Consider the following 72,089-nt stretch of genomic DNA (forward strand, 5'->3'; position numbering starts at 1 on the left):
GAAAATATGCACAAACCTAGTCAACGAACTGCAACCAAGCAATTCTTTCAACAATGAGCAAATCCAATCCTAAGAAATATGAATACACTGAGAAATACATCTCAACAACTCAACCACCCACCCCCAGTACCAATGGACGCGCTCATAGCAGTGATTAATCCGGATACAACTAACAAACAGGCAAACAAATTGCCACCAGTGGATATATCGACGTCTGATGGCTCGATTGATCGTAACTCAATTTCCATAAAATCACAGGATGAGCTACTAATTGTTCTAGATGAATGCCAGGACACGTCCACAGACATTTCTCTAAATAACCAATGTACTGGGGATCCATCAAATAACATTTCTCTTACATATTCATCAGTATCTAATGATGAATCATGGTCATCTTCAGAAACGCAAATTCCTTCTAAAAACAATCATTGCCTTGTGGCCCAACTCAGTCCACCACTCATGAAACCAAATTTTCAGAATCCATTGAAGGCTTCTTGTGCATTTAGAATAGCACTGTTTCCAACTACGACAAGGCCCGAAGAGCCAGTATTGATGAATAGGTCTAACATCTTCCGTTTAATCAATGTAATTCCAAAACTAGCCCTAATTGGATCTGACGACCTCGAAGTAATTCTCTTCCCTGATAAACGTCACATGGAAGAAGCTCATATTGATTTCTATACCAAAGACACCATGCAGCGTGTCTTAGCTACAAACTCTAAATTGCTAACACTAGGATTTAAAACAGAAGTAATCTTTGTAACCAGAATAATGGCTGAAAAAAAAATCCAAGAAACTTGCGTTATTCGATCAACGTGCACGTAACAAACGTATGGAACAAAGCCGGCCTCAAGAGACAAGAAACAAGATAGAGACACAAATGCAAATTCTCGGGGATTAGTCAATAGAATTATCTCACCAAATACACATGATGCTACAAACATGGCATGATCACTCAAGGAACCCCAAAACAAGATCTAACCTTCTACGTGATAACCAAAGTTAAGGTACTAGGAAAACCTATGTATAACAATCGAAGTGTAAAGATTTCCATTTGAATAAAACATCTTTATGCTCTTGGAACACGAGAGGACATAAACATCTCTTTGAAGAATCTTCATTAACTCTTGCAGAAGCGGATATAATTTGTTTACAAGAAACCTGGTTGAATGAAGAGATACTGTGTGAGGGATTCATAACCATGACGAATCCTGCAATAATCTCACAACAAGGTAGACCTGCATCAGGAATGATGATCTTAATGAAAATCATGCCTTCATGGGCGATACTAACAAGAAAGAACATGCATCCATTGGCCCAATACATCACCATCCTAATGCCGACCTTTAATAACAACATTGTGACTCAGTGCCTGAATTCCTGTTGCATAACGATTTTTAACATCTACTGGAAGCCAACTGCAATGACCGATAACAAATTTATAGATTCGATATGTGATGAAATTAATAATGTTGCCATCTCCAACAGTGGAACAGAATTCATCATAGCAGGAGATTTCAACCTCCATTTATTCAACAAAGGAGGTGTAAAACTAGATACTCATGAGATTTCGAGTAGAGCGAGAAAATGGATTAAAGAACTAACAATTCATAATATCTTTCTAAGTGAACAACCTATGAATAATAAAGGTCTTCCGCATCCAACCTGGTCAAGAGAAAACCCCACCTCAATCATTGATTACATTTTTATCTCAGAAAGACTCCAGAAATCAACAATTTTGACTGCTAACATTCCACACTCTGCTAGTGACCATCATCAAATAACAATTTTGTGTTCCACGCAAACATCAAAAGACCATCGTATAACCTTACCAGACCTCGAACCTACCAACGGGTTGAACAGACTTCGAATTCAGCAACACCAGAGAGCCGGGTTAGTCTCCACCTTCGAGGAAGCGCCTCTTCAAGATCAACCAAAATTGAACTATGGATGGATCTAAGAAAAATACCAACAATCACGATCAAGACCTAAGCATATACAAAAGTATATCCATAGTCACCATTTTAATATGGAAATCAAACAAAAGAAACAGCAACATCAGAAACGATTATGACAACAAAAAAAAGAAATAACTTGACTTCGAAATTGAAATAAAAAAGGAAAAAAAATATTCCAACTCAATAAAAGCAATTAAAGTTACAATGAAGCATAATGGTGGTGGAGCGATCTTAACTGCGCTGAACTTGAAAAATACGAGATATCTATGGTCCCTGATGAATGATGCACCAAAATCCCATATTATGATTCTAGAAGTTGAATCACACACATGGTTGAACCATTTTTCAAATCTATACAAGCAAAATACTCAGACTTCGATAAGCGTCAGAGAAAAAGAAGATTGTATTTGGAACCTCAAGTGGGATGCAGAAGATATCATAAATACCATCAAGGCCCTCAACTCATCTCGAGCACCAGGTCCTGACGGACTGTCAAACATCAATCTTAAGGCAGCCCCAGAAGAATGGGCACATTTTTTCATCTGTCTTCTCTGCCTCATCGAAAAGACAAAAGAGATTCCATGTACCTGGACAGTAGCCACATTGATTCCAATTTTCAAGGCAGGAGACCGAAAGTATCTGGCAAACTACAGACCTATAGCCCTCTTAGATCCTTTGGAAAAATTATTTGCTGGCTATCTCCAAAAAAAACCTAACACCTGGGCAGCAGATAATGAAAAACAAGCAAAAAGATAAAAAGGTTTTGTCACCAAAATAGGTACTAATTTGAACCTTCTGTTGCTGAATATGGTAAAACATGAAGCAATAGTCAGGACTCAACAAGTTTATGCAATTTTTATAGATCTAAAGATGGCTTTTGTTTCCGTTAATAGGCACAAATTATGGACCAAATTAACAACTTGGGGTTGTCCTTCTATCTTGAACCCAATAAAACAATTCTATTCGAATAAGTCCATTCGAGTGCGGCTCACAAATGATGGTATAGTGACTGATTCTATTCCGACCTGGAACGGGTTGAAACAAGGATGCCCCTTAGCCGCTTGCCTATACAACCTGTCCACCAATGATATCAGAGAAAAAATTCTAAACAGAATAGTGAATCCACCTAAGATCAACAATGAGCCCATTCAAACGTTAACCTATGCTGATGATATTATCATCCTAGATAAAACAGTGAAGGGTTTACAAGAAACATTGGACAAAGCACAAATATATATGAAGGAAAACGATCTGCAAATTAATATCACCAAAACAAAGGTAATGAAACTCTCGACTCAAAATAGTAAGCTTCAATATAACCTAAAAATTCAATTAGATAACAAAGAAATCATGACAACTAAGACAATAAAATACTTGGGTGCTCTGATCAACCCCTCCTTGAATGAAAACGAATGGAAAGATCATATTGAGGGGAAAGCAAGATCATTGGCAAGACAAGGCCGTTTCTTTCATTTAAAATATGGAACGTACTCAGCAAAAGCAACAACCATGTTATACAAACAAAAGGTAATGCTGATTTTGACCTATGCTAGTGAAACTCTAATCAACCAGCAAGCAATCAAATGGTCCTATTAGGAGGCGATATTCTGGAGGAAAACTCTAGCACTTCCGAAGTCGTTCCCGATGCCAAGAATCCGATTTGAATTGGCCCTACAATCTATACAATCCATAGTTTTGTGGAAACAGATGGATCTCCATAGAGAAATAATCTCGGAAGATAAAATACCAGCATTAGAAATACTCACGCTTTTCAGATATCAGCTCTTTCGAAGTGGTCATCTGAGATTAAACGAAAAATGCAAATAGAAGAAATCACAGAGGAAATGCTGATAAATAGACCGCAGCACGTAAAACAAAAAATTCAAACCAACGATTGATAAGAACTATAGATGAACAAAGAAGATTCAAATGTCATCTCAAATGTGGAAATGAAGTAAGGGCCCTTAATGAACTACCACACTATTTGAATTAATTCTCGGATTGAAATATCCGTGATCTCTTTTTGCGTTTCCAATTGAATATTTTACTGACCCAAGACTACTTATCGTTGATAGACAAACCACATACTTTATCCCCAGTCTGCCGGTTCTGCAATGAAACAAAAGTACAAGAAACTTTATTTCAACTGATTATGGTCTGCCCATCTCTGAAAGAAAAAAGGGATCTTTACAGAGACTTTTTCAAGATCTCGGACAAGCCAATGACGACAGAAGAAAGATGGGCACAACTGCTACAAGGAAAATATCAATGGCTTATCATTACAGTAATTAAATTCTAGACTGAGATCACGAAAGAGGTTTAAATATTTGAAAGAAATGTAATCAGATAACAATATTTTGTTTTTCTTCTTTTTGTTCTTAATAGTAGCAGAAGTATAAATGAAAAGTTTGTAATATCAAACAAAACATTTTAATAAAAAGATAACAAGTTGAACAGCTTACTTCACATTGTGTTACCTAAAACTACTTCTTACATTGACATCCTAATGGCTTTTCTTGTTTACTCTTTCACTAGACATTTTGGATGTGACTGTTGTAGGATTTGGAATCCAATTTTCAAAAATAAGGGTGCCCAGACAGCCACATGTCTTTCAGGCTAAATATATCAAACTACAATAATGTGTACCTTGGCAAATGAGATCAGAACCTTTCTTAGAATTGACAGCAAAAATCTTGTCAGTATGACCAAAATATATTTATTTCTATAAAGATTTTGAATATTTGTTCACGTACCGTCTCTTTTTAATGCACAACAGTATCTCTTATTTACAACATCTACATCCGTACACCACCATTCTTTCCATTATTCATTCATACTCTCTCTTAATGCACATATCTTACACGACCAGGATTATAAATAAACCACAATACTCACACTATTACATCAATCATAACACTTGTCTAAATTCTCAGTGAGTGTTAATACAAAGATCAAATAGCAAAATGCTTATTCAATTCAGCTTGACATATGTTTCGGTCGTCAAGGAATAGGCTACCAATTCAGCCACCCAATTTAAGTGACCTTCTACAGGAAGCATATGGTTAAGTTTGAAACTAATCCGTGGTGTCAAAAGGTGGGAGATGTCATCTAGCATCAATCTACAAACAAACAAATATACATCTAATTATGATTCATATCTCTTATTTCTAGTGACACAGAACACTTGTGTGTATACTCTTCCTTGGCCTCCAATCACATGTCCCCCATGTCAGCCTATTTAATAGACTGTGTGTTTCAGCCAAACCAGTGGTGGTCTGAAGACTTGCCTAACTCAAGCCATCTATGCTTATTTGTGCCAATCCAATGCAAAGGATATGACCTCAAATTGCATATGTTACATTAGCACCAGAAGCGGGGGAGCCAGCCAATCAGGTGGCTAGGAATGTGGGCTTGGAATGCCGGGACAAGCAGTGCTTCAAGCCACCTGATTGCCGGCTCTCACCACAGCCATCTTCCCCCACCCTCCTTCCCTCTTTTTTCCCCCCTTTATTAACCCCTCAGCCCTCCCCACTTACCTTATTTTGGCTGTGGTGACCCTCGCCGCTGCAGCCTCACCTTCCTCTCAGCTTTCAATGGTGGCCATATTGGTATGGAATGTTCCTTCCTACAACGGGACGCAACCAGCGTTCTGTTGTAGGAAGGAAAATTATTTTTTTCTTTAGCACACCTGGTGGCCACTTTGGTAACCCGGGCTGCTAATTTCCTTGTGTACCCATTCCATGGGCAACACCAGGGAGAAATGGCCCTGAACCCACGTTATTGGCCCTTGCTTCTCACGGGCTGTGAACTGGTGCCAAAGGCCATTACCCGCCCGTGAAACGGCTACATAACACCACATTATTGACAAGCTGTAGCCTTTGAAAATGGGAAATCAGATTATCATCACTTGAGATGACTTCAGGAGACTACCTCACGAAGAATGATCTATGGTTGGGATCACAGGTGGCCCTACTAAGCACAAAGGTGACTACACACATGTAAAACAACACGATAAGGACATTATTACACCATATACTATTTTAAAATCAATATTGTTTAATGCCTGCTCCACAGCAAACAAACAAATGTGATTGTAATCATGATCTGCATTGGTTAGAGGTTTAAATCCTTGACAAAAAACCTGACTCAAATATTCAAATCTGCCGGTATTCGCTGATCTTGCCCTGGAAGTTTTTCATAGGATTGCAACAAACCTAAAATATATACATTCATTTGGAAGCATAAGGCTGTAACAATTGCTTCAGTCTTCGTACAGACAAAGGGAAATATTATATGCTGAATGGCAGTTTCTTCTATCTTCTCAACTGAAGATGATCCCTACTCTACCTTTGTGTTTGTTTATCTAACTGTATTCTAAACAAAGTATTAAATAATATGCACAGCTTAGATGGAACCTGGAAGTTAATTACAACAACAATCACAAGGCAAGGCAAATAAGCACCTGCCTCGCATGAAAACCAGTCCACATCCCACAGAGACACTGAAAGGTTGTATTTGCAGTTTGAGTAGTAAGGTCGACTCCACTGCCACAAGAAGTACTAAACTGATCAGCAGGAAAAACGTCCATGATTCCTGGTTGACCATGCTCTTCAATAAAAACGGCCCTGAAGAAAGGCAGCAAATGATTAACAAAGACTTGTGTTGGGCTGGTGGGAACAATGAAGAGGATGAGGTGCAGGATGTATGCAGTAGCTGTACCTCCTTCAAGCTCTCAGTGGCTCTCTGCCTGCCCATCTCTCCAAATATCAGGCCAAAGGAATTGTGTACAGGAATTATTTGTATTCACTTTAATTCAATAACATTTTAATAGAATGATGTGCAGTTGAAAAAAATGGTTTGATTTCAGGTCACTTTGATTAACATGTCAATAATGTGATCCCTGCAAAAAAAGTGATTACATTGCTAAGTAAAGTAGTAATAGTGATTTATATAGTGCCCAATCTGCCCTAACGCGCTTGTGGTGGGAACGCCCTCGGATGACCGAAGTTCAAGGTATGGGAAAGTTGTCTGTAGGCTTAGAATGCGTGTGTGCATTTGGCTAAGTTAAGGCGTTAAGTAGTCTGGCCGAGCTCCATTAAGCGACCCAAGGTATCAGGCACGTGGATGGATGCTGAATTGGAGAGGATATGTTTTGTGTCAGAGAAATGTTATGTGTCCAGGTAGACCGCATTTGTCGTAGGTCGTTGCTGTACTCTGATGCCAGAGGTGCTGTGCACTGTGTTTAAGTCTGGTGGAACATTATGTACCCAGCTAGACTGGATTTTTTTCATAGGTCATCGCTGCATTCTGGTGCATGTAGATGGGTAGTCGTGCCTGCGGCTGTAGTCTACTGAAGCGGTTGGTGCATACGTACCTTGAGGCTGGATGTTTTCTTGTTATTGAAGTTGCTGTGTGAGGATCATCTGTAGAAAGGCTGCGCTATCTCTAGGTGCAATAGATATGCTGGTCTAATATGACTTGTAAGTACAATAGGCAGGTTATCCTCCTGAGTCTTCAGATTCTAGTATCTAGTGTCTTCGTAGTCCATTTGTTCTGCATTTTGCATGAACGTTCAATGACAGGTTAATATCATGGATCTTCTCATTGCGAGATCAAGGCTGAGTGCAATAAACAGTATGTATCCCAATACATCTTTCGCGCAACAAGCAGGTTATTCAAATACCTTTTGTGTGTAATAGACAGGTTAGCATCAAATTGTCAGGAGATTATATGCAGGATGCGAGTGCACCTAGGACTGAGAAGGGGGACCATTTGGGCTGGCTGCATTCCGCCAAGCCCTCCTGGAGGGTCTAGTACTCTTGGGCACTGGGAGGGTCAGGGGAAATAGACAGGGAAAGATTTGCAATGCAACCACCGTTTCCTGCTTCTGACGTGGTGTAGGCTGCATTAGCTGCCAGGAGATTCGGTGTGTGTCCTGCCAGTCTGAAATTAGTAGTAGGTCTTGGGTGGTGTGCATTGTGTATTTGTCTGCATTTTGTAAGGTGCGTTGTGGGTGTGAGTTGTTTGTGGGTGTGGGTTGTGGGTGAGCTTAAATAAGACGGGCATCATAAATATCACCCTACCCCTGCTAATAAAGTGTAGTCCTACTTTTGTGTTGGCAGACACTGCTAAATTGTATAGTTAGTTTTATGTCGGTGGCCTGCCCTAGTTTTAGTTTATCAGAGCTAGGTCATCCTGTGTACACCTCCCTGGCGCTCCCTCTCAGCCTCTCTTTCCAAAAATCTCCAAGGATCCTTAACTTGCATTAAACACCATACATGATTACTACGACACAGAGGACATTACAGCCCCACTCAGCCTTTCCATTACAATCCAGAACTCCTTCAGGGCTAGGTGTGTGGTGCCTCTGCAAGGATCTCACATGAAAGCACAGATAGAGGGAGAGGAGGAGATTAGAAGAGTGAGCGAAAGGGTGGGAAAAAGAGAGAGAAATATCAATGCAAAGAGCGTACAAAGGGAGAGAGCTAATGCTAGAGAGCGTGAGAGTGGCAAAGTGAGAGAAAAATATAGAAACCAAGCGAAAGCTAGAGGGATAGATACAACGAGACACTCTATAAATGGACAGAGGCAAAATAAGAAATAAACAGTGAGAGAGAGTGTATGAGAGAATGTACTAGATCAGTTTATCAGACACCAGGTACAGATGATAATGGCCCAACATCTAATAACAGAGAAATTCAACAAATATATTCCAACAGATCACTGTGTTAAACTAATACCCAGCTACTGGTTATTCTACCTTATTCAGAAGCAATCGAGAGCGGGAGCTCTTCCGTCAGTCCAGTGGCCATGTAGTGGAACTCACTCTCAGAGGGTGCCACAGAGGGAGCTCTTCTGTCAGTCCAGGGACCATTGTCATGCATGCTGGACGCTACGCTCGTAGAACAGCTAGACCGTTCTACTCCAAATGGAGGCTATTCGATACGTTACCGGGAAAACGACGTTTACACTTTTCACGTCGCTAACTTCACGTGACTTTTGCTTCGTCACGTGAAATACGGTATCACGTATTTAAGCAGCGTAGAAACTTCACTCGCTGCTTCTGATCGTCTCTATTGGCGTCGTGTAGCTGAACCTCTGATCTACATCCTGGTATATTCCTACAGCTACTTTTGGGCCTTCGATAGCGTGTGTTCCGCCACACGCTGATTCCTGGAGCTATCCCTTCGCGTGATAATCCACACGCGCTCCTTGTCTTCACACGCGGCTGGCCAAGGCTGCGTGAATCCTGCCCGCGTGTAAAATCCACACGCGCTCTTTGTCTTCATACGCGGCTGGCCAAGGCTGCGTGAATCCTGCCCGCGTGTAAAATCCACACGCGCTCTTTGTCTTCATACGCGGCTGGCCAAGGCTGCGTGAATCCTGCCCGCGTGTAAAATCCACACGCGCTCTTTGTCTTCATACGCGGCTGGCCAAGGCTGCGTGAATCCTGCCCGCGTGTAAAACCCACACGCGCTCTTCGTCTTCAAGTGCGGCCGGCCCAGGCTGCGTGAATCCTGCCCGCGTGTAAAATCCACACGCGCTCTTTGTCTTCATACGCGGCTGGCCAAGGCTGCGTGAATCCTGCCCGCGTGTAACATCCACACGCGCTCTTCGTCTTCAAGTGCGGCCGGCCCAGGCTGCGTGAATCCTGCCCGCGTGTAAAATCCACATGCGCTCTTCGTCTTCAAGTGCGGCTGGCCAAGGCTGCGCGAACCCTGCCCGCGTGTAAATCCACACGCGCACGCTGTCTTCACACGCGGCTGGCCCAGGCTGCGCGATTCCTGCCCGCGTGTAAATCCACACGCTCACGTTGTCTTCAAACGCTATTTTCTTCTAACTCCTGCATCTGTGGAATTAACAGAAGGATTGATCCCTAAGTGGGAAGGAAGCCTTTCAAGGATTATTGGAAGTGACTTTGAACTGAACTTTGGACGCTATCCTGTGGTGAATTCAACCCGTATCTAGCGTGAGCCTCGTTCCGTCCGGGATAAGTCTCCCTTACTAATTTTCCCTTCCCTGTCATTTTGTTCTTCAATTCAAATCCATCAAGAGGCTTCTGGATTGTTCTACCCAGAGATACAGGTCAGTGTGATCATTCCTGTCATTATCTAACTCATCATACTCAGGTTGGAGCAGTTATTCATGATACTTTAATTTGTCCTAGGCTGGATTACTATACCTTACCCACGCCCTTTCCAGTGATCCATCGCTCTGCCTGTTTTATCAGCCAGAGGGTTGTATCATTTGGAAGGTCTTTGTTGACTTCACGACTATCAAGTCGGGTGAACAGGGATCCGGAAGACCCTACCTCCTGTATCCTTTTGAATATCGTATCCTTTTCAGTTGATACTTTGGTGCATTCTGACAACCATGCAGTGGAACTCACTCTGAGCAGGTGCCAGAGAGGGAGCTCTTCTGTCAGTCCAGTGACCATGCAGTGGAACTCACTCTCAGAAGGTGCCAGAGAGGGAGATCTTCTGTCAGTCCAGTGACCATGCAATGGAACTCACTCTCAACGGGTGCCAGAGAGGGAGCTCTTCTGTCAGTCCAGTGGCCATGTAGTGGAACTCACTCTCAGCAGGTGCCAGAAAGGGAGCTCTTCTGTCAGTATAGGGACCATGCAATGGAACTCACTCTCAGCAGGTGCCAGAGAGGGAGCTCTTCTGTCAGTCCAGTGGCCATGCAGTGGAACTCACGCTCAGCGGGCGCCAAAGAGGGAGCTCTTCTGTCAGTCCAGAGGCCATGCAGCAGAACTCCCTCTCAGCGGGCACCAGAGAGGGAGCTCTTCTGTCAGTCCAGTGACCATGCAGTGGAACTCACTCTCAGAAGGTGCCAGAGAGGGAACTCTTCTGTCAGTCCAGTGACCATGCAATGGAACTCACTCTCAGCAGTTGCCAGAGAGGGAGCTCTTCTGTGAGTCCAGTGATCATGCAGTGGAAGTCACTCTCAGCAGGTGCCAGAGAGGGAGCTCTTCTGTCAGTCCAGTGACCATGCAGTGGAACTCACTCTCAGCAGTTGCCAGAGAGGGAGCTCTTCTGTCAGTCCAGAGGCCATGCAGCAGAACTCCCTCTCAGCGGGCACCAGAGAGGGAGCTCTTCTGTCAGTCCAGAGGCCATGCAGTGGAACTCACTCTCAGCGGCCGCTAGATTATTGGATGATCATTTTATTTTCGGAAAAGACTTGATAACCATATTCTCTCCTGCCTTCATTCCGGCTTAGACCATAAGATCCTCAATTAGGATTAGCCAGGGGTACCTGCAGATACCACTAGCTATATGCTTAGTACCGCTAGTTCTGCCTGTTAGACCCCTGGCCTGCTGGCCCTCATAGTTAGATATCAACGAGTGATGTTTTGCTCATTGAATGAACACTGGTGCCCGAAACCAATCACTTTCGTTTCAACACTCTTGTGTTTGGGCCCATTCACATTCTCAAAATCACGAGTGCTTGTGCGCATAATTCTTGCACAAGGAAATCGTTACTGTAATTGTGTCTGTATTCCTCTGTATACATTTTCGTCATGTCTGTGTAGACCACATGTCTGTTTGACAGTTTGCTTGTGTGCAATGTTGTATGTCTTATGTTTGTAACTTCATTGTCAAATGTGTGAATCATTTATTTCCAAGTACTTGTGTACATTTGGAACATTACTTTGTATTCAGTATGTAGAAAGGTGTGGAGAAAGCACAGTGAATTAAGTGGTTACTGCTAGTTACTCCGTTCCTCCTTCCTCCATCACAATACATCATACTTGTTTTATTCAACAGGTTTTGATAAATATGTGCCATAGTTACAACTTATTTAGAATGTGGTTTGGTACTTCACTTATCTGCTTTATTAAACAAAAACAGCAGCTTCTGCTCATACAATGCACAACTCTTAGTATGTTGGTGTCAAACTAAAGATGAGATGGGAAGAGATCTGGTCTACTGAAAAAACTGGAGACACTGACACCTCACCTCCCTGTGCTTCCTGCGATGTACTCTCAGCTAAATTGCAACTCTCTAATAACAGCACGCTAACTATTCACTTGATCTATAGGCCCCCAGGTCCCTTGGGAACCTTCGAAGATGACCTTACCACCCACATAGCTAACAATACCCAAAATCACTCGCAAACGCTGTTGCTGGGCGACTTTAATATTGGCTTCAATGAGCCATATAATAAAAATGCCCTCTCTATAACAGCTATCCTAAACAACCACGGCCTTACCCAAAAAGTCCTCACCCCCAAACATGTTAAAGGTAGAACCCTTGACTGGGTATCTGAACTTAACTGCAACATAGTCATTACTGACATCATCCCTCAACCATGGACCGACCACTATCTAATGAATTTCACTGCCACACTTGACCTCCTCAGCCCTATAATTATCAAAATGATACCACCACTCCCCACCAGAAGTAAAAAAGACATTACTACAGAAAAACTCATCCTCCTCCTCCTGCCTACTATCAATGGCCTGGAGAACAATACTGACCCAGACACCCTTGTAGACACCTTTAATAAAGCTATGTCTCATGCACTAGATACTATTGCACCACCCAAACTACAGAAAGCTAAACAAGAAGGCCACCTTAATGCTTGGTTCACACCCCAACTTAAGGACCTTAGAAAGCAGAAACGAAAACTCCAAACTCGAGCAATTCGAGCAATTCGCCTACTGATGACAAAAAAGTTAACTCAACCCAATTCACCAAATATTACAAGACAGAAATTATCAATACAAAAAAAAAATATTCAATGACAGAATTACTAATGCCAAATCTAATGCCAAGGAACGTTTTGCCATCCTCTGGGAAATGGAATCCCCCATCCAACCAACTGACACTGTCCCCAAGGACAAGATATGGTGCACTAACATACAGAACGCCCTATCGAATAAAATTTCCACCCTCCAGCTTAAAATAACTAATAAAAAGGACGCCCTCTCTCCTACTGATCAACAAGCACCTCTAGTGACTGAAACTAATACTATCTCCCCTTTTAGCTTCAAACCTATCTCCAGCATCGACACTCTCACTGAAGCCTTCCAACTGTAAGGGCGACAGTTGCCCAGCTCAAATAATAAAGGACGCAGCCAGAGATTTAGCCCCGTTTATCTCAAAGCTCATTAACTCCTCTTTCAAATCCAACACAGTGCCAGCTAACCTAAAAGAATCCTGGGTCCTCCCCCTTCTTAAGAAACAAACCCTTGATCCATCCATCCCAACTAGTTATAGGCCTATCACCACTGTACCTTTCCTACTAAAAATCTTCGATAGAGTAGCCTATCTCCAAATTCAAGATTACTTAGAAGCTAACCATCTACTAGGCTCGCGCCAATCTGGCTTCCGCCCTCTCCATGGCACTGAAACAGCCCTGATAGATCTTAAAACTAAAATTGAGGAATTCAAGGATAGTGGGAAAACCGCGCTGCTACTCCGACTGGACTTGTCAGCAGCTTTTGATTTGGTGGATCATGCAGTTTTATGGAACCACCTCAAGCTCGCTGCCAATTTCACAGGGGAAGCTATAGCATGGGTCCAATCCTTTCTAGCCAACAGGACCATGAGAGTCTTTTCCACCTCTACCTGTGCCGATCCCATCCAAATTACATGTGGAGTCCCACAGGGCTCCTGTGTCTCACCCACTATGTACAACATTTTCACCAAGCCATTGTTCGACAAGTTGGACAGACTGGGTGTCACCAACACAAATTATGCAGATGACACCCAGATCCTCATACCCCTTTCGGGCAACTATGAAGTGGACCTGGCTTTGGTGAATAAAATATACATCCTCATTCAGGCATGGATGGCCACCCATGGCCTCTGCCTGAACGACGATAAAACTGAAATCCTGCTCCTCGGATCAGACCTTAACCTAACTAAACTCACCCCGGACTATGCCTCATTTAACATCGACAATAATACTATTAAAGTTATGCGAGAGGTTAAAACTCTAGGTTTTTACCTCGTCTCAGCTCTCACCCTTAAAAAGCAAGTGAACTCCCTCACCTCTACAACCACTTACACGTGTAAACTCATCCGTGCTGCCAGACCATTCCTGTCCTGTGCCAGCTGCCTCACCTTGGCCAATGACCTTGTCATGTCCAGACTGGACTATTGCAACACCCTATACTCAGGTGCAAATAAGTTGGTCATTGACAAACTCCAGAGATTACAAAATAATGCCCTAAGAGCAGCTTTGAATATCCCACGTAGAGAGCATATCTCCAAACACTGGACTGAGGCCCACTGGCTAAAGATAAAGGACAGAATCCTCCTTAAAAGCAATTCAGTTTAGTTTTAAATAAAAAAAAACACACAAGCTGAATCATGTATCAAGTGCTCCAGATAAGTGGAAGTATTTTGCTCCATATTTTTGGAGTAAAATGATTTCTTAGGGAGTAAACATGTAAGCCCAATTCCCAATGGGAATATTTTATAAACGAGTAACAATATATTTTAACTGGGAAACGGAAATGCGTTTGTAATAATTCTTTCTTTGCCTTTAGTTATTCATACACTTTGAAAGATGCATATTTCCTTCTTCCAATCAGGCAATTTCTTCCTGTGGTACTATGTGTACTGCTGGTGCACACATATCCATGTAGCTGTGCAAGTGCAGCAGGGGCACAAGGTTGTATGTGTCTGTTTCACATGTTTTTGTTGGGGGCATTTTTACTTCCTATTGTTATTTTCTGGGAGTGTTTGCCTATTTCTAGGGAGTAAAAGTTGCCAATGCACCCCTTATCTGTAGGGCTGCATGTATCTCCCATTTCAGGCTTTACCCACCATAAGATGACAGCACTTGGTCAATTGAGGCTGCACATGGCAATGATCACAGCACTCGTGGGGCTATAACTTACTTATGATGACAAGCTGTGATGTTTGAGGCTGATGCTTGTATACAAACACCGTATTAGGGTATACAAGTTTGTGTCTACTGTGCTATTTTAGTTGCCTGGCACCTGAGGCAGTTTTAAACATAGTATGGCTACACTTGGCATCTGAGGATGTGGCAGAGATATGGTGGCAGTAACTGGCCGTATCAAAGCAGAGTTTCTGGGATATGGTGGTTTTGCTGGGGTTGCCCTGGCATATAATCAATGCACTCATTAGATGTATTTCAGGACAGTATTTAATATATCGTGGGATATATTAACCCACTCAACGGCATTGCCCCACATCAGTAAGTTGCATTTTCGCAAGAAACAGCATCCTGGATGCGCTGGCTCCTGTGCGCACCAGGACATCAAAACTGCGTGTTGGCAGCAACAACAAAAATGGCTGCACCCTTCTGACTAGCACACTTCAGGCAAAATGGAACAAGGGGACACAGTGAAAAAATATGCCAGTGTGTTCTGAAACCTATAAATGGAATCAAGTAAGAGACAGCATTGCTTTGCTGAAAACCCAATATTCCCAAAATGAAACCTTTTTCACCCTTTAAAATGTTGTTTGACGCCAATTCCATCCATTCATTCTGAAACCACTGTGATTGAAAAGGCCCTGCCGTGCCCAGGAGAATTAATTGTGCCTCAGCAAAACCGGGCATAATTCCTGGATGACAGGCCCTGTCAAGTTAGCTTTGGAAGAAATCAACAAGGATCTTTATTTTCACTCACACAGGAACGCATGTTTACTTTCTTAATAATGTAGCAGATACCAGTAGTTCAAAGGAACTCCAACTATCTGAGCCTAATCAGTTTCATATTTCAGTGTTAAGATAAAACTCCTATCTTCAAGAAAAATGACTTTGGGCCTCATTACGACCCAGGCATTAACCATGGCGCTATTAGCGCCATGGTTGACGCCGGTACCTTACCGATTCTGCCATGGTGAATGGCGGAATTGCCACCCCATTCCAAGGTTGGCGGGGCGGTAATTCCCCATTCACCACATTCACCATTGGCCCTTCCCCATTCCCATATTTGCCCCCATAGGGCTCAATGGAAATGGGGAAGGCAGTAATTACGGTACCACAAATTGTGGTACCGTAATTACCTCCAAGGTCCCTTTGTGGGTCCAGTACTTAATGGCTGGTAAAACCAGCCATTAAGGGAGGACCCGCAAAGGGACCTCGGAATTGGGCAGTAAGGGATTACCGGCACCAGTGCCCTTACCGTTACCAGTAATCCCCTACCGCCCGGGTCGTAATGAGGCCCATTGGCTGCAGAGATAGTGTGGAAATCGGATGAAGCTGCCAAGACTGAATTATAGAAAGAAATGTTAGCTTTGCACCATGTGTAAAAAATGGGTTTTTGCAAAAGAAAGAAAAACACATGCCTGTGTTTTCAAATAGTACACTGATAAATGAAAGCTTCACAGTCTTTAGCAATGTGAAGGGGTTTGTTACTGGTGAGACTATATCACATGTGTTATTTAAGCAACAGGCTTGTTTAATTCTGGATTTAGGATCAGCAAATGAAGGATTTTAAAACCAGGCTGGCTGGAGTTGCAACGTTGAAAACCAGGTTTTCTGCCAAAAGCGAGGGCTATCTCTCTCAGCAGATCCTGGTAACGCCCTGATAATTATAGGGTGGGACAGACCTTCGTCTCTGCTGGGACTCAGGACAGTGAAACTCCCAGGGAAGGAAGCTGAAGTGTGATAGACTATGAAACTTCAATCAGGCTGAGAAACCCCCCTTCCTGCTTTGAAGGAAATGCCAGTTGGTGTCAGCTGAAAAGAAAAAAAAAATGGCCCAGTAACTCCCATTTGTTTCTAAAGACTATTTCAAAAGATAACCTTAAAGATGTGTACCTCAGCAGCAGAACTTTGTAGAAATGTGGAATTTCGCAAGTGAAAATGTGAATTTGTGATTTTTATTTTAAATTTTGTTAGAATGTATTGACAGCTGGTGGACAGAAATGGTGATATATGTTGGATTACAAGAAAAGCATCCACATTGCAAATGTAATATTTTGTACACACATCCCTAATGACAATCCCCACCCTTGTATAAAGTTGTAGAATTTTGAGTAATATAAATCCCATTGAAAAAGGTGAAACACTGGTAAAAGAGTGAAACAAGGCCTCACGGAAGGAGGTTTGGACTGAAATGTGATGCATAAAATATGTAACCTTTTTATCTGATTTGCTAAGAGGTTGCAATTGTGTAAATATATGTTGATGGCAAAATTAGATTTTAGTTCCAGTGACTATGGGATGTTTCTGGACACTGTAAAACTCACCCCATAAACCTGACATGATTTTTCTGTAATCCAACCAGCAGAGAGCTAGGCAGAGACTACTACCCTTGCCCATTCCGGTTGATAGATGTGAGTGTACGAAAGCCTCCCCCAGTCATATACTGTGATGATGTCACCAGGCATTATAAATAAGAACCCCTGACAACACACAGACAGACACTCTTCCTGAATTTCCTGCGCCAGGGTCGTGTTCCTGTTTCATCTATCCACACCCCAGATCCCAACTACAAGGTCAAGTATTGCTGAACCCATTTCCCAACAAAGCCTACAATATAATCAAACCCACAAAATTTCCCATTTACAAGGGGAAACTTTGGTACTTTTGGCATCCTGATTCAGATTGGCTTGCTGCCACTCATTGCATGCTGCTGCCATCCTGCTACCCTGATGCCATATATCATCCAGTAACCAGAATTGCCAGTCGAGAAGTGCTACCCGGTATCCAGTCCATGCCCAGCTTGTCCTGTCCCACTGATTTTGTCTGGCTGTCCTTTGTTAGATCAGATCTGTGTGGTGACCAGAGCACTGACTTTCCAAAATCCAAAAACTAAAAAATGGACTGTGAGTATCAATAGGAACCATAGGAATTCATAGTATACATTGACTGGTTTATCCTATCTCAATCTCTAAGCTATTTTATCCTAATATTTCACCTGTTTTTATTTAAAACTGTTTTCGTAATTTCAGGCGGGAATTGCAAAGTTGAAAAGTTTCCAACGTGTCATTTGCTGCAAACTGCTTTCAACTGCTTTAAATCATGTCACTCGTCTTCGAACTGTATGATCTTGCTAATCCATCTTGCTAATCCTTTTCCTGTGATTGTTTGTACTTTTGCATTTTTGCTCTAGTGAAGAACAGTATTTGCCTCCAGGTTTTTGCAAACACATTCATTATTTAATTGTTCATTTTCGAGTGTCATTTTTGAACATTACCAGGGTTTAAAATCTGTTTTTCTCTCTTGTTTTGGGAGGGAATGTTGGATTTCAATTTTGTTTCTTATTTGTCATTCCTGATTACCTGCTGATTCTGCTTATCCATTTAGAATTGATTATGTGTGGGTTGAGGGAACATTGCAGGGGGAAATTCTAACTCAAGTGCTATTTTACCTAAAATTAAAAAAGTGCTTCTATTCACTTGTGCCTTGTAGATGTGTCAATAGAAGGTTAACTAAGTGCATTACTTACATTCCTATGGTTATCATCACCCCATTGGTGATTGATGCCCCATAGTAAAAATGTTATGATTTCTCTTGAATTTTAAAATAAATAAATACATATTATATTTTACCGACCAGACTGGTTCATGGTCCATTGTGACCAGGGGGATTCGAAAAGGGGTGTGGTATGAGTGGTGTCCCATCTCAATATTGAATCTAATCTAAAATATAAGCATTTCAGTCATGCACTTCATACTGGGCCAAGACTAAGGTGTGCGTCGCCTGATTGAAATCCTTAACATATTTAGGGGCTTGTGCCAGTGATTGATTTGGTTGCCACCCATGACAGTCTAACCCAGCAGACTAACCTGCAAAGTAGTAATACCTTGTGTGGTGTGGATACTGGGTTACACTGTACAAGCGCCTCCCAAAAGCAAATACCCTAAGTACTAGGCCTGTCTATAAAAGTAAAATTAAATCAACCCCAAAATAATTAATAAAGAAACAACATTTCCAAAATGGCTGTTCCAGTAGAGATCAATATGGCTAGGAAGCACCTTCTGCACAAGCTATTTGTCAGAGGTGAATGGCCAGAACAGGATGAGAAAGTCTGACTACAAGACATAACCCAACAGGTCACCACCATGGACCTGGATACATGGCAGGGTGGTGGCCTATTACACCAAGCTCTGAGCGAGCTGTATATGGCCCCAACAATTAAAGAGGAGCAAAGCAAAATTGCCAGAATCACGGCCTACCTGTACCTCCACATGGGAGTGATGCGGGAAAGGCAGGAGGAAAATGTCATTTTAGCGGAGAATCAGTCTGAACTGTTAAATACAATTCAGATTGATTCAAATTTAGCGGAACAAACATTAAAAAAGAGCCAATAGTTGGAGGTAGAATCTGCAAACTACATCATAATATTAAAAGAGGATATGGCTCGCCAACAGCAAAATAATGCAGACCAAGAGGCCCAACTAGAAGCAGTAAAGATAGAGTGTCTGGAGAAGGTTGACTCTCTACAAGAGAGTCAACAGAAGCTGACTCAACAGTTAACCTATAATATGGCCTGCTCACGACAAATAACCATGTTGCAAAATCAGATAGATGAATTGAAAAAGGAAAAAAATAAATGAATAATGAAAGACCTCCACTCTCAAGTAGAATTTGATGAGGAGCGCCAGAAATCCAATGCTATCAAAAAACAAAGGGATGACCTGGCTGAACAGAGGGGCACCCTACATCAAGAGAAAGACGCCCTAGGCTAGGAAATAAGCAAGTTAAAAACTGAGTTAGAGGGAAGAGATTTAGCCCTCCAGGAGCTAAAGGAACTGAAGAAAGAGTATGGGAAGCTACTGGAGCACGCCAGACGGGTAGAGGGTGCTCTGGAAGAGAACACCCAGACCAAAGATTCTAAGACTCACGAGATGAGTCTCCTGCAGCACAAATTATCCCAGTATTTACAGACCATACAGGAAGCACAGAGAGACAATGAGGCTCTATGTGAAAAGAATGATGGGCTCAAAAAACAAGTGGCAGCAAAAGAGCGGGTCATAGAGGCCAGTAAAGCTTGAAGCTGAACAAAAAGCTCAGATCTTTGCTTCTCATCTAGAAGCAGGGGCGGAAAAGGAGAAACTAGCAAGGTTGGAGAAAGGGGGTGTGATATTAAATCTTAACTGGAGGGACCCCAAACAGGTATGCCGGGACAGGGTAACACCAGATTTTAGTGTAAGTACCTCTATGCTAAGGGACTCTAACCCATTTAATACTATTAACTCTGCCAGCTTCATGTCTACCGGGTCACAGGAGCCAGAAACCATGAGGCTGGTAGAATTAAGTAGACCCAGCATGATGAAATTGACAGGTCAGCGCCCCACAGAAATTGATGGAAGGACGTCCATGTATAGATACCCACACATTCAGGCTGATGTCTCTGACAGGGAACTCTCCTATGGGGGGACCGTCATGGAATTAGATCCACCAAAATATTATTTTCTAAGGGACCAGTTGGTCCAATTTCAGGAAAAACCCAATGAAATGAGGCCCAAAAAGAGTATCCTGAAGACCTCTACCCAATTAGGGAAGTGGGGGGAATACTCTGCCAACCCTGGGAGTAGGGAGGAGTCAGAAGACTACTCTCCTGTGCCCCACAGGAGTGGAGAAACTAGTCCCCACCATTCTGTGAGCCCCTCTCAAGCTCACAGAATCCAGGAGGGCCTAGATGATCATGAGGGACATCAGCTAGTAGTGCCTCTGAGTCTGAGAGCGAGTGGACTCAGATGTCTAAGCCAAAGAAGGCAAACAAACTCAAGCGAGTTATGACCAAAGACCCGATTAGGCTGATTAAGACCCTAGGGAGTGTCATAACCCCCTATAATAGAAATGCAAAGTATTCTGTTTGGGAACACCTGGACCTCTATGAGCAGATGATGGACACTTTTCACATGAAAGACAATCAAAACTGTATTGTGTATGTAAAGTGGACATTCTCCCCTGAAAAGTCCAGTTTCTTTGCTGGACTGGAGGACCAGAACGATTCTAGATGGTTCACCTATAGGGTGGCCATCTTGAAACACTTCTCTGCCCACAGGAACCCCTAGGAGGCTCGCAAAGCGGCCTACAATCTGCAGTGTGGGGAAGATCAGACCTCACAACAGTATGCACAGGAAATCAAATGCGCCTTTGCACAGACAACTAGGAGGGTAGCAGGGAGTTTGTGACCACCTTCTTTCATGCCCTCCCCAAGTACATTATGACCCAGCTGGTGAGGGACTTCCATGAGAAACAAATTCTGGACTGGGTCATAGAGCAGGCAACCCACATTTATGACATCCAGAAACCTGCAGAAAATAAAAATGTGTGTAAGAACCCCAAACCAACCAACACTCCTGCTGCTGCTAAGGTGGCGGAGGTGAAGGTTTTTTTTTAAAATAATGTTTTTATTTTATAAACAACAGTCCAAACATTACAAAGAATGAGGACTTCCGTGTTTAAGCTTCACAACATTACATTACAAAGTACACATTTTGGTCCTCCCCCCTCCCACCCCTTTAACTCGAGCCCCTGTATCCATGCCATTGTCCTGCTTATCTTCAGGCGTATCTATTGCCATTATCTCTTCCGTATCATCATCGCTATGGTCAGCCTAGGAGGGACCCACCATTGAGGCCACCAATTGTCTCTATGCTATTAGGGGTCCTACCTCCTCCTCCCCCCTGCTGACTGCTTCATACCAGACAGCCGTTTCTGCCTCTGCCCACTTCATGAGGTCTGCCTACCACATCTCAATTCTAGGCCGATGGGTTGTTTTCCAGCACATTGCAATTCTCCGTTTGGCCAGGATGTTGGCTAGGTCCTTCATCTTGCTGATGTGCCTCAGGTTGCGTGCTCTGGTAAAACCCCCAAGCATGCATGCCCAGGCTGACTCCACATCCAGCGTAATCCCTTTTCCTGCTAAACATATCTTGAGCTCTGTCCAAAACCTTCCCACCTCTGGGCAAGCCCAAAACATGTGCAGCATGCCAGCTTCCTCCTCCCCGCACCTATGGCATTTCTGTATCACCGGGCCACCAAACTTGGCAATTCTACAGGTGGTCAAATATGCTCTATGAGTGACATATAATTAAATCTGTTGAAGCCTCGCGTTACGGGACACATTCTTATGATACCTTTGGGCTCTATCCCATTGCCCATCCAACATGGGTTCTCCCACCTCCTTCTCCCAATCTCGCCTCAGCTGGAGCAGCTCCTTCCCCACCCTAGTCCCCAGTAGCTCATATATGCGAGATATTTCATGCCCACCCTTCGAGATATCATACATCGTCTCGATGGTAGAATCAGGTTGTTGCGCAAGCACTGCCTCAGGCCACCTTTCTCGCACCCGTTTAATGATTCAGGAATAAGTAATATGTTGGCCTTTATGCACCCCGGGGTCCTCTATTAGCCTCTGAAAGTCTAATGCCTCCCCCTCCTGCCATATATCTCCAAGGGTAGCCAGGCCCATCGGTTCCCAGTATCTACAGACCCCTTTTATCATTTGGGAGTCTTCCCCGCATAGCGCCACTAACGGCACCTGCAGGGAGAATGGGGCTGAGTTTCCCACAGTTTGCCATGCTCTACGCCACATTTCCCAGCCAAGCACCAACAGTCTTAGTACCTTTGGTTTAGGCAACCACACTGTATCTCTAAGGAAGTAGGGAGCAGGATCTTTGCACAACAGCCTGGCTTCAGTCGTTTTTTCTTCAGACAACCACCTGCCCACATATTGCAGCTGTCCCGCTAAGTAATATAACTCAAAATTCAGCAGGCTTATGCTCCCCCTGCCACACAAGTTTTGTAGTTTGCAGAGGGCCACCCTGTTCCTGGAATTGTGCCATATGAAACCCCCCCACAGGCTGTGGAGTTTGGCAAAAAAGCACTTAGGGATCACATACGGGATGTTACAAAAAGGTGTACCAGTCTGGGCAGGACTACCATCTTAATCAGAGCCGCTCTTCCCATCATGGCCAGGGGTAGTCTGGACCAAAATCCCATGCTATTCTTAATACCTTCAACTGCCTTTTCCGTATTGTTTTTGTGTTCTTCTCCTGTCGTGTGGTATATGATATATTCACCAGGGTATTGGCAAAACCGGTAGGCTCCTCGGTAGGGCGCGTCTGTACCTCCCTAGGGGGAACATGCTGGATTTCTTGGGATTTACTGCAATGCCCGAGAGGGTAGCGTATCATTCCATCACCTCCAGGACATATTGCAGGTTTTCCTCTGGGAAGCGCAGATATAAGAGTATGTCATCGGCATACAATGATATGAGATGCGAACCACCCGCAGTGTGGATCCCTATCTCCCTACATTGTTGTCTGAGGCAGACTGCCAATGGCTCCAACGCAGGGATATATAGCATAGGCAAACAGGGGCAATCCTGTCTAGTGCCCCTGCTGAGTTGCCATTTATCTGAGAATGTAGCACCCATGTTGACCCTTGCAATTGGGGAACTGTATGACATTTAGACCCACCTCAGATACCCCGGCCCCATCCCGTATTCTCTCAGAGTCGCTAGCAACCAAGGCCATCTCACTGAGTCGAAGTCCTTAATAGCATCCAGCAAGACAATTACTAGTTTGCCGGGGTCCTTCTCTGTTTGGTCGATAATGTGGTAAAGTCTTCTATGATTGTCAGTTATGTTCCTGTCAGAAACGTAGCCTGTTTGGTCAGGGTGTATCAGTCTGCCAATGAATCGCTTAAGCCTGTTTGCCAGCACTGCTGTGAGGATTTTGCTGTCCTGATTAAGCATCGATAGGGGTCTGTATGACCCACAGTCTGTGCTTGGCTTATCTGGTTTAAGAGCAGGATCATCACCGCCTCCCATAGGGACTCTGGCAACCTACCATGCTCAAATGCCTCATTAAGCATGGCCAGCAGCGGGGGAGCAGCTCTTGTTTGTATGTTTTATAGAATTTGCTAGGGAGCCCGTCCGACCCGGGAGCTTTGCATGTGGGCAGGTGCTGAATCACTGTCTCTAGTTCTTCTGAGGTGATTGGGGCATCCAGGTCTGCCCGTTCCAGATCGTCTAATGTAGGTAAGCCTATGTCTACTAATGTTTCCTGGATCTCTTGATCCATTTCTTCCCCTGCGTCTTCATGAAGACGTTTATAGTATCTAAGGAACTCTTTGTTTACTCCCTCCTGTGTATCCCAGATCTGGCCCTCGTCCCCTCTGATTTCCCTGATCACTGGTTGTGATGTTTCATTTTTATATAACCAGGCCAGAAATCTGCCCGGCTTGTCTCCTCCCGCATGCTGCCTTTTGACATATTTCTTGTAGCTCAATTTACATAATCTATCCCAGTGCTCACTGCTGGCTTGTTGTAGCAGTTCATCCTTAACTCATCCTCCTGAGAGGTGCCCCCCTTCTGCATTATGTCTTCCAACTCCATCTCCATTTCCTGCAACTCCCGTTCTATGCCCCCTTGGAGTCCTCTGGATTTTGATATGGCTACACCCCGCCCTACTACTTTGAATGCCTCCCATATGGTTCCCACAGATTGAACGCTTCCGGTGTTGATGTCAAAATACTCAGTGATCGCCTCCCTCAGGTCCTCCCGGAATCCCGAGTCCTGCAGGGTCTCAGCACTGAGCTTCCATGTCAGGATTCATGCTCTAGGGGGTTGGTGTCACCACTCCAGGACCAAGGGGAAATGGTCTGAAAACACTCTGGCCTTATACTGTGTGCCCGTCATTTCTACTACTAACTCAGCAGCAGTGAACATATAATCCAGCCTCATGTGCAGGTTATTTGGGGCCGCATAATGTGAGTACTACCTGTCTGCTGGGTGTAGCTGCCTCCAGACATCTTCGAGTTCAAAATCTCTCAGCAGGACCTGTAACGCCTTTGCAGCCGGGGTGGGTTTGTCTGGTTTACCATCTGATCTGTCCATTTTAGGATTTAATGTACAATTAAAGTCCCCTACCCATAGGATCGCGCCACCCAGTAGGGGACTAATTTTGCTGTATAAAGTCCTAAAATAAGCCGCTGTATCTTGGTTAGGGGCGTATAGGTTTATAATGCTCACTTCCCAGTTTTCCAGCATCCCCCGCACTGCTATCATTCTGCCTTCCGGGTCCATTGTAGACTGGATCAGCTGAAATGGTACATGCGGTGCCACCCATGTTTATTTTATATATATATTTTTTTATTTTTGCATTTTTTTAAAACGCTCACACAGCCCGCCGGCATCGAGGCGCATTTACAGGAATTGTTCGTTTCTTTTTTAGTTGCGTAATTGGCATTTTTTTGTCTTAGTTGCATATTTATAACACACTTAAACACCCAGCGGTTTCTAAGCGCGGACCCGGGGATCGAACCTGTGCTACTTCGTGTCGTCTTGCTTCCAAGGCGCGCACGTTGCCGTTAAGCTAACCTCCCGGGACGAATAACTCCCCTCGCGTAAACTGAGTATGTGGCTCCCGTGATGCTCCCTTTCCACTTTCTCTTGACTACCTCCAGTTGCTCCCTAGTAAGGTGGGTTTCCTGTAATAATGCTATGTCATTCCTCATCCTTCTTAGGTACATCATAACTTTATTACGCTTCAAATAGCTATTGAGGCCCCTCACGTTCCAGGTCACCACTATAAGGCTACCCTATGCCATCTATAGGATATCCCGCCTCCCCTCCCAGTTTCCACGCCCGCCTGATGTGACACCAGATTTGGCTCGTTCCCCACCCACTTCCAACAAACTCCCCCCCTTTCCCAACTCTAAACCATTGCACACAAACCCTTCCCTCCCCCCAACCCTCCCAACCCCAACAAGTGCCCAGCTCCATCCCTGGATCTCAGGCCCCCCGTGTTTGGTCCTGCCTCGGAATGCCGAGGTCAGGAACCCGAGGGTGTCACTGTACTACCGGTGACATAACTAAACTTCTTGTTGTGGGGATATGAGGGCTGGCTCTGTAAAGCTCCTGCTCTAATATCAGGGTTTTTCATGCTAACGGATCATGCATACATGTATAGCCCTAGTCGCACCCTCCCACAGGCTATGTCCTGTGCTATATTCAAGTCCTATTGTCTTAGGCTGTGACACCATAGGTGCCACAGACACATGTTACTTATCTTCGCCTTCTCCTGTCTGGATACCCGATTCTTGGGGGCAGCTCTGCGTGTCCAACCATCCCGCCGCATCCTCCGGGGTTTCAAAAAACAAGGTTCAGCTCTTGTGGAACACCTTCAGTTTTGCTGGGTAGATCAGCATATACATGTGGCCTGCTTCACGCAATCTTCTGTTCACAGTCCCAAAGTTCATGCGTCTGCGCTGCACCTGCAAGGTGTAATCCGGGTATGCAGTTATGTTTGCCGACCTCCTCTTTATTGTTCCGACCTTCCAAAAGTGTTAAAGAATTTTTTCCTGATCCCGGTAGTTCAGGATCTTGGCTATCACCGGCCTAGGGGGGGGTTCCCGGCAGTGGCCTCCTCATAAGGGCCATGTGCGCCCTTTCCACAGCAAACCCCTGGGTCAACACTCCCCCGTTAATCTCCTGCAGCAGCATAGATTCAATGTACTCCGTGGCGTTGGATCCCTCACTTCCTTGCGGCAATCCAACGATACAAATATTATTCCTTCGGGCGCGTCCTTCCGCCTCCTCCGCCCTATATTCTAGGTTGCCCACGCGTTGTACTATGGCATGAAGTTCTGATTTATGGGCTGCGCAGTCCGCTGTGTTCGGGGCCACCTCTTTTTCTAGGTCACCCATGCGTTCTGCTAATGACCTGACATCTTGCCGGAGAAGATTCACCTCCTCTTGTACTGCCCCGACTTTGAGCTCTAGTGCCGCTTTCAATTCGTTCATGTCCAGTCCCAGTTTGGTCTCCCAAGCCACTTTCAGATCAGCAATCGCAGCAAGGATCTCCTGGTCTTTGCCCATATTGTCTGTGCCCCCAGCAGGGGTTTTGTCTTTGCTCCTGGCCCCTTCTGCACCCAGCGATGTTCTGGCATATTCGTCGAGCGTGGGTTGCTTGCCCTTTGTTCTTAAAAGTTTGTTAGTCATCGTGGTGTGTCAGAGACGTATGGGCAAGCCCCACCACTTGTGGCCCTCGGCCTTAGTAAAGTTAGACTGCCATTAGTGTCAGGGCCCGGCCAGGCCGTATCAGAGGTGTCCTTAAGCTGCCTGTTCTGCTCCTGGAATGGGCTGTGTCCTCCCACGTAATTATGTAGGTTTATTCAATCTGCTCGAACCCCGAGCCCTAGCCCCAGTTGGTCTGGGTCCTCGGGCGCACTCCACAGTGCCTATGGGGCAACCCGGGCATATTTGCTGGCCCAATGTGCGTCACCCATGAGCCCCAACAAATTACTGTCACTTCCCACCCAACGGTGGTGTTTGTGGAGCTTCTCACCAGGCACGCTTCACGAGCAGGCTGTGTTGAGAGTGCCCACAAGCTCCCAGTCCAGCTCCTGGAGTGGGCTCTGTCCTCCCACCTGGTTATTTGGGCTATTTGGTCCGCTCAAAACTGGAGCCCAGCCCTTGTTGATCTAGGTACATGGGCGCACCCTCCAGTACTTATGGAGCTCTCCAAGTGTGTGCACTGGCCCCACATGTGTCAACCGTGAGCCACGCTAAATGGCTACCACTTCCCACACAGCGGTGATGTTTGTGGGGCTTCCCGCCAGGCACGCTTTTCTGTGCCCCTACGTTTGATTCAGACATAGGCCAGGGGATGTGCCTCTGCTCTCTGCCCCTGTTACTGCTGTTTGTGGCTCCAAGTCATGTGGGGCACTTTGTAATTCCTTGGTGGCCTCTGTAACCGTCTACCTCCTGCGAGCGCTACCCTTGTGTCCCCATAAGCAGCCACAGCTTGGGGCTTGATCGTCAACTTAGTCCTCTCTGAGCTGTACGTTGCCCCTGGGTGGGGTGTGTGCCGATTTAGGGTGAGCGGGTCCCACGTTCCACTTAGCGCTCCTGCCCCCTGGCTGGGTTGTGTTGCCACGGGCCCCCTTCACCGCTGCACCCGCAGGAACTCCTACATATGAGGCAGTGCTCGGGCCGTCTTTGTTTCTTCGCTCTGAGGAGGGATCTGTTGTTCGGGGTGCAGGGCTCCCGTGCATCCCTAGTGCGTATGCGTCCTCCACAGACCGCTTTTAGTGCTCCTTAGGAGCGTTAGTGGAGGTTAGGTCCGGCGCTGGGTACACTTCCAGCCGGCACAGCTGGTTTTGCACCCGCCACAGCGTCAGGGGCGGCCGTGCCCCGCTGCCACTAGCCTCGGGGGTGGTCCGGAATGGAGGTCTATGCTTTTGCAGGGTGCTTTCCAACCACCGGGCACTGCGCTTCAGTGCCTCAGTGGGTATCACAAGGGCAGCAGTGCTCCACCGCCGCATCTGGCTCTTATTCCCCGCAGTGCCGTCGCTGTCTCTGCCCTACAGGCTAGCGTCTTTGTTTGGTCTTCACGGCCACCATTTTGGCAGCCTCCACCCCAGGGCTCTTGGGCACAACAATGTCCGCAGGGCCGTCTCTTTCATAATCCAGGCTCCAGCTTCACTGGATACGTGTACGCCACCTTCATGGGCAAACACACTGAGTTTTAGGGCAAAAGCACATGCATTTATGGACTTCTAAGCAGGATCAGGTGCCGGATCATGGGAGCTCTCCCAGAGCTCGACTCCTCACATGGCTCTCGTAGCCACGCCCCAGCAGAGGTGAAGGTTGCCCCCATGTTAGGCTTAGAGATGGGGAGCCTAAAATACACGTGCACAAAGTCAGCAGAATCCCAGACCCAGAAGGCCTTCTGCCAGTCACAAACAGGTGATAGTGAGGGAGGTAATCCTGGTAATGGGAACCCTAACTCCCCTGATTATACAAGGGCAGGAGACCAATCCTGGGGTATGGCTAGACTCCCCCGGCCCAAGGGGGGTCCAACCAGGTAAGTGCTGCCCCGGGAAACTTCCCTCCTAACTTCCCTTAGGAGGGTAGGAATTCCATAAATGCTGGGTTAAGTTTCTTTCCCCGATACCCACACAATCCCAACCTGCAGGACAACCCTCTTTTCATTCCCCTTTCAGGAGCCCAGACAACCCAATCTGGGAGAGGGGAGGCCAAGGGTGGAGGGTTACCAGAATTTGCCATATCCAGGGTACTATGGGAGAAGGGATAGTTATCCTTCCCGTGATCCACCTAGGGTTGACCAGAGACCCCAGTACCAGCCAAAATGGGTGTCCCAACTAGAGCATCAGGTCCAGAACCTAACGCAGGATCTGGGTGGCATGTTGAGGGCTCAACAGAACCCTCAGACAAACATGGTGGCTCAGAACCCCACAAACCAAGAATCTGGCACCCCAGAACAATGACGGTGCGAAAACCCAGACAATTCACCAGGCTTCCTTCCTCACTCGTGAAAAGCTCCAAGACACTCAGGAACCGGAACCAAAATCTCATGCCCCCAAAACCAGCCACCCAAGTAACAGACGGCAGGTAGGAGACATAAAGAACCTAAAAGTTAGTGTCCTCCAATTTTATGGAGAGGAATCCTCAGAGGATTCTGGAAAAAGACATTCTCCTTCAGGGAAGGGGGACTCCTCCCAAAGAAAAATGGGTCCCAAGGGATTTAAACTAAGACTGTGTCGGAGTGGGGACTGATTCTGAATCACCCATCCTAGACCCAAGAATGAGCATCAAGAAGACATAATCTTGAAAGGGGGTTCCAAAACTCTCCAAAGCAATTCTGGTGACTGCCTCCAAAAAGGGAGGAGTGGGGGGGAGAGGGGGGGTAGCCCAGAACCAGAAAATGAGGAGGCCCGAAAACGCCTTGATCTAAAAATCTTTTATATTTTCAAACTCCTACACAGATTTATGCCCAAACTACCCCTGTGTCGGAGTCAAAAATAAGGAAAATGACTACCCAGGTTGTCCAGAATGCCCATTACCTTTACCATTGGAGGAGAAAGAAGGTGGGTTCTACTCATCCGTCCAAGTGCAAGGACAATGTACAATTCCAGCACTGGTGGACACTGGATCCCAAGCCACTCTTCTGTCAAATAGGGCCTTTAAGCAGCTAAATTCAGGGAGGGGGGAGAGATACCAGAACCCTCTCACCCCTCTTTTTGGACAACTCCAGAACTTCAAAAGGAATGACATTCGTGTGGAGGGGACTGCGGATTTGTAAATAAAAATTGGGTGACACAAGGTGAAACACCCTGTCATAGTCGTAACTCCAGAGTGCATAACTTGTCTACTCTGGAATGACATCCTGCAAAGTTTGTCCCCCTTAATAGACTGTGTGAACAAGGTCCTCTGGACCCAGACTAGCAAAAACAGAGTGTTAACCATGTTAGTTTAAATGGCACATGCCACATGGTTGAATAGAAATCTGATCATGTTGAGATTCATGTCCAGAAAAACCAAATACCTGACGTGACAGTCATTGCTGTAGGACAACAGACTGGTGATGGGAACTCCTCTCCATTCCTGAAAAACAAACTTCCTTCCAGTCTCAAGTGGCATTCCACACTGGAAGGAAATACTCTGAAATTGTATACCAATTCACAATCTGAAAATCCCAATTCCATAGCCAAAAGTGATGAGAAACCAGTTCAAAGTTTAGCTGATATTCAGAAAATTAGAGAACAGTTATTCATCCCTATTCGGTTAAATGAGGGGAAGGATTCGCTGCTCGCCCGAGTGTGCGTGAACAACGTTAAGAGGTTCATCAGCGAAGCCATGTTCCGATAGCTCCCAAAAGATCCAGCCATTCCCACATTTAAATTGATCGATAAGTGGGAAATGGGACTGGAAACTACCAAATCCAAACATCTCCTGCTGTTTATGTTGCTTGTATTAGGTGTAGGCTCAAAATCTCTATCGGAAACAAAAGCATAGTACATAATTGTTGGGTCATGTGAGATGTCCCTGCTGCATTCTATTTAGGCAGAGACATTCTCAATCGCTTTGCCATTAATTTGGACCTGATAAATTACAAAGCCTGGTCCTGACTAGGGGGTAATCCCATGGACTTTGATGATTCAGAAAAAGCATTTCAGTCAGCCTGATTGCTGCTGTATGCAGTTGAAGTTCAAATTGGGGAGGAAGTCACCATCCCAGGACGGACATGACTATTCCCACTTGAATAACAAATGAAAAGAGGACAGAAACTGCAAAATCCTGAAGCTTATGTGTATTGAGGTACAACAGCAAGGGTTGGGGTTAAACCCAACACCATTAGTCAATGTAGAACACAACACCATTCCAATATTGATGGATAACGGCGACTTTAGGAGTATCACTCTGGGCGCAGGCACCATTAATGGAATGGACGTTGATGACCAACATTTTTCCATGGATTTAGGTAATTAACTGATAGGACCAATCCCCAATGATTGTTTTGACAGTAATAGTGACAATGACGTACCACCAGACAGGATCTTCACCCAGCAAGGTGGGAATTTCCTGGTGTACTCTTCCTGCCCTTACAGGGCGGAAGAGGTGACTTGTGACATCAAGCAGGATGAGGTGATCTTCCAGGTCACCGATGACAGCCTCGCCTACCTGAAACCATCTGTCCAGGTCACCACTCTAAACAGGGACCTCTCCACCCAGTTGGAGGAGGCCACTGAGATAGCAAAACCAGAAGTCTTTCCAGGATTCAGGCAAATGGTTGAAGAACGAGTCAACCTAGCTGATGCCTGTGGGACTCAGGAGCAAAAGCAAAAGTTGAAACAAGATTTCTTAGATTTTCAAGATCTCTTTGATGTGCACTCGTATGACTGTGGTGGCATCAAAATCCATACAACCACAATTCCCACAGACCCTCAAATGACTCCAGTGTTTGTGAAGCAATACCGCTTGCCTCTCGCATCCATGGAGTCCCTGACAGAAATAATCAAAAACCTTGAGTCCCGTAAGATAATTTGTCTAGTCCACAGCACCTTTAATAATCCGGTGTTGGGGATTTTAAAACCGAACGGCCGGTGGAGACTATGTGCTGACCTTAGGGAGCTTAAGAAACTGGTCCCTACGTCCCGATGGCCTCCCCCCTGCATTGACCAGGGGCTGGCCCAGATCCAGGGGTCATATACACTGCCAATGACTGACCAATGGGTACTGGACCGTCCCTGTCAGTAGGGAGGACCAATACAAGCTGGCCTTTACCTTTGGGGGGCAGCAATACACCTGGACCTGGACTCCCTTTGGATACATTAACTCCGGCAACAAAGCAACAAATTCAATATCTTCTTACTTAAGGCCATGCCTGACATGGGTGAAAGGGGTATCCTGGCCTATATGGATGAAGTCTTGATAAAAAGCTCAACTGTGGAGGAACACATAGCAGAAATCTGTTATGTTCTGACACAGTTGTGGTTTGCTGGAGCAAAACTCTCATTTTAAAAGGCAAAGTGGTGCAGGACAGAGCACTCCTAAAACCTAAAGACCAAACAACTCTGCATGAGCTAGGAAGCCTCCTTGGACTGACTAATTACAGTAGGAAGTTCATTACGCAGAGATCACAAGACCCCTGATCCATCTGTTGAAGGGGGGCGGTCAAGTAGGAGTGTGGTCTAGAACAAGCCGAGGCAGTAAAGCAACAGAAGCCTCCCACAAGCGCTGTATCTAGTTTACCCTGTCCAAAACAAGGAGTTCTTCTTGGAGACAGGGTTCTCGAATACATGCTTGACAAAAGTATTATATCAAAAGTATGACAAGGTCAATAAAGTCATCTACTATGCAAGCAAGACTTTATCCTCTGTGGGGGAAAAATTCAATGATTGTGAGAAGGCACTCCTGGCAACTGTGTGGGCACTAAAGAATTACCGCCTGTTCATCCAGGGGGAACACATCATAGTGGAGATTCCACACCAGCCTTTTCAATGGGCCTGATCACGACCTCGGCGGTAACCCTTGTATCTGGCAGTAGCGCTATTACCGCCGGACTTAAGGGTCCGCCGAATCAGGGCTTTGGCAGATTTTGCCCCAGCTCTTGGCTGGGGGGAATTCCGCCCAAAATTTGCGCTTTTACCGCCGGTGGGAATTTTCCCCATTGAGCCCAATGGGGAATGGGGCATTCCTGAATGGGCTCAATGGGGAATGGGGACTTCCAAGTCTGCCCAACTCGTGATCCCGCGCAATTAGCGCTGGGGGCTATGGCCGTCGCAATAATAGCCCCCATGCTAATAGCGTTAGCGTTACCGCCGAGGTCGTGATCAGGCCCACTATTTCGAAAGTGATAGAATCCGGGCCGGAAATGTAAGTAATTCCAGAATTACTTCCTGGATTCTGTCAATGCAAGGCTTGCCTGTGGAGGTCAGATATGGCCAGAACAAGAAGAGTCCCCTTGCGCAAGGTCTGGCTGACTTGAATGATTGTGCCAGAGAAAAGTGTCTCAAGGACGAAAGTCTTAAAATCCAGGATAACATGGAGGTGTGCCTGAATTCCCTGTACAAAGTCTATGAAGGAGACAAGTGCGAGGGAATGCCCACCGTTTATGTGGATGGATGCTCCTACCATATAGATAACAACGGGGAAAAAGAACTGGTGGCCGACGTTGGGAATGTTTGGGTGAATGATGCCCGCAACCCTCCGCTGGGTACAAAATTGGTCCCCGCAGTAGTCAGGTACTGGAGTTGATGGCAGCTCATCAGGCCATCCTCACTGATGTCCAACACCAACTCCACAAACTGGTCATAATCACCAATTCAGATTATCTCCGGAACAGGTTCGTGGGGCACTTGGTTAATTGGAAAACCAGAGGCATGTTATGTGCTAATAATAAACCACTTAAACATGGCAAACTCATCCAAAATATTGATAATCTGGTCACCTCTTGTGGGATGACCATCTATTGGAAGAGGATCAAATGTCATTCCAGAATAGAAGGGCCAGATAAAACTGGAAATGACTTAGCTGATCAGCCGGCCAAAACCGGAGCCATCCAGGGGGATCTCCTTGAGATTGAGTCCCTGTTGGGGGAAATCCAGGTCACTGGTATCACTAGGTCCGAGACAAATGCTCACAATGAACTCTCAACTGCCTAATGGAGTAAGGAGACCCCAGATGCGGATTTAATCATGGCACAAACAGGAGATCCAATTATTGATAAGTTTTATAAACACATTGAGGACCCTCAGAGTTTCCCCTAACGGATACTGACTACATTGGGAAAGAGGACCTCAGGGTGTTGATGAAATGTCCAAAAATGTTCCGATACCAAGACGGTTTGTTAGTAAGGAAATCCATATCTGGCTGTGACCAATGGGCGGTCCCTACCTCATTCCTAAGCCTGATGATAAGTCATGCCCATGATGCGGCCACAGCCGGGCAGCGGGGGTTTCACACTACTTTAGAAATCTTGCGAGAGGTTGCATACTGCCACACATTGGGCAGGACCTGGACCAATACTTGAAGGGGTGTCTTGTGTGTGCATAATTTCAGCCAACTTCACTCACACACCGAGCTCCCCTCCAGAAGAGGGGAATGACACTGCCTTGGTCAGATTTACAAGTAGATTTCATCAGGCCCGTGATTCGCTCCTCTATGGGGAACAAGTACATGTTAAATGTAACATGCTTGTTTACCAAATGGGTGGAATGTCTCCCGGGTCCAAATTGCAAGGCAGAAACAGAAACTGCCCTGATGGTCAATCACATCTTCTCGCGTTTTGGCCTACCCCGAACGATTGAGTCAGACGAAAGTAGTCACTTCACCAGCGAAGTGATGACAAAGATGAGGGAGATACTTGGGGTAAAAAGGAAACTTCACATTGCATACTGCTGTCCTCTAGTGGTGGAGTCGAGAGGTGCAATAAAACCATTGTGAGCATTTTTAAAAAAGTTGTGGCAGATTCTGGGCCAAGTTGGGACATCTGATTACTGCTTTCCTGATGGCCATCAGATCTACACCTTCTTCTGAAACTAAGATGTCTCCATTTGAACTGATAACTCTATAGAACACAGGAGCAGACACTGATTAACGTCTCCACAACTCATGAGTATGTTGAGAACCTAATAAAACACCTTCAACATGCTTTTGCGTACGCTCAGAGGAACCTAGAAAGATCGGCAGATGGGATGAAGACTCAGTATTATCTAAAGACCACCGAAAAGGAATACCAAGTAGTAGACAGGGTCTACTTGTACAATTTCAAAAGGAACCAGACCAAAGAGCATAATTTTTGGCCTAGCTGATGAGGACCTTTTGAAATTGTAGACAAATTCTCACCTGTTGCCTAAAGAATCCACATCCCCAAAGGCAAATTGACAGAAGAGAAATGGGTCCATATTAACAAGCTAAATAGTTGTCACCCTAGGCAAACTTTGCAACAATTGAAGAGCCCAGAGAGAATCAAACAGAGGAAACATCAGAAACATGAGAACAAGGAAAAGAAGAACCAGAAGAGAGCCGATAGGAGTTATAGATATCATTATGCAACAGGGAGTATTTTCTTTGTTATCAATTGTTATTATTGAATGTCTGTGTATCCCACTGCTGTCAACCCAATTGGTGGGCAGTTAGTGGGAAATTGTTGTAACCGGTTTGTGTTCTCTTTTACAGATGCACACGGGTTGCGTTTATCTAACAAACAAGGAGGACCTCCCTGGCATCCTGGAAGGGAGCAACCAAAGGAGATCCGGATGTGTCGCTCAACACTATGAAAGGAAAGATCCCAGGGAAAGAACAGGGTTTCATTTCATGTTCTGACCACAGACAACAACAGGGGCAGGACGCACTGTTCTCTGGTGGAAGAGGGACTCATACATGCCAGATCCTGCATTGGCCAACGGAGACATCCCACTTGCCCGACACCCTCTCGACTTGGAAGCACAGGAGAAGTTGCGGGGGATGTGTGGGATATATTGACCCACTCAACAGCATTGCCCCACATCACTAAGAGGCATTTGCACAAGAAACAGCAACCTAGCTGCACTGGCTCCTGTGCGCACCAGGACATCAAAACTGTGTGTTGGCAGCAACAACAGAAAATGGCTGCACCATTCTGCATAGCACTCTTCAGGCAAAATGGAACAAGGGGACACGATAAAATATATGCCAGTGTGTTCTGAAACCTATAAAACGAATCAAGTAAGAGGCAGGATTGCTTTGCTGAAAACCCAATATTCCCCTTCAAAATGAAACCTTTTTCACCCTTTAAAATGCTGTTTGAGGCCAATTCCATCCATTAATTCTGAAACCACTGTGTTTGAAAAGGCCCAGCCGTGCCCAGGAGAATTCATTGTGCCTCAGCAAATCCCAGCATAATTCCTGGATTACAGGCCCTGTCAAGTTAGCCTTGAAATAAATCAATAAGGATCTATATTTTCACTCACACAGGAGTGTGCGTTTACTTTCTTAATAATGTAGCAAACACCAGTAGTTCAAAGGAACTTCAACTATCTGAGCCTGGTCAGTTTCATATATCAGTGTCAGATAAAACTCCTTTCTTCAAGAAAAATGACTTTGGCTGCAGAGACAGTGTGGAAATTGGATGAAGCTGCCAAAACCAAATTAAAGAAAGAAATGTTAGCTTTGGACCACATGTAAAAAATGGGTTTTTGCAAAAGAAAGACAAATGCCTGTGTTTTGAAATAGTACACTGATAAATGAAAGCTTCACAGTCTTTATCAATATGAAGGGGTTTGTTACTGGTGAGACTACATTGCATGTCTTATTTATGCAACAGTCTTGTTTAATTCTGGATTTAGGATCAGAAAATGAAGGAGTTTAAAACCAGGGTGGCTGGAGTTGCAAAGGGACAGACCTTAATCTCTGCTGGGACACAGGACAATGAAACTCTCAGGGAAGGACGCTGAAGTGTGAGAGACCATAAAACTTCAATCAGACTGAGAAACCCCCCTTAGTGCTTTGAAAGAAATGCCAGTTGGTGTCAGCTGAAAAGAAAAGAAAATGATCCAGTCACTCCCATTTGTTTCTAAAGAGTATTTCTTAAGGAAACTTTAAAGACTTGTACCTCGGCAGCAGAACTTTGTAGAAATGTGGAATTTCTGCAGTGTAAATGTGAATTTGTGATCTTTATTTGAAAACTTGGTAAATAAGAGCGCCTGAGAACACACAGACAGACACTCTTTCTGATTTTCCTGCGCTGGCATCTTGTTCCGGTTTCATCTATCCAGACCCCAGATACCAACTACAAGGCCAAGCATTGCAGATCCCATTTCTCAGCAAGGCCTACAATCTAATCAAACCCACTAAATTTCCCATTTACAATCGGAAACTGTGGTACTTTTTGCATACTGATCCAGATTGGCTTGCTGCCAATCACTGCATGCTGCTGCCATCCTGCTACCCTGATGCCATATATTATCCAGTAACCAGCCCAGAAGTGCTACCCGGTATCCTGTCCATGCCCAGCTGATCCTGTCCCGCTGATTTTGCCCGGCTGTCCTTTGTTAGACCAGGTCTGTGTGGTGACCAGAGCGCTGACTGTCCAAAATCCAAAAACAAAAAAATGGACTGTGAGTACCAATAGGAACCATAGAAATTCATAGTATACCTTGCCCTGTTTGTCCTATCCCAATCTCTAAGCTATCGTATCCTTATCCTGATAACTTATGATATGGTCAGCATTATATGTAAAGCCCTGCCTTTGATTCCAGTGTTAGTGCTTATTTTCTTTTTATTTTTGTTTTGCTAGAACATAAGCCAGTAGCGATTTTGATATAAAATAATTTTCCCTGAAGGAAACAGGGTACACCACATGAAGGGTTACAACGGCTGCGTAGCTGTGGAGATTCACGGGTTGCATTCTCTTTTTCTTAGTCATTAAATCCAGTTTAAGTAAAATTTGCAATCCATTTTAAAGCCGCTTTTATGTTTTTCACTGATCTATTTTCCTAAAAATGAACCCCACTCTATCTAGCATAACTAACTCAATTTACCAGCTAGAGACCTAATTTCACTTCCATATTGTATCTATGATCTATAGCTACACCCCAACAATATTTCACCTGTTTGTATTAAGAAAACATTTTGGTAATTTCAGGCGGGAATTGCAAATTTGAAAAGTTTCCAACGTGTCATTTTCTGCAAACTGCTTTAGAAAATGCCACTCATTTTCGAACTGTATGATCTTGCTAATCAATTGCTTGTGATTGTTTGTACCTTGCAATTGTTGCTCTAGTGAAGAACGGTATTTGTCTCAAGGTTTTTGCACACACATTAATTGTTTAATTGTTCATTTCCGAGTATCATTTTAGAACATTGCCAGGGTTTAAAATCAGTTTTTCTGTCTTGTTTGGGGAGGGAAGGTCGGATTTCAATTCTGTTTCTGTTTGTCATTCCTGATTACCTGCTGATTCTGCTTATCCATTTAAAATTCATTATGTGTGGGTTGAGGGAACATTTAAGGGGGAAATTCTAACTCAAGTGCTATCCTACCTAAAATCAAAAAGTGCTCCTATTCCCTGGTGTTTTGTAGATGTGTCTATAGAAGGTTAAACTAAGTGCATTGCTTACATTCCTATGGTTATTATGACCCCATTGGTGATTGCTGTCCCATATTAAAAATTGTATGTTTTCTTTTGAATGTTTAAATAAATAAATAATACATTATATTATATTATATTATATTATATATATTATATTGTATATTACCAACCAGTCTGGTTCATGGTCAATTGTCACCCGGGGTGAAATCCTTAACATATTCACCCTTTTTTCACTTTTGAGTTTGTATTTGCTTGATGCCACCCATTCCAAAGGTCATATGGAATCACAACCTGTGATGCCAGGGTCAAAGTCAGTGCTTAATGTGTCTAACATTAAGTACCATTGCCCACAGGCACCATATACTGTTCGAGTGTAGAGATATTTGAACGTGTATTATTAATATCTGTTTTTCCTTGGTTGGGCAGCTTGAACCTATTGAACAAAACGGTCATATTAAGCATGCAAGCATTTAGACGACATTGGTGCATTTAAACAATATGTGGCCTAAATATAAAGGACTTGAGACAATTCAGTGGCTGAATCTTTACATAAAAGAAGGAAGTGTTACAAGTGAAAATGCATCACTGCCTTCGAGAAAGTTCCCTCTAATTATTTCTTTCCCCGGTTTGCAACTGTGCACTGTTTGTGAACTTACACTTGTTGAGGTGTCCACCATGCACGTGAGCACAGTAACCAGTCCTCTACACATGAGACAAAAGCATGTTTAATAATTCACTTGAAAGCAACTATTTCCAACTACATTGGAACACAATTTTATAATTGAGACATTGATTATCCGAGTTCATGCAACAATCCAATACTTTAAAGTGTGCCACAGTAGCCAGAAAAAAAATAAAAATAAAGTATTATTCCACTGCAGGGAACATGTAATTAATATACACATTAGAAGCATTCGGCTTTCACAAGCAGCTGCCTTGCAATGGATGGGCTGGGGCGGGACCAGTACTGTGAGCAGCAGACACACATGTCAAATAACACTGATGAAAGTAGTGTTTGAAACCAAGTCTTGCAGATGACCACTCGATTGACCTGACAAAAATTAAGCACTGACAGGACATATGATGTGATTTACAGTGATGTCATTGGGTATGTGATGTCACTACCACTACCCTATTTGGCTTCCCTGTTCACTACCCTAGTCATCGTTGATCTCTTACAATACCCAGAAGGTCACCACGAGAGGGAGCATTCGAAACACGTGGTGGACACATACGTGCATGCCATGGCAACAAGGCATGGCAATAATGCATGGCAATAAGGCATGGCAATAATGCATGGCAGAAAGCAACCAATCACTATCATTTTTCAAAATGTGTATGCAAATAATTTCCATTTTGATTCACAACATACACATGTATGTTGTGTGGATTGCTTGGACACATTGGCACGTGGAGTAGATTTAGTTCTTGAGGACTGGACGGGCGGACCTGTTGGAAAAACGTTCCTTACCCATTCCAGGAGAGGTGCAATACCAAGAATTAATAATATACATGCTATGCCCCCTACGACACAAATGAGCAAATCATGAGAACATTCCACCTTCAAAATAAAGCTGTATCACCATAAAAATGCATGACGAAATGTATCCACCGAGAAATGTAATTATGTAATTCTCTTCCCAACTATGTAACAATATGTTGGCTTTCTGTTTTCCTGACATACACTGAAAATTCACTGGTTCACTGTGTAGTCACAGACGTGGTGACCAGGGGAGTTGCTAGGTCTGGAAAAGACCCGGGGCTAAGCTGATGTCGGAAATGTTGGGACTGGGGGCTAGCTAGACTTTTGGCTGTAGCTCCTGAGATTCTATCCGGGGCTACAACCAAAAGATCAGGGGCTATAGCCCCCTTAGCCCCCCCCCTAGCAACGCCCCTGGTGGTGACCCCTCACTGAGCTTCCTACGAACCTCAACTATGACTTGCCGTCGAATTTCAACCTTTTTTCTCACGTAATCGCTACTTCTCCCATGTACTTTGATAATTTCCAATATACAGTGAAACCTCACCCACTATCTGGAGATGCTATGTTACCAGCTGCCTAGTTAACTACACATACATGGTTCAATATATATAAATAAATAAACAAATGCATACATACATTGTTTCAGAACACGTATCTGATGTACAGTGCCCTTAACTAGCAGGGGCCAGCTTACAGAAACTCTGAACCTGTGCAACTTTGCACGGTATTAGCATAAGGGCTAAGTCTGCCCTATTTATAAAAACACTGGCACATATTAGAAAACCTTTGGACGTTGATAAGACCAGTTGGGCATGGCATAAACACCAGGGCAAACATTGCACTTGTGCAAAACAGATACCTGTTAAATGCATTATTGCACCAGAGCAAAGGTTGCTCTAGGCCAAATACCAAACCATACTAGGACAAACTGCCCTTGTGTAAAAAAGCATTGAAAATGTATCTTATTGAAAATAACATTGTATTGTATTATATTGTATTGTAGTTGTCATTTAGATAGCACCCTTTGTCTTGCGCTTTTTGGAGTTGGAACCCCCTCCTGGACCAAAGTCCAGGTATGGGAAGTTCGAAGAGTTTACTTTAAGATGTGTTTGTGCATTCTGCCAGGATTAGGATGTAGGAGGGATGGCACGTGGGTGGTTGAGGTAGAGGGCTAGTACAGGAGACTTGATATGTTCACAGCTAGACCAACATTTTTCAGAGGTTATCGCTGCATACTAATGGCAGAGGTGTTGAGGCACGTCAAGGATTTTAGAGCAGATGGCTATGTGTGCAGCTAGACCGGATTTGTCATAGCCGTAGCTGCATTCTAGAGTGCATGAATGGGAGCCATGCCTGTGGCATGTGTCCATATATGTCATGCAATTTCTACATACCTTAAACTGTGGTAGTGTTCATCTTTGATGTTGCTTTCCTGGGTCCAAATCGATTGGCTGGTCTCATAAACTGAGAACTCCCTAGATTTGAGAACTTAAGCAGTGGGAGAAATGCCTATGTTTGGGAAATAGCATTGGATGGCAAGAAGCCAAATGCAAGAGGTACAGCAGTGAATGGTGAACAACCTCGATTCTAGACACCTGAACAGTGGGAGAAGCACCTACATTTGAGATTCAACTTTACATGGTGGAAAAACTAAGTTGGATATTAAAAGTGCATGCAGAAACGCCTAGCTCTGTATCTAAGGAGGATAGCTCAGGGGCAACATGCTTGCCTTTGAAGCAAGACGACACAGAGCAACACAGGTTCGATCCCTGTGTCTGCGCTTAGAAACCTCTGGGTATTAAGCACATTACAAATAGCCAATCATATCATATCATATGCCTGAGCAGTAGGAGAACATTTCTAAATTGGAGATTCAACCGTAAATGTAGAAACGCCTAACTTTAGGATACCTGAGCAGTGGGAGAAAACACCTACATTTGAGATTCCAAAGTACAAGCCTGGATTAAACCACATTTGAGATACATGATTGGAAACTAATTATTAGCTGACTAAGAAGGGTGTGCTGTTTTATGTAGGATAATAAGAGTGGTAGGGCTTTACTGAAGAACAGTAATTGCTGTACTCCCAACTCAAACCACACTTACCTTATCAGTCGCTACTGGTTGATGGTAGCAGGCTTTCCAGGAGAAAGCAAGCAACACGGACTGGAGCTGTTTTTTGGGGAAATGCCCTTTGCATTGGGGCCCTTTGCCAAGGGCTGCCAAGGCAGGGGCTGCCCTGGAATATTTTCCTAAAAGGGTCCCAGAGAACAATCTGAATCAGTGGGAGGGACGCGAGGCAGGCCGGCAGGCATGGGATAGAACATGGAAGTAGGGACAGAGAGAAGGCGCAGGGTGCGCCAGATCTAATTTAACAAAAATAAAGTTAAATTACCGCTATGAAGTGACTGCGCTCACGGAGAGAAGGGTCCCAGTACTCACCCGAGTCAAGCTGGATCACTTGCACTTGCATGGCTGTTAAATACCTTTGTGGATTGAAATGTCTGTTCCTACTTAGCAACTGTTCAGTGACACTGGGGCAACTATTCAGCAAGCCTAGAGAAACTGAACAGTAGAGGCGCACGCCTGAAGCCTGCACATGTGGAAATGTGATAAAGCAAAGCTATACCAGCGTCAAGGGTATTGGGTTTTAGCAATCCAAATGCATGGTATATAGGAATACACAATGTTAATGAACTGAAACATAAGTGCAGGACAATTAGACAATTCTTCATGTGAAGACCTTTTGCATGTTCAACCGTGACATTCCACTTTAGCACAATTTACATGACGTTACGGATGTGGTTTGCAAAATTGTCCATTCGCGGATCCATGCAGATGTGCTCTTAGGTCGGCTTGTGGATGGCTCTTAGGACAGGCTAGAATTTGGCTCGCCCAAGCCTAGGACAGACAAGTATATAGTGAGACTGCACATGACAGGAAATAACAATAAGGGCACAAAAGAGACTCCAACAAGTCTTTTTTCTTTTTAAATGTTGCATCAGGGGCAACGCGCTGGTCTTTGGAAGCAGGAACACGCAGAGCAACAGAGGTTCGAATCCCGGATCGGCGCTTAGAAACCAAAGTCAGGTACGGTATTAGGCACGTTATAAAAAATTATTAAATAAAAATAAGTACATATTACTCAGCTTCAACAAATGCATCTTTGCGTAAAGGTCTCTGTTTCCCACTCAGGATTCAGGACACGTCCTACAACAAGGCAATTTGAATGTAGGCAGCTCGCCTGGCTTCACCTTCATGGCGGATATGGAGGTGTCAGAATGAGCCTACAGACAGCTACTCTAGCACCGTTCATTGCATGGGAGGCGGCACATCAAAATTGCACTTGGCTTGACTCGGCATGCACGCTTAATGTAAACCCATAAATCCCATACCCTATTGGATGCTTCCCCCCAAATGGCCGCAGGGAAACGTCTGCGCGCAACCGAGAGAACCTCGCCTTGCCCTGGTCTGCTGGAGGGGGCCCGCCCTCTGATTCAGGGCTCTCCTGGGGAAATCAGGCCTCATTTAGCAGCACGCCTCACACCTTCCCCGATCTGGGCGGAGGCTAACATATTTATTAAAGCATTTTGATGCTAGGGTGACAGATTAATAAGAAGAGCGTGACAGTTCTGCATGATACAGTGAGTCAATAAACAGAAATGCGTGCTGACACCAGATACACTGAGCCACAACTAATGGGATGCGTTCTTGGCTCGCCACCAGGAAAAAGCACTTGAAAAAGCACCGCAATGATTACAGATGGTCTCCTATCTCCATTTTGTGGGACGCGTCTTGTTTAACTATTACTTGCAAATTCCCCTGACAGGTAAATAATAGACTGGATCTATTTTTTCTGATATAATGAATGTGAAAGTGGAAGAAAATGGAAAGCCAGAAGCGGCGTGTTTTGCTGTATATGTTTAGCGGCACAACGAGTCGTGACAGGGAATCTCTGAAGAATGGGTCCTGGCATTCCCCGGATTAGATTTCTGAGAAAGGAAATTGACAGTGAGAGATCTTGTGGTGTTCACGATAGCTCGCGCACCTCAATATTGGCTAGGGGCAGAACGCGAGGCGATAGGTTTTAATATCGAATACGAAAATTGTGTTGAATACGCCAGAGTGTGATAAATAACGGCGTACAACCTGTAATAACCCTTTCAACGTTGAGAGAGAATTCCCATTGGACAATCTGCAGGCTATGAGAACCAATACAGCCTGCAGATTGTTTTTGAATGAACCATTCTGTGGCTACAAGCAGAACAGAGAATACCTGCAGCCGATTACCTGCACGGCCCAAGGCCGCTTTTAGTACTTAACAACTTTAATATGCGTGTCTATATGCCAAGTAGCTCATTTTGCTCAATTGACGAATTTGGCGGCAGTGAACAGCTACGTGTAGACATACACATAGGTTGCTCCCGGGTGCCAAAATTGTGGTCGTTTTGCCCTGAACATCTTCGCCGTGCAAATGGATAAATGCTTACAACCATGCACGTATGGCAGGCAGACAGCGTTTAAGTGTAATTGTAAATGCTGCCTACCATGCAAGTATGGAAAGCAGCATTTGCAATGGGTTCCTATCTAGTCCAACAGCTTTAAACTAGTGCAAAAAGCAGGCCGTCTCCATCGACACCCCCAGCATTTGCACATGCATGCTGGCACAAATGCTCGGGCATTTGTAAGGCTGAGTGGAAGGGAGGTAGATGAAATGCAATTTGTGTTCCACCCCTTCTCTCCCCATACAAATAAATGAAAATGGGGGATGATATTAATGTAAGGCGTAACAGCCTACAAAAGGCTCGTGTCCTTCCTTTAACGTTATGCCCCCTTAGAAAATTAGCTGCCAAATCTTTCAAAGAGCGACCCAGGTTATAATAGTTGTATAGGCCAATCAGTTGTGTGCCTGTACACTTTGTTAAACACCATCACTGCACTCTGGCTTTTAGTTCAGTTTTCAGGGCCCATAACTCCAAGTATGGCCCTGAGGCTACGTATCTAAGGCCTAATTACTGCATCCCATGGGTGGAGTGAGGTGGGCAGCTTGGCTAATCCTTGACCTGTGCGAACTGGCATATCTTGCGGGTTAGCTAATTGGCATGGAGCTGTGGGCACAGCTGTTAAGAGTGGTGCTCCCTGTTTCCATGGGAGCACCAGGCTTAGAGCTCACAGAGCTGAAGTCAGAGCTCTCAGCATGGCTCTCCCTTTCTTTACAGGAGTACTGTGCTGAGAACACAAGGAGCCACGTGGAGAGCTCTCAACATGACAAGTCCTCTCATGATGTGAGCGCCATGTTGAGAGCAGCCTGGGGGCCTGCACCACTCACCTCCTCACCCCGCCTCATCACCGACAGACACACCCGGGCACTTGAAAAACCCATTGGAAACCGCCACTCTTCATACCTTATGGGGGGATAACAGCCTTGCCCCCAGCCACAATGTTCTTTGAGTTGGAACTGGCTGACTCAGCCCGACTCCTTCCCCTCACTGCACATGGACAGCCCCACACCATCCAATGGATGCGGCCCAGCTATGTTGGACGCTACGCTGCCCCTCCTCCTTCAGCACATGCTCTTTGTCATATTTGAGCTCTTTAGTATGAGAGGCTAACACAATATATTGTCTTCACCTGCTGGTTAAAAGCATGAACATGTTCAATTAAATGTTATTTATTTATGTTTAAGCTCTAATTGGACATTATCGGGCTTTTGACCAGCTGTTGGAAATATTACCTATTTTCTTTGTTAATTTAAACAATGATGGGTGCACTAATAGCCTTATAGACCATGCCTGAGGGCCGACGCGGCATTTATGGGGCCACAAAGCTTGATAATAGCCCTTTCCACTCTCGGGCCTGTAACGGTTTTCTGGGCCCACGTTCCCTGTGCGGTCCTAGGGCAAAGTCTAGAAAGCATAATTATAATGCTTGTAACACTGAAGGGGCATTCTCATTAGATAAGCTGCATGCCATAACATGCGGTTTAGCCTGCAGATGCTTTTGAATGATGCATTCCAGGGTAACCACAGTGCAGTGAATACCCTGAGCCAACTCCCTGCGGCCACCAGGGTGGATGTTTGTACTGATAACTTCTATATATTTAGAAATGCACCATGTATTTTGAACAGTGATGTGGGTTTTAAAAGCTTCAAAGACTTTGCCCTTAGACTGAACCAGAAGTTGCGACACTGTGCACCTTGTTAAATGCCGTTGCTGCACTCTGGCCTTTAACTCTTTCTTCAGGGCCCTTAAGTTTCAGTAAATCCCAGTTGTTGTAATGTAAAGCGCTTTCGAGTAAAGCACTCTGTACGTTTAATGAATAAATAAATAACACATCATTATTACCCCCGGAATGCTCAATGAACCTTCTCATTAGACCATCTGCAGTCTACGTGAATTGGTATGGAGAGATTGGTTTGTAGTCAGTAGATTGTTCGCAGTGCTGCTTTTCAAGGCTACTAGTAATGCAGAGTGTACTGCAGCCAATTTCCTGTGACTGCCCAGCACAAATATACTTATATGTGCTATCAAGAATAGCATGAGGGATAGTAGCTTTATAATTCATGAACCCTTTGATAACTGTATAAAAGACTCTAAATAATATTTTTATTACAGGTTAGATGTGACATCACCACTGAACTGTAGTAACAACATGACATCACTACTGCTCTGTAATCAATTGTTTAGCTTCAGCTGCAATGTCACAATGCCTGCTGCTTGAGGCAGCATAGAGCAGAATTCCAGTTGTCACTGCAGCACTTAATTAAAGCCATGACAACGTTTCTGAAATTCCATTTTTAGTAAAAACAGCTTTCTGTGACTACAGCCATTCACTGATAAGGAACTGCTCATGCTATTATGTTTTATTGTGCACTGCTAGAGCGTAACATCTGAGATGATTAATCTGCATGTTATTGCTTATTATAAATCACCCACCAACACGTTTTTGGAGGCACTTTATTTAACTGATTAAATGATTTTTCTGGGAGACATTAGAAGCTGCACATTAGTTGTATTCTTATTAATCCAAACAGATCTACATTGATTGTATGTATCAGCAGCTGGACGATCACTTGCATCACATTTATCAAGAGACAAGGTATTGCAGGGGATGACTGCTTGGCTGTGCATTATAAAGAATCAAATATTACATAATGTACATGAAAAGTACATTGCAAGTCACCTCAGAGTTCTGTGAACGTAGTAAGGAACTTTGCTTTCGGTCTTGTTCCCCTAGTTAGTCACGAAGAACCTGAGTGACTTGCCATATCCTTATAATATAGCTTTATTGACCTCCAGTGAGGGTCGTCCCAGGCGTTATTGGCCCTAAAGACCGAGTTAATGGGCTGATCGAAGTGAGGTACAAAAAACACACCCTGGATGTTGCCGACCAGGAGCCCAAAGCTGCACTCCTTGCAGGATAATATCCCAGGTCAAATATCTCAACTAGAACAGAAGTTAGATGACTCCAATGAGTCACAGATCCATAACAGTTGAGGCTGTAAATTTGGAATTTAGCTGGCGAGCAGCATACAACTGTGCTCAATAGTTTAACACAATACGTAATCATTAAAGTGTGTATTTCAACATTTCTGTCCGCCTGCTGGAGTAAGACAAGGAAAATGACCAAACTGGCTCAAAACAGGTTAAAACAGAAAGTAAACAGGTTTTATATAAACAAAAGTCTCTGTCTGTTGCACTGTTAGTTTCCACAGTGCACCGTAGAGGGTGTCGTAAAATACAGTAATTCAAAATACAACAATGGTACGGTTTGAGCTATAAAAAATTCGGGTAAACCAAAAAGAAGGTGAATCGAATGAGTATGACAAGTTGTGTCCCAATTACATCATTGTTGATAACATGTACAGTTTCCAAAATAAATCCTTTTGAAATTTTCAACATAAAAAAGCACTCCTAGTTGGTATGAGGTGCCAACGCATTTCGGATTCCATTAATCCATCTTCAGGGCCGGATGTGCTCATATTTCATAATGTATTCAAGTAGAATCTCTTTCGTTGGGTCCTAAGAATAATTCAAATGAACTTGTCAAGGGGTATAGTGTATTGTGTTTCAAAGTAACTAATAGGCTTATTAAATGCACTGACCTAGTGAGTCGAGGGAACTGGACTCAGAAAGGTGTTGTCTGTTCTGGAGAGAGTCGCCCTCCCATCCACATCGTTGGTAAATGGTGGCGGGATTCAGGTCTCATGCAGGTATCTGCAGGTAAAAGGGAAAAGCCCCCATCAGAGCTGATGGCAGATTCATACTAAAGCAATTTAGAAGTCGCACTAACAGACTGTTCTGCCGCGCAAAAACATCGCCCCGTCTACTAGCGTGATGAGCTAGTTCGAGCGTGTATAGTAATAGGAGTGAGAATCTCTCCGTAGGGAGTATCGTATTGGTTTGAAATTCACTTGTACTTACTGGATCTCTGCAGGGAGGATAACCCGAGCGGCCCATTGCCAAGACGAGTCGCTCGTAAATGAACCTAGATAAAGTGGTTGTCACGGACGCCACGCATGCGCGTTGGCACTTAAGACGCCATGTTGGTGTGGGCAGTAAGCCATACAGAGCCGTATTGTGAGCGGCGCTGCAATAGTGTCAATCAGGAGAAGAATCAAATTGTACTCGCGCATCTCTATGCGTAAGTAAAAACGTCTGCAAGGGCAGAAAATAGGGTCATCATTAATCTGAGCAGCGATTGATGGTGCAGGCCAAAATGACTGGTGAAGTGTGATTAATTAAATTAATATATATATATATATATATATATATATATATATATATATATATATATATATATATATATATATATATTTATTTTGTTGTTTATATAGTGCACAAAACCTCACAGTTTTCTCTGGCATAATCATGCAAGTCAGCCAGACCTTGCGAGGGGACTCTTTTTGTTTTGGCCATATCTGACCTCCACAGGAAAGTGTTGCATTGACAGAATCCAGGAAGTTATTCAGGGATTACTCACATTTTCTTACCGGATTCTGTCACTTTGCAGACATTGCAAAGGTTGTTGTGGAGTCTCCACTATGATGTGTTCCTGTTATGATGCCTACCCCCGGGGAACCAGACCAGGTCCAGCAACCCCGGAAGCAGGCATCAAGTTATTTTGAGCAAGCCCAAAAACCCCTGCTAGGGTCTGTTTGGGTGTGGTCCTGGCGCCTATGGTGACAGGCTCATAGAGTAGAACTTACCTGATGCAGACCATGCTGCAAACTTACCTGATGCAGACCATGCTGCAGAGCTCCAAGCCAAATGAGGCTTGGAAGGGACTATTTTACCTAGGGACTATTTTTTAATCGGGTGGGGCTGGGGAGGAATACTTACCTGGGACTACTTTAGAGGCTATTTAAACCACGCCCGAAGAGCAGCACACGCTTCGTGTTATTCTGCATCCAACAGCGTAACGCTCACCGTGTCTGCAAGCCTGCATCCAGTCTTCTGCCACGCCTGCCTCGAGTCTGCAGATCCTAGAAAAAGGGAGGAATAGAAGGAGAAGAGGTTAGAATAAGAGCAAAACCTTCGATCCTTACCTGAATTCCGGATCCACTGCGCCTTTGAGCTGGAAGAAAGAAGCATTTTACGTGCGCCGCCTCGCCTGCTGCAGCGCCGCGCTGAACTCATCAGCCTTTGCAGCATCCTCACAATCCACCGCATCCTTCTGCACATTCCCGCCGCACTCTGGCACCTAAGGGGAACACAAGAACAGCAAAGGTGAGCCAAGGGAATAAACAGAGGCAATAGTAACTACCCCATAGACTTACCTGATTACCGCCGGGTTCCTCTTCACGGGTCGGCGCAGTCTCCATTTCATCCTCGCAGTACCCCGGCCCGTAAGGGGAAGGGAACAAAAGGACAACAAGGTGAGACGAAGGGACAAAGAAGGAGAACTCTTCACACCACAATAGACTTACCTAATTTTACCGCCGGAGGCATTATTCCCCGAACTTCATATTTTCTCTCCACACCTGAATAAGGGAGCAAGCCACAGGTTACATCCTGCCTTATTTTATTGAACTGTGTAGGATAAACCAAATCCTTACCTGAACTTCGTCAGCTACCACGAGGAACTCTTCGCTGGGGTCAAGCTGCAAACTGCAAGGAATGGGACAAGAGTGAAAGTCAGACATGTGAACTCTTACGAACTACATACTTTTCGGAGTCAATATTGTTCTGGAACTCACCAATTCCTTCGAGCCAGTGAAGCAATTGTTTATAAACACGCCCCTGCACTTAATGCAGGATGTAGAGCTCATCTTTTCAAACCATCAGGTGAGACTATAAGAGGGGACATCAAAGGTGATCTGTGGGGAGAACAGTGGGGGTGGGGGGATTTACGCTCAACCCCACGGGTGGTTAATTCCCTTTCTCCATTTACAGAAGAATATTCCTACGGGCCAAGCAAATGAAGCTAGGTGGACCAGTCCAGCCTGTCATCTCGGCCCTACGCGTCACATTGGTGGAGACCGCAGCTGTCCAGTTCAGATCGATGCCTCTGTGGGAGCCAGGTGAGTGTAACAGTTCCCCCTGGATAAATGGGCAGTAATTCTTCAATGCCCACACCGTTGCCTGGAGTGCCTTCTCACAATCGTTGAATTTTTCCTCCACAGAGGATAAAGTCCTACTCGCATAGGAGATTACTTTATTGACCTTGTCATGCTTTTGATATAATACTGCATTCAAGCATGTATTTGAGAACCCTGTCTCCAAGAAGAACTCCTTGTTTTTGTGTGGGTAAGATAGGCAAGGCGCTTGTGAGAGGCTTCTTTTGAGCTGTCTTACTGCCCCAGCTTGTTCTGGACCCCACTCCCACTTGACCCCCTGTTCAAAAGATGGATCAGGGGTCTTGTGATCTCCGCGTAATCCTCAATGAACTTTCTGCTGTAATTACTTTGTCCAAGGAGACTCCTTAGTTCCTGCAGAGTTGTGGGGTATTTTATTTTCTGGGGTGCTTCTACTTTCTTTTCCTGGGGACAGAGACCCTCAGGAGTTATCTCATGCCCCAAGAAATTGGCACTGGTCCTGCACCACTGTGCCTTTTGGAAATAGAGTTTTGCTCCAGCAGCCCTCAACTGAGACAGAACACAATGCATCTCTGCTATGAGTTCCACCACAGTTGAGCTGTTGATTAGAACATCATCTACATAGGCCAGGATGCCTTTCACCCAAGTCGGGCATGGCCTTATGCAGAAAGATGTTAAATTTATTGCTGGAGTTCATGTATCCAAAGGGAGTCTTGGTCCAAGTGTACTGCTGCCCCCCGAAGGTAAAGGCCAGCTTGTATTGGTCCTCCCTACTGACAGGTACAGTCTAGTACCCATTGGTCAGGTCAATTGCAGTGAATACATTTGACCCTTGGATCTGGCCCAGCCCTTGGTCAATGTAGGGAAGAGGCCATCAGGAAGTATGGACCCATTTGTTGTGCTCCCTTAGGTCTGCACAGAGTCTCCACTGGCCGTTTGGTTTCAAAATCCTCAGCACCGGATTATTGAAGGTGCTGTGGACTGGAAGAATTATCCCACGGGACTCAAGGTTCTTAATTATTTCAGTAAGGGACTCCATTGATGCGAGAGGCAAGCGATATTGCTTCACAAACACTGGAGTCATGCTAGGGTCCTTGGGAATTGTTGTTGTGTGGATGTCGGTGCGACCACAACCATATGAGTCCACCACAAAGAGATCTTGAAAATCTAAGAAAACTTGTTTCAATTTTTGCTTTTGCTCCAGAGTCTCACAGGCATCCGCTAGGTTGACTCTCTCTTCAAACGTCTGCCTGAAGCCTGGAAAGACTTTGGGTTTGGCTATCTCAGCAGCCTCCTCCAACTGGGTGGAGAAGTCCCTGGTCAAAGTACTGATTTGGACTGAAGGCTTCAGGTGGGGAAGGCAGTCTTTGTGGACTTGAAAGATCACCTCGTCCCTCCTGAAGTCACAGGTCACATCTTCCTTAGCATAGGGCCAGGAGGAGTACACTAGGAAATTACCCCCATGCCGGGTGAGAATCCTGTCTGGTGTTGTGTCATTATCGCTATCACTGTCAAAAGAGTCCTTGGGGATTGGTCCTAACAGTTCATGGAAAAATGTTGGTCATCAACCGCCATTCCAATAATGGTGCCTGCGCCCAGAGTGATACTCTTTGGGTCGTTGTTATCCACCTCTTTTGGAATGATGTTGTGTTCTATGTTGACTAGTGGTGTTGGGTTTATGCCCAACCCTTGCTGTTGGAAATGAGCATTAAGATGAACATAGGTGTCAGGATTTTTCGGTTTCGGTCCTCTTTTAATTTTTACTTCCAGTGAGAATTGTCGGGCCCGTTGTGGGATGGTGACTTCCTCTCCAATCTGAATTTCAACTGCATATGGCAGCAGTTGAGCTGACCAAAATGCTTTCTCTGGGTCATCAAAGTCCATGGGATTACCTGCTAATCAGGACCAGGCTTTGAAGTTTATTAGGTCCAAACTAATGGCAAAGAGATTGAGAATGTCACTGCCAAAATAAAATACAACAGGGACATCTCGCACGACCCAACAATTATGGACTATCCTCTTGTTACCTATGGAAATTTTGACCATACACCTGCTAGGCAGGAGATGTTTGGAATTGGGTGTTTCCAGGTCCATTTCCCATTTGTCTAACAGTTTAAATGTGGGAATGGCTAGTTCTTTTGGGAGTTTGAGGACATGGCCTCGCTGATGAAGCTCTTACCGTTGTTCACACATACTCGGGCGAGAACTGAGTCCTTCCCTTCATTTAATTGAATAGAGATGAACAACTGCTCTCCAATTTTCTGAATATCAGCCAAGCTTTGAGCTGATTTCTCATCATTTTGGACTATAGGAGTAGGATTTTCTGATTGTGAATTTGTATAGAATTTCAGAGTGTTCCCATTGTGGAATGTCACCTGAGACTGGAAGGAAGGTTGATTTTCAGAAATAGAGAGGACTTCCCATCACCAGTTTGTTGTACTACTGCAATTACTGTCACGTGTGGGATCTGGTTATTCCGGAAGTGGAATTCAATTTGGTAAGGTTTCTGTTCAACCATGTGGCAAATGCCATTTAAACTAACATGGCTGACACTATGTTTCAATTTTATTGGTCGGTTAGTCTGTGTCCAGAGGACCTTGCTTATACAATTTATGAGGGAAGACAATCTATGCAGGTTGTCATTCCCTAGTAAACATGGTGTGCCCTCTGGAGTCATAACTATGACCGGGTGCTTCACCTTGTGTCGCCCAACTTTAATGTCTAAATCTGCAGTCCCCTCGACAGGAATTTCCTTCCCATCGAAGTTCTGAAGTTGTCCAGGAAGAGAGGTGAGAGGGATTTGGTATTTCTCCACCTTCCCGAATTCAGCTGATCAAAGGCCCTTTTTGACAGAAGGGTGGCTTGGGATCCGGTGTCCACCAGTGCCAAAATTGTACATTGCCCCTGTATTTGGACTGGGGCATAAAATCTTCCCTCCTTTTCCTCAAGGGAGCAAAGATAATGCACATTGTTGGCCAATTGGTGGGTTAATTTCTTTGCTTTGGATTCTGACAGAGGAGTGATTTGGGCAGGATTTTGTTTGGGATCATGGGAACCTGTATGAAAACGGTGGCAGTTGGATATGGGGGAAGTTTTGGGCTCCCCTGGTTCTGAGTCTGGGCTGCCTCCCCTTTTTGGAGGCAGTCACCAGAATTGATTTGAACAGGGTGATTTTCTTGCTGGTCATTCTGGGATTTGATGATGGGCAGTTTTAACTCAGTCCCCCCTCTACCCAGTCTTGATAAGGATCTCTTGGGACCCATTTTTCTTTGAGAGGAGTTCCCCCATCCCTTGAAGGAGAAGATACTTTTCCCAGAATCCTCTGAGGACCCATCTTTACTCCACATTGGAAGATTTGCACCTCCTCCACGTAATGTGCCTTTTTAGGCTCTTTATTTATTCTACTACCTGCCCTCTTTTCCTTAGGTTGCAGATTTTCGGGGGCAGGAGATTTTGGTTCTGGTTCCTGGGTTTCCAAGGGCTTTCCACAAGTGGGGAAGAAAGCTTCCTCTAAGGCTTTACACCCCCCTTCGCCCTGTGCCTCCTCCCATGAAACCGATGGGTGTTCGGGGTTCTACCCCTGTCATTGTTCCGGAGCATCAGACCCTTATTTGAGGTGTTCTGAGTTGCCATGCTCATCTGAGGGTTCTGTTGAGCCCTCAGCATGTGACCCAGATCCTGTGGCATGTTCTGGACCTGGCGCTCCAGTTGGGACACCCGCTCTGGCTGGTACAGGGCCCTCTGGTCTACCCATGGTTGATCACGGGAAGGGTAACTTAACTGCCCATTCTCCCATAATACCCCTGGTTAGGATAGTTTTGGTATCATTCCACCCTTGGCCTCCCCTCTCCCGGATTGGGCTGTCTGGCCTCAGGAAAGTGGTGAAAGAAAGAAGGGTTGTTTTGGGAATTGGGGTTTGGTGGGTACCGGGGAAAGAAACTTGGCACGACATTGGAGGGATTACTGCCCTCCTGGGGAAAGTGAGGAGGGAAGTTCCCTGGGTTGGCAGCTGTCTGGTTGGATCCCCACACCCATTTGGGCTGGAGGAGTCCACACATAGCCCAGGATGGGTCTGTTGCCCCTGTAACAGGGGCTGATGTAGTCAGGGGATTTTGGGGTCCCATTTATGGGGTTACCTCCCTGACTCCCTGTTTGGGATTGGCCCGAGGGCCTTCTGGGTCTGGGGTTGGTAGGATTTTGTGCGGGAATGTTTTTAGGCCCCCCATCTCCAGATCCAAAATGGGAGAAACCTTCACCTCCGCCACCTTAGCAGCAGCAGGGGTCTTGGTTGGTTTTGGGCTTTTGTTAGTATTTTGCTTTTGCGCACCCAAGTGGACCAAGTGGCTGGCTGTTTGGCTGTTCGGCTGGCGGCGGCGGTATTGCGGTGTGTTGTCTTTATTCTTTTTTATTAATTTTTTCTTGCATCTGGTCAATAGGGGAGCCGCTACTTTGTGGCTTCAAGTGTAAATATGAGGAAACTTAAAATACCGCAGATACGTAAAGAAGCGGGTGCCGATTTCTTTTCAGCAGTGAGCACAAGATGAGCTAGTCTTGCCCGTGCTGCTGCCCTACCTTTGCCTGAAGTTAACGATGAGGAGGTTGAACTGTTGCAGTGTGCACATGAGTGCTCCCTGTTGGGTAAACAGAATGGGGAGATCATAGACTCCCCTCAGCCATTATTTGCGGATGAGGAGATATCTAATACTATGGGTGATAAAACCAAGGCTTTGGGTTCTGGCATTGACTCTGAGCTGCAGATAGCTGATAATGACAATGGTTTTCCTAGTGATTTTAACTATGATGATTTGCTAGATTTATCTAATCAATTACCAAGCCATGCTCTGAAATCCGCTACAAATATGCCTGATACATCGGCATCTGATTTCTCTATGATGATGAGTCTCTTTAACAGGCTCAGACTTACTGATTTGCGGAATCAAACGAAATCTATTGGGGATCTAGTCTCTGAAATTTCTTTGCTCCCAGGTAAATTATCTGATTCATTGAGTAAAATTATGACGATAAGGCTGGATGACAATCTCAGGCCGAATGCTGTTAGCTCTGGTCCTATAAAGTCTCTCTCTGTTCAGCCAGTAGATGAGAATATTGTTATACCTGCTACTCAGGATTCTGCTGTGGGGACCGGCATGGGTAGTACCAAGTCCAATTCCGCGGATAAAGCTCAATCTGAGCAGGTGGGGAATGCTCCCGGACAGATAGAGGAGCGGGGTATAAATGATTCCAAACTCTCTAAAAGACAGGGGAACAAGTTGGCCAAATTGAAGAAAAAAAATAATAATGGTCATAAGCAAGGAGGGCAGATGAAGTCTTCTAGAAAATTCCCCAGAGATCTCACTTACGATGAGGTTGTTGAAGTACAACTAGTCGGTGTAGAGAAAATATTGCAAAGTAATAAGTATGTAGGAATGAAAGACCAACCTTTAAAAAAAAGCAGAGGTATTGATCATTTCACACAGAGTTCCTATTCTGAAGGGGACAATCCACTTTGTGATATTTTGAAAAAGAAAAACCACAGAGATGATCTATATGAGATCTTTAATGCTGCCCTGCCATATGTATCCTCGGTGGAATCACAAAGTCCTTTAGAGGGTGAAGATATTATACTGCCAACGAAAAAGGGTCTGTCATGCTTGAAACAAAGACTAGTAAGGAAGGTGTACTCAGTCATGAGTCAATCCCAGTGAGGAATCATGTAGGTATTTTGGTTAATACTGGATTGGGTAGTTACGATTGGAAAATCGTATCGGGTAAAATACCTAATGACATAAATACTGAAGCAAAAGAGAGGGAAACCGTTGTTAATCCTGTAAAGTCTGTCAGACATGTCTCCAATATGAGTAATGAGAGGGACACCGAACAGATTGTGAATAATGACGCCTTCTATGAATCCCTAATAAAAACACTCAAGGAAAAACACTCTAAAGACCTGTCTAATATGCTGGCAGGACAATCATTGGGTACAAATGATGTTGGAAGCTACAAGGATTATTGTGCTGATCGGGGTCAGGGGAGGTCTGGAATGATTAATCCTAGTGTCCAAGAAAAGGGTATAGAACAGCCACTGGATTGCCCGATGCTTGACCTAAAAGAACCCGTAAGGCCGGAGCTACCGGGGCTTGTTCTGACAACACTTTTTAATGATCCCTCTATGCCCTCACTAAATAGGCCATTTATACTATCACTATTAGGTCAAATTCCTGAATTTATCCTGATCACTTAAGCCGACATTGACTTAGTTGATTACATACATAGACAACGTCTAGATTACGTTTGTCTAGTTATTCCATCACCTTTGGTTAGAAATCTTCTCCTGAAAGAGGCAGAACAGCTTCAACGAAGAGGCTATGACATCCTTGAATATGTATATACTCAACCTTTGGTAAAACAGTCGCTCCTAACCAATAGTGGTCAAGCAAAGGGATTGTACCATAATAACGTGGTGGGGGGATCTGTGCCTGTAACTGAGAGGTCGGATAAACAAGACTGGAGGTGGCTTGCCCTGACCCTACGCGAATCTATTGATACTCTTAAAAAACTGGCAAAGCCCCTTAAGTAACCGGAAAAACAATCTCGAAAATACTAAGCTGGAATTCACGAGGATCTTCGCATCTGCTACACAATTCCAGCCTTATGAACGATCTAGCCCGATATGAGTTTGTCTGCATTCAAGAAACCTGGTCTAGGGCTCACCTTTGCTGGGAGGGTTTCATGGTCTTGTCACTAACGGCAAAAGGGGGCAGGCACGGTAGACCCAAAGGAGGTCTTATAACAGACTTTTCCGGACCACTTTTTAGTGGTGGCCTATATATTAAAGTTTAATGCGGTGGATACTGCATTTCTGTTAGTGAATATATATTGGAACCAGGCAGACTACTCTGATAATAAATTAAGGTTGGAACTATGGAATTTGGGCTCATTACTTGAAACCTGGTTGGTTGTTAATCCTGGGGGACACATTGTGATTGTTGTGACCTAAATGCTGATATTCCAGCTGATTCTCCTCTTGGTGACCTGTATACTGGTAACTATGAGACCGTATTACCAGTAGTTGACAATCCCAAGGGTCGAGGCAGAATTTGGTCACATTTTATTGAGATCTGGGGATTGGTAGTTGTGGCTAATTCTCTTCCTACGTGGAAAGCGCAAGGTTACAAATCCACTATTGATTATATTATTTGCTCGGTGGGTGTGTTCAACTGTACTGGAAGGCTGGACATCATTGATACTAATCTCAGTGACCACTGCATGCTCTCTCTTGAATTGCTCACTGTGGGTCACCAAAATCAAAAATGATGTTTAATCATCCCTTGGAAATTAATCATGCGGGGAATAGAATTAAATGGACTGAGAAAAAAAACTGTTCATTTACTGCCACCATGATTAGAGATTATGAGACCTTTTCTGATAATCAACGGGTCGATACATACTCGGCTCTTAAATTTACAGACTATATTACCAGATCTCTTAGAAAAATGGAGGATTCCTCTGGCAAGAAGACTATAGGCAATACATTTACGACCCATTATTTTGATGGGGCAGTGAAGGACAGGAAGTGTCAAATGAGGAAAGAGATCAGACAGGCTTGGAAAGTGGAGTATAATATTACTGATACTGTGGCTATGGTAAAGAAAATAAAGCAAAAATATAAAAATTGGTCCATCCAACATCGCATGGTTAAATATCAGAGGGATGGTGAAATTATGTTAAATTCCCTACGAGGACATAACTCCAGCAATTTCTGGACTTAATTAACAACCCTGAGAAACCTCAGAAAGAGTTACTTCTAAATCCTATTAACGAATCTACTTGGCTGGGACATTTTGCCGATATTTATCACACTAAAAATCATTTATTTTTAAATGTTTTTATTGGCATTTATATCGACAAAGAACAGTTAAACATGGATGCATAACAACATCCGGTTTGTCACGAGTTCGCCCGATATCACACTAAAAATCATGATGTAAAAGATGTTCTGAATTGTGGATCCCAATGGCTCTTGAAATTTAGTACGTGGGACATTGTTGATTTAATATCTAAATCTAAAAATTCGGGTGCGCTTGGGCTGAACAACCTTTCCAATAAAATGTTCAAACGTGAACCTCTGATATGGGCAAAAATACTTTTTAGTTTGTTCAATAATATACTACTGACCAAAGTTCTTCCTCTGTCATGGAGGGTCTCTATTATTATCCCAATTTTTAAGAAGGGTTCCCTAAGCTATAGGCTAATTGCCATTTCGGATCCAGAATCCAAATCGTTTGCTTCAGTTGTATTTAAGGAAATTCACAAGTAGATGCTTGAAGAAAAAATTCTCGACATTAGACAAATCGGCTTTAGAAAAAATATGGGAACCGAATGTGGAGGGATGATACTTAGCTGCCTGCGAGTGGAAGCAATGAAGAAGGGTGCTTTACCTGTCTTTGTTGAGTTCATGGACTTAAGCTCTGCTTTTGATTTGGTGGACAGGACGACTCTCTGGCAGAGACTGAGAACATTAAATATGCCTCCAATTCTGTTTGATATAGTCAGGGCTATATACTCAGATACAGAACTAAGGGTAAGATTGGATGCTGAGGGTACTCTTTCTGATGCACTGACCGTCCACAACGGTCTACGTCAGGGCTGTAGGTTGGCACCCACAATATTCAACCTTTACGTGAGTGGTGCAAATACCGCCCTGTCAAATAAAGGCCTCGTAGCTCCCAAAATACAGAACATCCGTTTAGCATGGTTAGCTTATGCTGATGACTTCCTCCTTATCGATAACACAAGGATCGGCCTCCAAAGATTGCTTAAAGCCTTTGAAGAATTTATTTCTTCTCTACTGCTGAAGAATAACTCGGCTAAAACTGTGATAGTTCGTTTGGGCAACAGAAATAAGAAGCTGGACTTGCTTACCTGGTCATGTGGTAATTCCCGTCTTAGAGCCCAGCCTGTGTTTAAATATTTAGGTTTTGTTATATCAGGGTCCAATTTAAGATCAGTATTTAGAACTCAACTTAGATTCAAGGCGGACATTGCAATCCGTCAAATGAGAGTCATCGATTCCAGATATGGCAGATTCACAATGAGTCCTCTGAGAGAATTCTACATGAAAAAGGTCATCCCTAGATTAATCTATGGGGCGGAATTACAGTGTCTAAAGTACGAGGGGGATTGGCTGTCCACGGAGAGTTACATTTGAAAATCGGTTTTGTATTTTCTACCTAAATCAATCCCTTTTGAGTTAATTCTGTATGAATTTGGTCTAAACTCTTTATTGGCTTACGTAACCTGTAAAAGACTAAAGCTGTGGAGGAAATGTATGTCTAGTGAAATGAATACACTCTTACACTCTACTTTTGTGTAGGTCAGGACATTGGTAACCCTTTTATACAAGAGCTGAATGCTGAAACTTTAAAGACTCTGAAATCTCTAGGTATGTCAGTAACCTCTCTTAAGAATAAACCCACACGGTTGAAGGAAAGTGTGATGGGGTTTGACTGGTTACATACAAAAAATAAAATCCTGGACTCTAAACTCTATCATCAAGTATGTGCATTGAATAAATGGTTGCCAGTCATGGAACAGTATTTAGTCAAATATCCCAGTAAACGGATAAGAAATGATTTTATGCGTTTTAGATTTAATGTCATTGCTACAAACCAGATCAATTCCATTAGATCGATCGTGAAAGGGTCTTGGAATTGGTGTAGATTCTGCTGTGTAGAGGGGACGGTTGAGAATCTACAACATATTTTGCTGGTGTGTCCGGCACTCAAGGCCGAAAGACTTCTATACTTCAGTCAATATGTATCGAATACTGGTAATGTGGATAGGGATTTCATCTGGTATAGAATGCTCCATTGTAGCAAAGGCAATTTAAACATTAGGGTTGCAACGTTCTTGAGAAATGTTTGTGATCTCTTTTAAAGGGTATCGACTGTATCTAATGGGAGAGAATGTTAATCCTATTTGGTGACCTCTGTCTTTTGCTGTTTTTTCTTTCCTTGTTTATTTGTACTTGCTCTTTGTACTTGATTTTGTATTTCTTCTTATGTGATTGGTACTTATTTTATGTCTAAGTTGTGTAAATACGTTTGAGAAAGTGCGTTCTTTTAAATATTTTGTAAGGTTTATATAAACCATAACAAATAAAAAAAATGTAAAAAAAAAAGTATTTTTGCTTTCTAGTGTCTTCAAAACTACGTAGATGCAAGTTGCTTGTTCAATGACCCAGTCTAGTGATCTTTTCTCGTGAAAATCCCTCACTAGCTGGGTCATAATGTATTTAGGGAGTGCATGGAAGAAGGTGTTGACAAATTTCCTACTGTCAGTGTGCACCCTCCTGGAGGGCTGCGCAAATGCACATTTCAGTTCTTGGACAAATTCTTGTGGGGCCTGGTCTTCCCCACATTGCAGGTTGTAGGCTGCCTTGCGGGCCTCTTGAGGGTTTGTACGAATGGAAAAATGCTTTAGGATGGCCGCCCTATAGGTGGACCATCTTAAATGGTTCTGATCCTCCAGCCCCGCAAAGAAGCTGGAGTACTCAGGTAAAAATGTCCACTTGACATACTGAATACAGCTTCACGCCTTTCACCCAAGTCGGGCATGGCCTTATGCAGAAAGATGTTAAATTTATTGCTGGAGTTGATGTATCCATAGGGAGTCTTGGTCCAAGTGTACTGCTGCCCCCCGAAGGTAAAGGCCAGCTTGTATTGGTCCTCCCTACTGACACGTACAGTCTAGTACCCATTGGCCAGGTCAATTGCAGTGAATACATTTGACCCTTGGATCTGGCCCAGCCCTTGTTCAATGTAGGGAAGAGGCCATCAGGAAGTATGGACCCATTTGTTGTGCTCCCTTAGGTCTGCACAGAGTCTCCACTGGCCGTTTGGTTTCAAAATCCTCAGCACCGGATTATTGAAGGTGCTGTGGACTGGAAGAATTATCCCACGGGACTCAAGGTTCTTAATTATTTCAGTAAGGGACTCCATTGATGCGAGAGGCAAGCGATATTGCTTCACAAACACTGGAGTCATGCTAGGGTCTTTGGGAATTGTTGTTGTGTGGATGTCGGTGCGACCACAACCATATGAGTCCACCACAAAGAGATCTTGAAAATCTAAGAAAACTTGTTTCAATTTTTGCTTTTGCTCCAGAGTCTCACAGGCATCCGCTAGGTTGACTCTCTCTTCAAACATCTGCCTGAAGCCTGGAAAGACTTTGGGTTTGGCTATCTCAGCAGCCTCCTCCAACTGGGTGGAGAAGTCCCTGGTCAAAGTACTGATTTGGACAGAAGGCTTCAGGTGGGGAAGGCAGTCTTTGTGGACTTGAAAGATCACCTCGTCCCTCCTGAAGTCACAGGTCACATCTTCCTTAGCATAGGGCCAGGAGGAGTACACTAGGAAATTACGCCCATGCCGGGTGAGAATCCTGTCTGGTGTTGTGTCATTATCGCTATCACTGTCAAAAGAGTCCTTGGGGATTGGTCCTAACAGTTCATTACCTAAATCTATGGAAAAATGTTGGTCATCAACCGCCATTCCAATAATGGTGCCTGCGCCCAGAGTGATACTCTTTGGGTCGTTGTTATCCACCTCTTTTGGAATGATGTTGTGTTCTATGCTGACTAGTGGTGTTGGGTTTATGCCCAACCCTTGCTGTTGGAAATGAGCATTAAGATGAACATAGGTGTCAGGATTTTTCGGTTTCGGTCCTCTTTTAATTTTTACTTCCAGTGAGAATTGTCGGGTCCGTTGTGGGATGGTGACTTCCTCTCCAATCTGAATTTCAACTGCATATGGCAGCAGTTGAGCTGACCAAAATGCTTTCTCTGGGTCATCAAAGTCCATGGGATTACCTGCTAATCAGGACCAGGCTTTGAAGTTTATTAGGTCCAAACTAATGGCAAAGAGATTGAGAATGTCACTGCCAAAATAAAATAAAACAGGGACATCTCGCATGACCCAACAATTATGGACTATCCTCTTGTTACCTATGGAAATTCTGACCATACACCTGCTAGGCAGGAGATGTTTGGAATTGGGTGTTTCCAGGTCCATTTCCCATTTGTCTAACAGTTTAAATGTGGGAATGGCTAGTTCTTTTGGGAGTTTGAGGACATGGCCTCGCTGATGAAGCTCTTACCGTTGTTCACACATACTCGGGCGAGAACTGAGTCCTTCCCTTCATTTAACTGAATAGAGATGAACAACTGCTCTCCAATTTTCTGAATATCAGCCAAGCTTTGAGCTGATTTCTCATCATTTTGGACTATAGGAGTAGGATTTTCTGAGTGTGAATTTGTATAGAATTTCAGAGTGTTTCCTTCCAGTGTGGAATGTCACCTGAGACTGGAAGGAAGGTTGATTTTCAGAAATAGAGAGGACTTCCCATCACCAGTTTGTTGTACTACTGCAATTACTGTCACGTGTGGGATCTGGTTATTCCGGAAGTGGAATTCAATTTGGTCAGGTTTCTGTTCAACCATGTGGCAAATGCCATTTAAACTAACATGGCTGACACTATGTTTCAATTTTATTGGTCGGTTAGTCTGTGTCCAGAGGACCTTGCTTATACAATTTATGAGGGAAGACAATCTATGCAGGTTGTCATTCCCTAGTAAACATGGTGTGCCCTCTGGAGTCATAACTATGACCGGGTGCTTCACCTTGTGTCGCCCAACTTTAATGTCTAAATCTGCAGTCCCCTCGACAGGAATTTCCTTCCCATCGAAGTTCTGAAGTTGTCCAGGAAGAGAGGTGAGAGGGATTTGGTATTTCTCCTCCTTCCCGAATTCAGCTGATCAAAGGCCCTTTTTGACAGAAGGGTGGCTTGGGATCCGGTGTCCACCAGTGCCAAAATTGTACATTGCCCCTGTATTTGGACCGGGGCATAAAATCTTCCCTCCTTTTCCTCAAGGGAGCAAAGATAATGCACATTTTTGGCCAATTGGTGGGTTAATTTCTTTGCTTTGGATTCTGACACAGGAATGATTTGGGCAGGATTTTGTTTGGGATCATGGGAACCTGTATGAAAACGGTGGCAGTTGGATATGGGGGAAGTTTTGGGCTCCCCTGGTTCTGAGTCTGGGCTGTCTCCCCTTTTTGGAGGTAGTCACCAGAATTGATTTGAACAGGTTGATTTTCTTGCTTGTCATTCTGGGATTTGATGATGGGCAGTTTTAACTCAGTCCCCCCCTCTACCCAGTCTTGATAAGGATCTCTTGGGACCCATTTTTCTTTGAGAGGAGTTCCCCCATCCCTTGAAGGAGAAGATCCTTTTCCCAGAATCCTCTGAGGACCCCTCTTCTTCACATTGGAAGATTTGCACCTCCTCCACATAATGTGCCTTTTTAGGCTCTTTATTTCTACTACCTGCCCTCTTTTCCTTAGGTTGCAGATTTTCGGGGGCAGGAGATTTTGGTTCTGGTTCCTGGGTTCCAGGGGCCTTCCACAAGTGGGGAAGAAAGCTTCCTCTAAGGCTTTACACCCCCCTTCGCCCTGTGCCTGCTCCCATGAAACCGATGGGTGTTCGGGGTTCTACCCCTGACATTGTTCTGGAGCATCAGACCCTTATTTGAGGTGTTCTGAGTTGCCATGCTCATCTGAGGGTTCTGTTGAGCCCTCAGCATGTGACCCAGATCCTGTGGCATGTTCTGGACCTGGCGCTCCAGTTGGGACACCCGCTCTGGCTGGTACAGGGCCCTCTGGTCTACCCATGGTTGATCACGGGAAGGGTAACTTAACTGCCCCTTCTCCCATAATACCCCTGGTTAGGATAGTTTTGGTATCATTCCACCCTTGGCCTCCCCTCTCCCGGATTGGGCTGTCTGGCCTCAGGAAAGTGGTGAAAGAAAGAAGGGTTGTTTTGGGAATTGGGGTTTGGTGGGTACCGGGGAAAGAAACATGGCACGACATTGGAGCAATTACTGCCCTCCTGGGGAAAGTGAGGAGGGAAGTTCCCTGGGTTGGCAGCTGTCTGGTTGGATCCCCACACCCATTTGGGCTGGAGGAGTCCACACATAGCCCAGGATGGGTTTGTTGCCCCTGTAACGGGGGCTGATTTAGTCAGGGGATTTTGGGGACCCATTTATGGGGTTACCTCCCTGACTCCCTGTTTGGGATTGGCCCGAGGGCCTTCTGGGTCTGGGGTTGGTAGGATTTTGTGCGGGAATGTTTTTAGGCCCCCCATCTCCAGATCCAAAATGGGAGAAACCTTCACCTCCGCCACCTTAGCAGCAGCAGGGGTCTTGGTTGGTTTTGGGCTTTTGTTAGTATTTTGCTTTTGCGCACCCAAGTGGACCAAGTGGCTGGCTGTTTGGCTGTTCGGCTGGCGGCGGCGGTATTGCGGTGTGTTGTCTTTATTCTTTTTTATTCATTTTTTCTTGCATCTGGTCAATAGGGGAGCCGCTACTTTGTGGCTTAAAGTGTAAATATGAGGAAACTTAAAATACTGCAGATACGTAAAGAAGCGGGTGCCGATTTCTTTTCAGCAGTGAGCACAAGACGAGCTAGTCTTGCCCGTGCTGCTGCCCTACCTTTGCCTGAAGTTAACGATGAGGAGGTTGAACTGTTGCAGTGTGCACATGAGTGCTCCCTGTTGGGTAAACAGAATGGGGAGATCATAGACTCCCCTCAGCCATTATTTGCGGATGAGGAGATATCTAATACTATGGGTGATAAAACCAAGGCTTTGGGTTCTGGCATTGACTCTGAGCTGCAGATACCTGATAATGACAATGGTTTTCCTAGTGATTTTAACTATGATGATTTGCTAGATTTATCTAATCAATTACCAAGCCATGCTCTGAAATCCGCTACAAATATGCCTGATACATCGGCATCTGATTTCTCTATGATGATGAGTCTCTTTAACAGGCTCAGACTTACTGATTTGCGGAATCAAACGAAATCTATTGGGGATCTAGTCTCTGAAATTTCTTTGCTCCCAGGTAAATTATCTGATTCATTGAGTAAAATTATGACGATAAGGCTGGATGACAATCTCAGGCCGAATGCTGTTAGCTCTGGTCCTATAAAGTCTCTCTCTGTTCAGCCAGTAGATGAGAATATTGTTATACCTGCTACTCAGGATTCTGCTGTGGGGACCGGCATGGGTAGTATCAAGTCCAATTCCGCGGATAAAGCTCAATCTGAGCAGGTGGGGAATGCTCCCGGACAGATAGAGGAGCGGGGTATAAATGATTCCAAACTCTCTAAAAGACAGGGGAACAAGTTGGCCAAATTGAAGAAAAAAAATAATAATGGTCATAAGCAAGGAGGGCAGATGAAGTCTTCTAGAAAATTCCCCAGAGATCTCACTTACGATGAGGTTGTTGAAGTACAACTAGTCGGTGTAGAGAAAATATTGCAAAGTAATAAGTATGTAGGAATGAAAGACCAACCTTTAAAAAAAAGCAGAGGTATTGATCATTTCACACAGAGTTCCTATTCTGAAGGGGACAATCCACTTTGTGATATTTTGAAAAAGAAAAACCACAGAGATGATCTATATGAGATCTTTAATGCTGCCCTGCCATATGTATCCTCGGTGGAATCACAAAGTCCTTTAGAGGGTGAAGATATTATACTGGCCAACGAAAAAGGGTCTGTCATGCTTGAAACAAAGACTAGTAAGGAAGGTGTACTCAGTCATGAGTCAATCCCAGTGAGGAATCATGTAGGTATTTTGGTTAATACTGGATTGGGTAGTTACGATTGGAAAATCGTATCGGGTAAAATACCTAATGACATAAATACTGAAGCAAAAGAGAGGGAAACCGTTGTTAATCCTGTAAAGTCTGTCAGACATGTCTCCAATATGAGTAATGAGAGGGACACCGAACAGATTGTGAATAATGACGCCTTCTATGAATCCCTAATAAAAACACTCAAGGAAAAACACTCTAAAGACCTGTCTAATATGCTGGCAGGACAATCATTGGGTACAAATGATGTTGGAAGCTACAAGGATTATTGTGCTGATCGGGGTCAGGGGAGGTCTGGAATGATTAATCCTAGTGTCCAAGAAAAGGGTATCGAACAGCCACTGGATTGCCCGATGCTTGACCTAAAAGAACCCGTAAGGCCGGAGCTACCGGGGCTTGTTCTGACAACACTTTTTAATGATCCCTCTATGCCCTCACTAAATAGGCCATTTATACTATCATTATTAGGTCAAATTCCTGAACTTAGCCTGATCACTTCTGCCGACATTGACTTAGTTGATTACATACATAGACAACGTCTAGATTAAGTTTGTCTAGTTATTCCATCACCTTTGGTTAGAAATCTTCTCCTGAAAGAGGCAGAACAGCTTCAACGAAGAGGCTATGACATCCTTGAATATGTATATACTCAACCTTTGGTAAAACAGTCGCTCCTAACCAATAGTGGTCAAGCAAAGGGATTGTACCATAATAACGTGGTGGGGGGATCTGTGCCTGTAAGTGAGAGGTCGGATACACAAGACTGGAGGTGGCTTGCCCTGACCCTACGCGAATCTATTGATACTCTTAAAAAACTGGCAAAGCCCCTTAAGTAACCGGAAAAACAATCTCGAAAATACTAAGCTGGAATTCACGAGGATCTTCGCATCTGCTACACAATTCCAGCCTTATGAACGATCTAGCCCGATATGAGTTTGTCTGCATTCAAGAAACCTGGTCTAGGGCTCACCTTTGCTGGGAGGGTTTCATGGTCTTGTCACTAACCGCAAAAGGGGGCAGGCACGGTAGACCCAAAGGAGGTCTTATAACAGACTTTTCCGGACCACTTTTTAGTGGTGTCCTATATATTAAAGTTTAATGCGGTGGATACTGCATTTCTGTTAGTGAATATATATTGGAACCAGGCAGACTACTCTGATAATCAATTAAGGTTTGAACTATGGAATTTGGGCTCATTACTTGAAACCTGGTTGGTTGTTAATCCTGGGGGACACATTGTGATTGTTGGCGACCTAAATGCTGATATTCCAGCTGATTCTCCTCTTGGTGACCTGTATACTGGTAACTATGAGACCGTATTACCAGTAGTTGACAATCCCAAGGGTCGAGGCAGAATTTGGTCACATTTTATTGAGATCTGGGGATTGGTAGTTGTGGCTAATTCTCTTCCTACGTGGAAAGCGCAAGGTTACAAATCCACTATTGATTATATTATTTGCTCGGTGGGTGTGTTCAACTGTACTGGAAGGCTCGACATCATTGATACTAATCTCAGTGACCACTGCATGCTCTCTCTTGAATTGCTCACTGTGGGTCACCCAAAATCAAAAATGATGTATAATCATCCCTTGGAAATGAATCATGCGGGGAATAGAATTAAATGGACTGAGAAAAAAAACTGTTCATTTACTGCCACCATGATTAGAGATTATGAGACCTTTTCTGATAATCAACGGATCGATACATACTCGGCTCTTAAATTTACAGACTATATTACCAGATCTCTTAGAAAAATGGAGGATTCCTCTGGCAAGAAGACTATAGGCAATACATTTACGACCCATTATTTTGATGGGGCAGTGAAGGACAGGAAGTGTCAAATGAGGAAAGAGATCAGACAGGCTTGGAAAGTGGAGTATAATATTACTGATACTGTGGCTATGGTAAAGAAAATAAAGCAAAAATATAAAAATTGGTCCATCCAACATCGCATGGTTAAATATCAGAGGGATGGTGAAATTATGTTAAATTCCCTACGAGGACATAACTCCAGCAATTTCTGGACTTAATTAACAACCCTGAGAAACCTCAGAAAGAGTTACTTCTAAATCCTATTAACGAATCTACTTGGCTGGGACATTTTGCCGATATTTATCACACTAAAAATCATTTATTTTTAAATGTTTTTATTGGCATTTATATCAACAAAGAACAGTTAAACATGGATGCATAACAACATCCGGTTTGTCCGAGTTCGCCCGATATCACACTAAAAATCATGATGTAAAAGATGTTCTGAATTGAGGATCCCAATGGCTCTTGAAATTTAGTAGGTGGGACATTGTTGATTTAATATCTAAATCTAAAAATTCGGGTGCGCTTGGGCTGAACAACCTTTCCAATAAAATGTTCAAACGTGAACCTCTGATATGGGCAAAAATACTTTTTAGTTTGTTCAATAATATACTACTGACCAAAGTTCTTCCTCTGTCATGGAGGGTCTCTATTATTATCCCAATTTTTAAGAAGGGTTCCCTAAGCTATAGGCTAATTGCCATTTCGGATCCAGAATCCAAATCGTTTGCTTCAGTTGTATTTAAGGAAATTCACAAGTAGATACTTGAAGAAAAGATTCTCGACATTAGACAAATCGGCTTTAGAAAAAATATGGGAACCGAATGTGGAGGGATGATACTTAGCTGCCTGCGAGTGGAAGCAATGAAGAAGGGTGCTTTACCTGTCTTTGTTGAGTTCATGGACTTAAGCTCTGCTTTTGATTTGGTGGACAGGACGACTCTCTGGCAGATACTGAGAACATTAAATATGCCTCCAATTCTGTTTGATATAGTCAGGGCTATATACTCAGATACAGAACTAAGGGTAAGATTGGATGCTGAGGGTACTCTTTCTGATGCACTGACCGTCCACAACGGTCTATGTCAGGGCTGTAGGTTGGCACCCACAATATTCAACCTTTACGTGAGTGGTGCAAATACCGCCCTGTCAAATAAAGGCCTCGTAGCTCCCAAAATACAGAACATCCGTTTAGCATGGTTAGCTTATGCTGATGACTTCCTCCTTATCGATAACACAAAGATCGGCCTCCAAAGATTGCTTAAAGCCTTTGAAGAATTTATTTCTTCTCTACTGCTGAAGATTAACTCGGCTAAAACTGTGATAGTTTGTTTGGGCAACAGAAATAAGAAGCTGGACTTGCTTACCTGGTCATGTGGTAATTCCCGTCTTAGAGCCCATCCTGTGTTTAAATATTTAGGTTTTGTTATATCAGGGTCCAATTTAAGATCAGTATTTAGAACTCAACTTAGATTCAAGGCGGACATTGCAATCCGTCAAATGAGAGTCATCGATTCCAGATATGGCAGATTCACAATGAGTCCTCTGAGAGAATTCTACATGAAAAAGGTCATCCCTAGATTAATCTATGGGGCGGAATTACAGTGTCTAAAGTACGAGGGGGATTGGCTGTCCACGGAGAGTTACATTTGAAAATCGGTTTTGTATTTTCTACCTAAATCAATCCCTTTTGAGTTAATTCTGTATGAATTTGGTCTAAACTCTTTATTGGCTTACGTAACCTGTAAAAGACTAAAGCTGTGGAGGAAATGTATGTCTAGTGAAATGAATACACTCTACTTTTGTGTAGGTCAGGACATTGGTAACCCTTTTATACAAGAGCTGAATGCTGAAACTTTAAAGACTCTGAAATCTCTAGGTATGTCAGTAACCTCTCTTAAGAATAAACCCACACGGGTGAAGGAAAGTGTGATGGGGTTTGACTGGTTACATACAAAAAATAAAATCCTGGACTCTAAACTCTATCATCAAGTATGTGCATTGAATAAATGATTGCCAGTCATGGAACAGTATTTAGTCAAATATCCCAGTAAACGGATAAGAAATTATTTTATGCGTTTTAGATTTAATGTCATTGCTACAAACCAGATCAATTCCATTAGATCGATCGTGAAAGGGTCTTGGAATTGGTGTAGATTCTGCTGTGTAGAGGGGACGGTTGAGAATCTACAACATATTTTGCTGGTGTGTCCGGCACTCAAGGCCGAAAGACTTCTATACTTCAGTCAATATGTATCGAATACTGCTAATGTGGATAGGGATTTCATCTGGTATAGAATGCTCCATTGTAGCAAAGGCAATTTAAACATTATGGTTGCAACGTTCTTGAGAAATGTTTGTGATCTCTTTTAAAGGGTATCGACTGTATCTAATGGGAGAGAATGTTAATCCTATTTGGTGACCTCTGTCTTTTGCTGTTTTTTCTTTCCTTGTTTATTTGTACTTGCTCTTTGTACTTGATTTTGCATTTCTTCTTATGTGATTGGTACTTATTTTATGTCTAAGTTGTGTAAATACGTTTGAGAAAGTGTGTTCTTTTAAATATTTTGTAAGGTTTATATAAACCATAACAAATAAAAAAAAAATTTAAAAAAAGTATTTTTGCTTTCTAGTGTCTTCAAAACTACGTAGATGCAAGTTGCTTGTTCAATGGCCCAGTCTAGTGATCTTTTCTTGTGAAAATCCCTCACTAGCTGGGTCATAATGTATTTAGGGAGTGCATGGAAGAAGGTGTTGACAAATTTCCTACTGTCAGTGTGCACCCTCCTGGAGGGCTGCGCAAATGCACATTTCAGTTCTTGGACAAATTCTTGTGGGGCCTGGTCTTCCCCACATTGCAGGTTGTAGGCTGCCTTGCGGGCCTCTTGAGGGTTTGTACGAATGGAAAAATGCTTTAGGATGGCCGCCCTATAGGTGGACCATCTTAAATTGTTCTGATCCTCCAGCCCCGCAAAGAAGCTGGAGTACTCAGGTAAAAATGTCCACTTGACATACTGAATACAGCTTTGGCTGTCCTTCAGGTGGAAAGTCTACATCATTTGCTCAAACAATTCAAGGTGCTCTCAAACTAAATATTTGGAATTTTTGTGGTAGGGCGTGATGACGCTCCTAATAGCTTTGATTTTCTTCAGGGGATCTTTGAGTAAAGCTCTCTTAACTTTGTTGGCCTTTTTAGTTCTGGTCACCAGGTCCACTCATACTTTGACTCAGAGGCAGTGCTACCTGAGGTGGCTGTCTGGTCTTCTAGGCTCTCCCTGATTCTGCAAGCTTGGGAATGGCTGGAAGAATGTGGGGGCCTAGTCTGTTGAGACCTTTGGCACTCAGAAGAGTCTTCTGACTCTCCCTTGCTCTCAGAATTGGTTACGTACCTCCCCCCCCCCACTGTCCTAGCTTGGAAAGGTTTTTAAAATGCTTTTTGTAGACCTATTTTCATGGAATTCCCCACTAAACCTGACTGACTGATCTCTTAGTAGGTGATACTTCTGAGGATCCAGTTCTCTGATTATCCCATCACTGGAGTCTCCCTGATCAGAGAGGCCAGCCCTAATATTTGGGAACCTGTACATAGATGCCCGCCCATCCATTTCTGGGAGGCGTTGATCTGTCAGTCCCATATTTCCCATTATGTTGAAGTCTACCATCCCCGTGGCCCTTGGTTCATATGAGCCAGTGGACATGGGGGTAGCAGAGTCCATGGAATTGAAGGGATTAAAGTCCCTGATGCCAGGGTTCCTGAGTTTATGCTCAAGGGTTTTTCTCTCCCATCTTATCTCATCTTTTTCAGCCCCTACTTCCTGATGATATGCCAATAGCCGACATTTTTGCTCCTCTAGTAAGACCTTACTGGTCTCTATGAGCTGTTCTTGCATGGCTATCTGTTTATGGAGCCTGTCATTCTTTTCGCAGAGAGCCTAATTGTTTCTATGTGCTTCCTGCTGAATTGGGAGTATTGGGCCAATTTTTGCTGCAGGAGACTCACCTCCAGAGTTTGGTCCTTATTGGTCTGATTATTCTTTGCCAGAGCCTCCTCCACCCACCTGGTGTGCTCTAACAGCATTTGGTAATCCATTTTGATTTTACCAAGTTCCTGAAGGGCCAGGATATTTTCTTCTAACTTTGTTTTTAAATGACTGACTTCCTGGCCTAAGGCTCCCCTTTCCTGAGTTAGAGTGCCCCTCTGTTCAGCCAGGTCGTCCCGCTGTTTTTAAGGGCACCAGATTTTCTTGCGCTTCTCATCAAACTCTGTTTGGGATTCTGGGTCTTTAATAATTAATGTGTTATTTTCCT

The sequence above is a fragment of the Ambystoma mexicanum genome, chromosome 3p, assembly GCF_040938575.1.
Source record: "Ambystoma mexicanum isolate Mex_15411 chromosome 3p, UKY_AmexF1_1, whole genome shotgun sequence".
In the NCBI taxonomy this organism is placed as follows: domain Eukaryota; kingdom Metazoa; phylum Chordata; class Amphibia; order Caudata; family Ambystomatidae; genus Ambystoma; species Ambystoma mexicanum.